The sequence below is a fragment of the Natator depressus genome, chromosome 26 (genome assembly GCF_965152275.1).
Source record: "Natator depressus isolate rNatDep1 chromosome 26, rNatDep2.hap1, whole genome shotgun sequence".
NCBI classification, from domain to species: domain Eukaryota; kingdom Metazoa; phylum Chordata; order Testudines; family Cheloniidae; genus Natator; species Natator depressus.
In genome coordinates this window covers 14146346-14202197 of record NC_134259.1, presented here as the reverse complement: position 1 = coordinate 14202197, position 55852 = coordinate 14146346, and the positions used below count along the sequence as shown (strand labels likewise).

At 54.3% G+C, this 55852-nt stretch overlaps 2 protein-coding genes and 1 long non-coding RNA gene across 3 annotated transcripts; 1 reads left to right on the top strand and 2 right to left on the bottom strand.

Annotated features, from left to right (window-relative positions):
* Positions 1-2181: 2181 nt before the first annotated feature.
* On the bottom strand, positions 2182-14844 carry ITPRIPL1 (ITPRIP like 1). The gene is made up of 2 exons (XM_074940119.1): positions 14787-14844; positions 2182-4046 (listed from the first exon to the last, which is right to left on the bottom strand). Exon 2 carries the CDS (start codon positions 4041-4043, stop codon positions 2427-2429), a length of 1617 nt encoding a protein of 538 aa, XP_074796220.1. The 5' UTR covers positions 4044-4046; positions 14787-14844; the 3' UTR covers positions 2182-2426.
* A 17219-nt stretch (positions 14845-32063) lies between these two features.
* LOC141978065 (pituitary homeobox 3-like) lies at positions 32064-46131 on the top strand. Its single transcript, XM_074939909.1, has 3 exons — positions 32064-32142; positions 44352-44566; positions 45649-46131. The coding sequence occupies exons 1-3, from the start codon at positions 32064-32066 to the stop codon at positions 46129-46131; spliced, it is 777 nt and encodes a 258-aa protein (XP_074796010.1).
* A 3383-nt stretch (positions 46132-49514) lies between these two features.
* Positions 49515-53548, bottom strand: LOC141978118 (uncharacterized). The gene is made up of 3 exons (XR_012636334.1): positions 52857-53548; positions 51472-52121; positions 49515-50050 (listed from the first exon to the last, which is right to left on the bottom strand). It is a non-coding gene; the product is annotated as an uncharacterized LOC141978118 (long non-coding RNA).
* Between the last annotated feature and the right edge of the window lie 2304 nt (positions 53549-55852).

Sequence of the window (55852 nt, the reverse complement as noted above, 5' to 3'; positions counted from 1 at the left end):
AGAAGAGTGAATTTATAAGATGTGACAACTGCCTATAGCAACAGACGTCGCTGGGTGAAAGTCCAAAAGGGAGACAGACAGACAGACAGACTGAATTAGTCCCGACCCAGAGGCCTCCTGATACAACTCAAGGACTGTGTTACGATCATGCCTGGTAACAAGAAAAGTGTGGAATCAGAAACCAGAGAACCAGAATGGGTGAGTTGAAACTAATTGGCGGAGAAAATAATGAAGTGACAGGTTACTCCACCCAGCACTCCCTTTGTGGGGCCTTATAGAGACTTTGGGGAGAAAAATTGGCTACTAGAGCGCGTTCACCAGCATGGCTGCCACCCCCACCATCTCCTGGGACTGTGGGACGTCATCATCCTGATCTTGAACGATGTCCTGATCAGACGGGGCCAGAGAGCGGGACCCAGACGACATCACCACTTCGCCGGCTCCAGCTGACTCCCAGCCACCACCTGGCGTGTGAAACTTTGTCTCGCTCTCTCCAGCCCATGTGTCCTTTTCTTTCCCTCCCTTTGCTCGTCTCTTTGCTAGCCCTCTCCTTTTTCCTTCTGCCTCACAAGAGTCTGGCTTAGCCAGCCAAGCCTGGATATTTCGTAGCACTGCTGTAAACCTGTGACCAGAGAGGCAGCGAAAAGCTGGTCCGAGATTGCCAGGCCTTGAAGTGGCTGATCAGAGGGTGGGCTGGGCCGGGGCTTTTCAGCAGGGAGGTTGCAAATGAGAGTCATACCAGAGACAGAAGCTGCATTTTCTCCCTGTGCTGTTCTTTTCTCTCCCCTTTTGTGAGTTTGTTGTCTTAGGAAACGGGATCAGACTTCAAGAGCAGCAGCAAGGACAGCTCCAGCTCATCTCCACTAGCTTCTCCTCTTTTCCCCAAAAGGACAGTTCTTGCCGTCACAGGCCCCTCTCTGCCCCAGGCCCCGGCCCCACTCCACCCCCTTGCCCCACCTCTTCCTGTTCCACCCCAGGGCCCGCCCCACTCCACCCCTTTCCCCAAGGGCCCCCTTCCACCCCCCTCTTCCTGCCCAGTTCTCCCCCGAGTGTGTCCCATCCCTGCTCCTCCCCCTTCCTCCCAGTGTCTCCTAGAGGCCATGGAGCAGCTGATCCGCGGTGGGCAGGAGGCGCTGGGAGGGAGGGGGAGGAGTTGATCAGTGGGGCAGACGGGAGAAGCTATGGGGGAGGGGGAGAGCTGGCTGCGGGTCGGTGCTAAGCACCCACTATTTCTTTTCATGAATGCTCCAGCCCCGGAGTCAGCACCTATGATTGCCTGTCGTTGTTACCGTCTAAGAGACTGTCAAATGGGGGGGTTTCCTCCTAAAACCTCTCTCCGGCCAAAGGGAAAGGGAACAAGGGATGTAGTTCAAACAGACGCTTGCAGAAGGAGGCAGAGGGCTTGGCCATGTGCTGGAAATTGTAGTTGTGAGACATGAGGGCCCAGGCCTTGCCTTACTTAATACTTTGCATTTCAAAGGCTTTAACTGCATTTCAAAGGCTTTCCATCTTTTCTGTATCTTTAGTAAATGGTTAAAATGTTTCCAGGTGGGTTTCCCTGGTATGTAGCAGGCTGAGGTCTCTGCAAACAAAACCTGTTAGACCCTGGACAGTGACTGGGTTACATCAACACCTTTGGTCCATATAGTCCATCCAAATTCCTACAACAGACTCAGCAAGCTTGGGGCGTCAGTGGAATACGTTTGGAGGGAGGGGTTTGTTTCAGCAGAGATTCAGTCATAGAATCATAGAAGATTAGGGTTGGAAGGGGCCTCAGGAGGTCATCTAGTCCAACCCCCTGCTCAAAGCAGGACCAACCCCAACTAAATCATCCCAGCCAGGGCTTTGTCAAGCTGGGCCTTAAAAACTTCTAAGGAAGGAGATTCCACCACCTCCCTAGGTAACCCATTCCTGTGCTTCACCACCCTCCTAGTGGAAAAGTTTTTCCTAATATCCAACCTAAACCTCCCCCACGGCAACTTGAGACCATTGCTCCTCGTTCTGTCATCTGCCACCACTGAGAACAGTCTAGATCCAAAGTGATGGGGTTGAGTGTTTAACCATAGAGATTTGTCAACGCTTTTATTTGAACCAGTAGAGCAAAGCCCTTGAGAACAGACGTACATGCGTAAAAAAATACTGGAGCATTTCTGGGACCAGGAAGTTTGTCTGACTTGGCTTTAAATGTACAGCGCCTTCTGCATGCCCTCTGTCCCCAGGTCTCTCCATGCCCAGGGCACACAGGGTGGCATCTCCGGCAAACCCTGATGGCCCTGCCCCTGGCTCACCAACGCTGTTCTGGCTCCACTCCGGTATCAGTGGCATGGTCTGACTCCCACTAGTGCTTCTGTGCTGTGGATGATGGGCTAGGCTATCAGACCCACAGTATAATGGGCTGCTCAGTGCCGCAGACCCACACTGTCTTGCTACTTGCTGCGCTGTGGGAGTAGTGCCCTGACTTGCTCCATCATTTCCAAGAACTCGCTCAGTGCCTGGGCGTGAGCGGCAGGCTTCAGTGCCAGGTGCTGGAAGAGGTTGAGTGGCTCGGCATTCCGGCAGGCCTTGGGGACAGGGATCTGGTTGGGCAGGGCGCTGTTTCCGATCAGGAAGTGGTAGAGGCATTTCTCCTCCAGGCCACGGTGCAGGTAGGAGAGGGTGTCCCGTAGCCTTTGAGCTAGCTGCTCCGGGCGCCATTCCGACAGCGGCAGGAGGAGCAGGAGGTGCATCAGGGCGGTTTTGAAGTGGTAGGTGGTGAGGACCCTGTTCTCCAGAGTGGGCAGCCTGCATTCCTTGAGGTGGATGAGGATCTGCAGGCATTTCAGGTGGCAGCTGTCCTGTGGGGCGTAGCTGCTCACCAGCTGGAAGAACAGCATTTCCTGGACAGCAAAGGTCTCTACCCAGACTGTGCTGCTCAGGTGGCCCGTCTCAGCCCCGTGGCTGGCCAGGAAGACCAGAGTGTCTCCCTGTTGCACCCCGAGTATGATCTCGATGCAGAGGGCCCTCCCGGACTCGTAAGCCAGCCTGAGTTTGCAGGAGGAGGCGGAGGGCTGGGCCGTGAGCTGGAAGCTGTAGTTGTGAGCCATGAGCGCCCAGGCCTGGCCTACCAGACTGTGGAACCAGAGCATGGTTTTCCCCACGTCCAGGTGGGAGCTGGAGCACAAGATGTGCACGCGGAAGGGCCCCTGCTCGTCGTCACTCAGGTCTTCCTCGGCGTGGTGCAGGAAGCACAGCACGTCCCCCAGCAGCCTCTCCCGCTTGCACACGCACTCCAGCTCCACCACGATGCGGCCATGCTTCTCCGGGGCGCCCTCCGCATTCTCCATCTCCAGGCGGAAGGAATGCCCCTTGGGGGCCAGCAGGGGCACGAGAACCCGGTAGGCCTTGGGGTCCCTATGGGGGCACCAGCCTTCAAAGGTGCTGGCCACGCCAATGCAGTTCTCCAGCTCTGGGAGGAAGGTCTGGTAGGTGAGGACTCGGCAGGCCTCCAGCAAGGTGTTCACCAGGCCTGCCACAAACTCACAGGTGCTGGCCAGGTCCTTGGACACTCCCTGGAGGTGTTGGTCATAAAAGTGCTCCAGGGCCGCTCTGTCTGGGAAGTCGGGATGCTGGGTGCAGGAGCCCCTGGGTGCTGCTTCGGCATCGTCCTCCTCCTCCTCGCTGCTGACATCCTCGCTGCTGGAGTCGTAGCTGGACTCGGGCTCCATGCTTGGCCTGCAGAGCTCAACGAGCAGGATAATGACCAGCACCCCATAGTGCCACCCATCCCAGGCCACATCGTCGGGCCCCTGCTCGGCCGCCACCCTCAGCGCTGTGGCCTCCTCCTCCCCCTGGCTCTGGTTTGGCTCCAGGCTCTGGCGTGGGCCCGGCCTCTCCTCGTGGTTCCTCTGCTCAAACTCCAGCTGCAGGCGCGTCATCTCCAGGGCCAGCCGCTGCTCCTGCTCCTGCACCCGCTGCACCGTCGCCGGGTCCTGCTTGTCGCTGACCATCAGGGGGTGGTGCACGATGGCCAGCACCACCAGGAAGAGCAGGCTGCCCACAGCCATGGCCTGGAGGAGGGGAGAAAAAACCACTCAGGAGGGAAAGGATCGGGGAGGGGCATCGGCTCCCCCCCATCTCTGCCAGAGGTTTGGGCAGCACCCAAAGGTGCTGGCTGAGCGCTGCACAAGCTGTACTGGGAGAGCACACGGCCTCCTCCACAAGGCACAGCAGGCCTGGAGCCGGCGTTTCCCTCACCCCGCGCCCCGGCCCAGGCTGGGACTGGGAGAGGGTAGTTCCTTCTCCCATGGGTGATTTGGGGAGTGGGCAAGCCTGGGGGCTCTGAAGGAAGGAGAGAGGGATTTGGTGTCTAGGGGCAGGAAGCTGTGAAGTTAGTGGGGTTTGGGCCCCTAGGATGGGTCAGGAGGATGGATGGGGGGTGGGGTATCTAAGGTCTAGACCTGGGGCTTGGGGGCAGGTTGCTTGTGCTGCTGGGGTCGTAGGGAAATGTGGGGGTCAAATTCCAGGTGCATCAGCCAAGCTGGCTCTGAGGCATAGGTGGGATTTTCTCTCCTGTCTGGTCCTGAATCTGCAAATTGGTTTGATACCAGCCCGAGTCTGACCGCGGGTCTCTGCCCAGACACGTCTTCGGGCTATATCGTTTGGAAGCTAATTGCTGCCGAATTAGGAAAGTCGGAATAGTCCACTGGCGTCAACGGGATCGGGATCTAAACAACTCCCTGACGTGGGGGAGGCTTGGAGTCCACCCCAAACCCCACAGCCCTGAGTCTCATGTATTGCCTTGAGGAGCTGCGTTCTGCCAGTTCCCCTCTCTGGAATCGGGGCCGGCTCTAGGGTTTTGCCTCTCCAAGCTGAGGTGGGGCTGGGGCTCGCAGGCGGCGCTGGAAGGGGTGGGCGTGATGTCCCCTTCTCCCAGCGCCTGCAGGGGCTGTCCCCCCTCCCCGGCCCGGCCGCGCAGAGAAGCCCCGAGATAAGGGGTGGCACAAGGCCGCGCAGCAGCCAGGGTGCAGATGAGACGGCGCAGCCCCGGCTCCCCGGCGGGACTCGCCCTCTCCTCCCCAGGGAGCGGTTGGGCCCTGGCTGCTCAGCATCCCGGGGCTGGGGCTTCCCCTTCCCACTGTGGCCAGGGGCGCGGTGCCCTCGCCCCGTCTAAGTGGCGCAGCTCTGAGAGCACCACTGCCCCGAAAAAACAGGGTGGCCGGAACGCTGCCCCTGGAAATGCACCGCCCCCAGTACATGCCCGCTTTGCTGGTGCCTAGAGCCGGTCCTGGAACCGCAGGGCCATCCTCAGCTGGGTACAAAGGGGTCAGATCGTCCCGCCTCTCCCTTAGAGTGTGGGTCAGTGACCCCAGCTCCAACGCAAAGTGCTTTCAAAGACAATTGGCCCCTTAGTCGTAGGGCTGGAATTTATAGTGAGACCAAAGAAATCCAGATTGCAGACAGGCAGCATCTGGGCCGCTTGCAGTTAAATAATTCTGCCCACCCCCAAGCTTAGGAAAGGCTAGTTACTAACTAGCCATTAAGGCCACTGATTGTGGGGGCTTCATTTCTGAGCACGTGGCCTGATGTCCAGAAGTGCGGCGCACCCACCACTCCAGTTCGCATCCCAGGGAGCGGCAAACTCAGGCCTGGTTGTCTCAAGCTGGGCACTTCAAATTAGGGACAGCTCTTGGCAATTTGGTCCAATGCTTCTAAGGACTTCCTTAAGGAACGTGCTCCAGCAGCCAGGATGCTTCCCCAAGTCCGTGTTCGCTGCTCCGAGCTTTGCCTCCGGGCTCCCCCTCCATCCGCCTCCACCCAGCCTCTCCATACTCACTCTGAGGATGCGTCACACTCTGGAAGGGGGCGTGCAGCTTAAGCCAGGGCTGGCCCATGCTACAGCCCTGCTAAGAGCAGCCCTCCGGGATGTTCCACTCGCATTGCACTGCCTGGCCCGCTGACACCAACCACCTTCCATTATTACCCACTCTCTGTGAAGTCACACCGGCCAGAATCCCTTTAAAGGGGCGGCGCACAAATGCTCCACGTGTGCCCTGCGATGTCAGGCCCTCAGCCGCCTCCCTGCCATTGCCATTGCCCAGCTTGGGGAGATCCCAGCAGAGAGGTGTGACAGATGGGAACTGGAGCAGGGCAAAGCAGGTGGGATGACTTGTGACCAGCTTGAAGCTGGGCTAGGCTCATCCGTGCAACGTTTCCCTCAGTCTGAGCAGCTCTGAGCAAAGCTAGCCAGAGCCGTGGCAGGAGCTGGATTTTGAGCAAGTCTGGATCGGAAGATCGTACCAGCTGGAAAACGTGCAGAAGCCCATGATTGTTTGGTCCATCTGTAGCAGTTTCAGATGAGCTACGCTGAGGGGAGAAAGGGCGGCTGGCGTAGTTGGGGCCCAGTATCCAGTAAAGGGCCGTCTGGCTGCCCTTGATTTTGCTCTCTGTCTTTGCTTTTCGCTCTGCTCTGTCACTGGCTTCCCCTGGCTCCTGCCCTATCTCTTCGCAGTCTCTCCTAAGCAGGACACAAACCCAATAACAGCTAGGCATTGCTGATCGCCACTGGCAGCATAGCGACCCCAGCCATTGGCCATTAGCGGGCTTTGAACCCAGCACCCAACCCTAGACCTCTGCCGCAAGAACAGCCCCATTAGCTGGCAGTAGCCATCTGCTCTGTGAACTAGCCCCTGAGAGAGACGCAAGACACGCTCTCCCAGGGCGCTACAGCTGGAAACCCCTCTGGGTGTTTTCTGCTGGGTTATTCGGAGTAGCAGTAAGGAACTTGGCAGCTGGTGATTGCACGGATCATAGAATCATAGAATATCAGGGCTGGAAGGGACCTCAGGAGGTATCTAGCCCAACCCCCTGCTCAAGGCAGGACCAACCCCAACTAAATCATCCCAGCCAGGGCTTTGTCAAGCCTGGCCTTAAACACCTCTAAGGAAGGAGATCTCACCACCTCCCTAGGGAACCCACTCCAGCGCTTCACCACTGGATGCTGCAGGAGGCAGAACAGAATCCAGCTCACTTTGTACTGGCTGCACAAATACCAACCCATAACGTCTCCAAGGCACTTTAAACGTGAACTAACCCCTTCTCACCACCTCTCCTGTGTCAGATCCTGACTCCCAGGCCTGGCCTTTAACCCACACACACACCAGGCCTCTTGTGCCTCTGTCTGCATTACGATTGACGTCTGCTTAGCACAGCAGCACCGAGAGGCCACGGTCCCCCCGTGCTAGGCCCTGTACGCACACAGAATAGAGACAGTCCTTGCTTCAGAGAGCTCTGTCTAGATGCATGAGGGCCTGGACCTTCCCCCTTTGCTGCTTTGGGGCTTGCTGTTCTGCCAGATCTCTCCTAGTCTGTCGGCCCCTGCTCCACCTGCACAGGCCAAGGGCATCTGTCCCACCCTGGCTATGCGGCACCAAGCAGCTCTCAGAGGGAAGTCGCTCTGTGTCGCTCCCTGCCCCCTATTTCTCTCCCAGCGGCCTGGCTCTCTCCCAGCCCCGCTGCTGAATGTACCCAGCACCTGCAGCCAGTGAGCATTGGGAGTCTGGGAAATCTGGCCTTAATCGGGGAGGCTAAGTGGGAGTAAGTATCAGGGGGTAGCCGTGTTAGTCTGTATCCCCAAAAACAACGAGGAGTCCGGTGGCAGCTTACACACTAACAGATTTATTTGGGCATAAGCTTTCGTGGGTAAAAATGGGAGCCAAGCTCTTTTGGCTTGGTGCACGCACCTCTGTACCGTGTCCCGATTACCATCTGGGCTGGGAACACGGAGCGCTTGCCTCGGAAAGCCCAAGTGCTTGGGAAGTGGCCCTAGTGATTCATTAGGTGGCCCTTTTCCCGCCGTGTCAGAGCGGAACCCAAACCCCCACTGGCGGCAAGGGGCACTTCTGTGTAACCCAGGGTGGCCAACTTTCCTATCGCACAAAACCAAACACCCTAGCCCCGCCCCTTACCCAAAGCCCTGCCCCTTCCCCGAGGCCCCGCCCTGCGCTCACTACATTCCCCCTCCCTCGGTGGCTTGCTCTCCCCCACCCTCACTCACTTTCACTGGGCTGGGGCAGGGGTTTCCCCCAGGGGTTTGGGAGGGGTGAGGCCTCTGGGGTGGAGCTGGGGATGAGGGGCTTGGGGTGCAGAAGGGGGCTCCAGCCTGGGAGGGTGGGGTCAAGGGATTTGGAATGTAGGAGGGGGCTGTGGGTTGAGTGAGGGGGTTGGGGTGTGGGAGGGTTTGTGGGCTCTGGGGTGGGGCTGGGGATGAGGGGTTTGGAGTGCAGAATCGGGCTCTGGTTTTGGGGAGGCTCGGGGCTGGGGCAGGGGGTTGGGTCTTGGGATTGGGGCATGGGCTTACCTCAGGCGGCTCCCGGTCAGCGGCGCAGCAGGGCTAAGGCAGGCTCCCTGCCTGTCCTGGCTCTGCGCTGGGCTCCGGAAGCAGCCAGCAGGTCCGGCTCCTAGGCTGGGGGGCCAGGAGGCTCCGGGCGCTGCTCTCGCCTGCAGGCACCACCCCCCAGCTCCCATTGGCCACAGTTCCCAGCCAATGGGAGTGCGGAGCCAGTGCTCGGGGTGGGGGGTAGCTTGCGGAGCCCTGTGGCCCCCCCCGACCTAGGAGCCGAACCCGCTGGACACTTCCAGGGCGCAGCGCAGTGACAGGACAGGTAGGGACTAGCCTGCCTTAGCCCTGCAGCACCAACTACCGGACTTCTCGCGGCCCGGTCGGCGGTGCTGACCGGAGCCACCAGGGTCCCTTTTCACCCAGGCGTCCCAGTCGAAAACCGGACACCTGGCGACCCTAGATAACCAGAGGTGCTGGATTTCAGATGAGATGTCAGGTAAGCAGCAGGATACGGACCCTGGACTTCAGGAAAGCAGACTTTGACTCCCTCAGGGAGCGGATGGGTAGGATCCCCTGGGGGACTAACATGAAGGGGAAAGGAGTCCAGGAGAGCTGGCTGTATTTCAAGGAATCCCTGTTGAGGTTACAGGGACAAACCATCCTGATGAGTCGAAAGAATAGTAAATATGGCAGGCGACCAGCTTGGCTTAATGGTGAAATCCTAGCGGATCTTAAACATAAAAAAGAAGCTTACAAGAAGTGGAAGGTTGGACATATGACCAGGGAAGAGTATAAAAATATTGCTCGGGCATGTAGGAATGAAATCAGGAGGGCCAAATCGCACCTGGAGCTGCAGCTAGCAAGAAATGTCAAGAGTAACAAGAAGGGTTTCTTCAGGTATGTTGGCAACAAGAAGAAAGCCAAGGAAAGTGTGGGCCCCTTACTGAATGAGGGAGGCAACCTAGTGACAGAGGATGTGGAAAAAGCTAATGTGCTCAATGCTTTTTTTGCCTCTGTCTTCACTAACAAGGACAGCTCCCAGACTGCTGCGCTGGGCATCGCAACATGGGGAGTAGATGGCCAGCCCTCTGTGGAGAAAGAGGTGGTTAGGGACTATTTAGAAAAGCTGGACATGCACAAGTCCATGGGGCCGGACGAGTTGCATCCGAGAGTGCTAAAGGAATTGGCGGATGTGATTGCAGAGCCATTGGCCATTATCTTTGAAAACTCGTGGCGAACGGGGGAAGTCCCAGATGACTGGAAAAAGGCTAATGTAGTGCCCATCTTTAAAAAAGGGAAGAAGGAGGATCCTGGGAACTACAGGCCAGTCAGCCTCACCTCAGTCCCCGGAAAAATCATGGAGCAGATCCTCAAGGAATCAGTCCTGAAGCACTTACACGAGAGTAAAGTGATCAGGAACAGTCAGCATGGATTCACCAAGGGAAGGTCATGCCTGACTAATCTAATCGCCTTCTATGATGAGATTACTGATTCTGTGGATGAAGGGAAAGCAGTGGATGTATTGTTTCTTGACTTTAGCAAAGCTTTTGACACGGTCTCCCACAGTATTCTTGTCAGCAAGTTAAAGAAGTATGGGCTGGATGAATGTACTATAAGGTGGGTAGAAAGTTGGCTAGATTGTCGGGCTCAACGGGTAGTGATCAATGGCTCCATGTCTAGTTGGCAGCCGGTGTCAAGTGGAGTGCCCCAGGGGTCGGTCGTGGGGCCGGTTTTGTTCAATATCTTCATAAATGATCTGGAGGATGGTGTGGATTGCACTCTTAGCAAATTTGCGGATGATACTAAACTGGGAGGAGTGGTAGATACGTTGGAGGGCAGAGATAGGATACAGAGGGACCTAGACAAATTGGAGGATTGGGCCAAAAGAAACCTGATGAGGTTCAGTTAGGATAAGTGCAGGGTCCTGCACTTAGGACGGAAGAACCCAATGCACAGCTACAGACTAGGGACCGAATGGCTCGGAAGCAGTTCTGCGGAAAAGGACCTAGGGGTTACAGTGGACGAGAAGCTGGATATGAGTCAGCAGTGTGCCCTTGTTGCCAAGAAGGCCAATGGCATTTTGGGATGTATAAGTAGGGGCATAGCGAGCAGATCGAGGGACGTGATCGTTCCCCTCTATTCGACATTGGTGAGGCCTCATCTGGAGTACTGTGTCCAGTTTTGGGCCCCACACTACAAGAAGGATGTGGATAAATTGGAGAGAGTCCAGCGAAGGGCAACAAAAATGATTAGGGGACTGGAACACATGACTTATGAGGAGAGGCTGAGGGAACTGGGATTGTTTAGTCTGCAGAAGAGAAGAATGAGGGGGGATTTGATAGCTGCTTTCAACTACCTGAGAGGTGGTTCCAAAGAGGATGGATCTAGACTATTCTCAGTGGTAGAAGATGACAGGACAAGGAGTAATGGTCTCAAGTTGCAGTGGGGGAGGTTTAGGTTGGATATTAGGAAAAACTTTTTCACTAGGAGGGTGGTGAAACACTGGAATGCGTTACCTAGGGAGGTGGTAGAATCTCCTTCCTTAGAAGTTTTTAAGGTCAGGCTTGACAAAGCCCTGGCTGGGATGATTTAATTGGGGATTGGTCCTGCTTTGAGCAGGGAGTTGGACTAGATGACCTCCTGAGGTCCCTTCCAACCCTGATATTCTATGATTCTATGATTCCAAAATCCTGATTGCTTGGAATCATCGCAGATCCCAGGCCTCCAGGCCTAGCAATGGCAGGTGTGACGCTTCCCAGGGTACCCAGGGCTGTGAGGCACCTCGCTACCACCAGCCCGTAGCATAAGGCAGCATCGTCTGTGCCTGCCAGAGGTCAGCTCCCCAGCTCCACTGGGCCTGCCCCTCTTGGCCCACGCAGGCCCGCTGCCATTCTGTAGGTTAGCAGCTGTCACACACCAGCCCTCGCGTCCTCTGAGCATCCCCCTGCGGGGTCCAGCCACTGGACACTCACAGATTCGCTGCTTCCAAAGGAGCAGGACAACCCAGCTTACCAGCTCCACCACAGGTCACAGCACTCGATTTGGTTATGGTGAACGCAAGTGCAAGGTTATTTACCGAAGCCCAGGTAACAGCAAGAAGGAGTATTGGAAACAGGTTACATATCAAATAAAATCACAACATGCATAGAATCACAGAAGCTCAGGGCTGGAAGAGACGTCAGGAGGTGAGCTAGTCCAACCCCCTGCTCAAAGCATCCTACAGCCTAGACTTAATTAACTAGATACACATGTCTAATAAAGTATTACTGGTCCCAAATCCACGCTGTGCTGTACAGCCTGGCTGGCCGGGCCCCTCCTTTCAGGAGACGCGCACGCTGTCCTAGGTGAAGGGTTCCATGCGTCTCTTTGCACCCCAAGAAATATCAGGCCAATCCTTTTCCTCTGTTCCTAAACAGGACACTCCCTGCTGCAGATTCTGCAATCTCTCAGTTCACACCCGGCTCGGTGTACACACAGGCCTACAGTGTGAGGCATACAATACACAGTATACAAACAGCCAGACAGGAAGATAGGTGTCTGTTGCCTCCTGCCTGAAAGGGACAACTCCAAGGTGTGTCACTCCTGGGGACCTGCCTTAACTCACAGACCTTAAGAACATCATTTTCGATATAGATACATAACGTCTTAACCATGAGGTGTACGTACATTTCACAAGGATTATGATGACCAGTGGACAATTGGCTCTCCATAGAGACCTCACGCTCCTCCCTCTGGTGGATGGGTGCAGATATCTGACCCCAGGAACTCTGTAAACCCTATGCAGCCCTCTACCAGTTGACATTCAGTGGTCCCTGGCTCACAGGGGTGAGCAGTTCTATCAGAGAAGTCTCACTTTTTCATTTGATCCTGTTTTGCCCCGTCCTCTATTTTCAGACAAAGTTGGTGAGTTGCGGGGATTCTCCTCCTCCTTTCCCAGGGGAATTGGGCTCCAGCTCTGTTGGGCAAGCACAGACCCATTACGTGACCATCGTAGATCACTGCTGACTTGGGCATTGCATCATAAAGGTGCAAACTTCAGTCATGGGGCTCCCTGCTTGGCAGGAATTGGTTTACTGGCTAGAACTGATGATGATTGGCAGATAAATGATTTGTTCACTGAAAACTGCAGTCGTGATCAACCGAAACTTTGTGAATTTGACCCAATTAGTTTTGTCTAGAAAAACTTCTTCCGGGTCAGCGTCTGCAAACTCCCTCTCTGTGCTAGGCACATGCTGGAATGTGGGAGACCCAGGTTTTGAACTCCCACGCTGGGGGCAGGGACTTGAATTCAGATCTCCACCCTGCCAGGTTCATACATTGCAAGGACCTTTGTGATCATCTAGTCTGCCCTCCTGCATAGCACAGGCCAGAGACCTGCCCCAGAGTAATGCCTAGCACAGATCTGTTAGAGAACATCCAGTCTTGATTTAAAACTTACCAGTGACTCGCTTCCTGGACTTGAACAACGAGGAGTCCAGTGGCACCTTAAAGACTAACAGATTTATTGCAACTTGGCTTCTGATTCAGCCTCTGGCCACTAAGCCTGAGCACTTCTGTTCCAACCATTTGGCCAGCCTTCCTCCCTGACCATTAGGCAAGACCATCCATGGCCCAGTCCCTAATACCAAGTCCCTTTGAATTGTTCCCCTGTGATCTTCAGCCCCTGATACTGGCTACTCACAGAATTCCAGCTCCTCTGCCCCCAAAGGAGCAGGGTAGCCCAGTTAACTAGTTTGACCTTAAATCACCACTCCTGTACAACACATAGCCCTTGTGAGCACTTCTAATAAAAGAAAAGTAAGTTTATTTGGTGTGTCCTGGTCTGTGGGGAGCTTGCTTCTGAGGATGAGCTGGGAGAGGTTGGGGGGGTTATTTAAAGGCCAGAAAAGGGGGTTCAGGAAATACATCTTTCCGGATGGGGTCCCCATCAAGTATGTCTCTATTCACAGATAGGGCAATTCTCTGTCTATTGTATGTCTCTTTTTCACCTCCAAGTGGTTTTGTTTGTTTTCAGTTCTCTCTGATGGTTTCCACTGCTAGTCTTGGGATGGAGCAAGCCTAGATAACGGAACCTGTCATTACAGCTAACCCAGGAGGGGTACAGCTCCCATCTGCTTGAATGGACTATCTCTGATACATATTCCCTGGTGACTAACTTTTACTCCAAGTCCATAAAGCAGACTGTCAGTATAGTTCCATTATTCCTTAAATATTACCCATAAATACATCTTGCAATGATTATGAATCTTTATAAGTTACCTGCTTTCTGTAGATACCTTACATGTTATCCTTTACAGATAAATATCCTGCAAGACATTCTTGTAGAGAGGCTGTCAGGTCTGAGATGAGAATTCTTTGCAAAGAACAGTGAACCCTTTGCCAATGGGTCTTAAAAAACTCCTTATTGTCCTTAACTCTGCTGGCCATAGATTTCCCATTGTGTCTCTTTGCTTCCTTTATCAATTTTCTACAGTTCCTAGCTTCAGAATTATTTTCATTGTTACCAATTTCCCCTTTCTTCTATTTGTTATATATCATTTTTAAATTGTTTATAGCTGCCTTCAGTTCCCCTCTAAACCAGGTAGGATTTTTAACCAATACAGCCTTCTTCCCTTATTGCAGCTTTTTGGGCATCTAGTCAAGTGTTCTTAAACAATTCCCAATTATCTTTCAGACTAAAGAATTTCTTCTCTTCATGTCCCTTTGTTCCTTGTTCTCAACATCTCAGTTGTGTGCTGAGTGCTCATAACTTCCTTCTTTTTACTCTCCTGTTTTGTTATTAGTTTAATGCCCTCCTGACTACTCTAGCCAGCCTGTCCCTGAGGAGGTTGGTCCCCCTTCTACTGAGGTGGAGGCCATCCAAACGATACCGCTCTCTTTCCCCTTAGAAGGTGGACCAATGTTCCACAAAACCCAAACCCTCCTCCATTTACTTAGCCAGTGGTTCACTTGCAGAATATTCTGCATTCTGTCTTCCTTTGCTCAGGGGACAGGATCACTTCCACATTTTTTTCAGCACACTTCTGAGTTCCCTGAAGTCACCTATCCCACAATCCCTTGTCCCGAGTGCTGATATGAACCATCCCCAATGGATCCTTTCCAGTCGACTTCAGAAGCCCATCCAATCTTAGTGTGACATAGCATGCCTGGGCTCTGGAAAGAGAGCACACTGTCCTGTTGTCCGTTTGTCCCATGAAGAATGTTCACCCCTCCCTACCCACCAGCTTTCAGGCTATTCTGGAGTGGGCTGCTCTCAATCTGCCTTGCTGACGCTGTCCCATTTTGGATAAATACTAAATAGTCACTGGGCCAAAGAGCGAGAGTGACTCTCTAGCATGGTGATTTATCTGGGAGGTGGGGCTTCAGATCCCGGTAGACGGGCTCAGGAATAGTTTCCGGGCTGGGCTGTTCCCCTGGAAGGGCGGAGTTTGGGGTTCAAGTTCCCAGGCAGGCACCCCACTGCACTCACCGGGCTTTCTGAAGCTGGCTGGTAACCTGACCACAACAGACTTTTCGCATTTGTTGACAAATTCCGAACCCTTTTCGAACTGAACCAATCATTTCTCTGGGTTTCCCGTTGCTGACCAACCCGGCTCCAGGGCTGCCCTGCATCCCCCGCAGTACGCCGGGGCAGGCTTCCTGGGACCTGACTCTTCTTACCCCAGTGGTGTAACTCCATCGAGCCCAGTGGAGCGGTGCCTGAGCTGCACTGGTGCACGCCAAAGGGGACTCAGCCCTGCCACGGAGGGGGCTGCGGGTCCGGAGCGAGTATTGCGACTTCTGCCTCTGCCGGGCCAAGTTCATCCCTGCCACAAGCGCACTGGAACTGTGCAAAGGACGGAGTTGTGCAAAGGCCCTTCTGGAACGGGCTTTGGGCTCTTTCATGCTGAACAATGCCGCGGAAACACAAGCAAACTCCCACGCAAACCTCCACCTAACCACTCCTCTAGAGCGCTGAATTCCAGGGGCCAGACCAGCAGCTCTTTGACACGTCTAAGACCTTGTCTGCCCTGGGGGCCAAACCTTCCCCTGTTGTAAATCCAGTATCACTCTCTTGACTTGACTGGTGCCAGGCCAAGTCACAGCTGCTGTGGGGCTGGCCTGGGGGTTTCCGTCACTCACTGCAGTGGTATGAACACAAGTTTCACCAGTTCAGATCATGTCTACACTAGGAGTTAGCTGCCTGAATAGAAGAAGTCTAAATCCTTTCCACAGAGACTGCAAAGCTACAGACAGGTTTCTTACAGCTCTCTGAGGCCAGTTGGACTCAGTGACTAAATACGAAGTGCCTGCCGACTCCCTGAACAGCCCAGAGCCCACGGGTCCTGTTCCCTTTGTGTCTTATCCCTGGCCCGGCCTGCAGTTGGTTCCCATAACTCTGAGACAGAAGCGGAGGGAGCGAAGGTGTCAGAGAGATTAAAGCTGTCAGGGGGGAGTCTGGAGTCATGACCAGTCACCTTGGGGTGTCAAGGGGACAGCTCTCCACAGGCAGGAGAGATTAACCCAGTTGGGTAACACCTTCCCCGGGGAAGGAGGGGGCCTGCCCCTGAGGTGACCGCTGGCAGCCTGTCACAGGGAGACATCGAGAAATGAACCATGTTGGGGGGGAGCTGGAGGGAAGGACAGAAGAGGGGGAGAAAGGCAGCACTACTGAGCAGGCTGGAAGGCCCCGGACTCAGTGCTGCCAGTTTTCGACTGGCACACCCGGTCGAAAAGGGACCCTGGTGGCTCCGGTCAGCACCGCTGGCCGGCTGCTAAAAGTCTGGTCAGCGGCGCAGCGGGGCTAAGGCGGGCTAGTCCCAGCCTGTCCTGGCACCGCGCTGCACCCCGGAAGTGGCCAGCGGCAGGTCCGGCTCCCCGGGCCTCTGCACGCTGCCCCTGCCCCAACACCGGCTCCGCACGCCGATTGGCTGGGAACCGCAGCCAATGGGAGCTGGGGGGTGGTGCTTGTGGGCGAGAGCAGGGCGCGGAGCCTCCTGGCCCCCCGCCTAGGAGCCGGACCTGCTGCTGGCTGCTTCTGGGGTGCAGCACGGTGCCAGGACAGGTAGGGACTAGCCTGCCTTAGCCCTGCTGCACGCCCAACTGGGAGCCTCCCAAGGTAAGTCTGCGCCCCAACCCCCTGCCCCAGCCCTGAGCCCCCCCAAACCCAGAGCCCCCTCCTGCACCCCAAACCCCTCATCCCCAGCCTCACCCCAGAGCCTGCACCCCCATCCCAGAGCCCTCACCCCCCATCCCCAACCCACTACCCCAGCCCAGAGCCCCCTCCCGCACCCTGAACCCCTCATTTATGGCCCCACCCTGGAGCCTGCACCCCCTCCCACACCCCAACCCCCCGCCGAAGCCCAGAGCCCCTTCCTGCACCCCAAACCCCTCATCCCCAGCCCCACCCCAGAGCCTGCACCCCCTCTCACACCCCAACACTCTGCCCCAACCCGCAGCCCCCTCCTGCACTCCGAATCCCTCAGCCCCACCCCCCCAGCCTGGAGCCCCTCCTGTACCCCAAACCCCTCATCCCCAGCCCCAACCCAGAGCCACCATCCCCAGCCAAAGCCCTCATCCCCTCCCACACCCCAACCCCCTGCCCCAGCCCAGTGAAAATGAGTGAGGGTGGGGGGAGAGCGAGCAACCGAGGGAGGGGAAATGGAGTGAGCTGGGGGCGGGGCCTCAGGGAAGGCGGGGCCTCAGGGAAGGGCCAGGGCTCGGGCGTTTGGCTTTGTGCAATTAGAAAGTTGGCAGCCGTAGGCTCAGGGCTGACTCAGGCCCCAAGCAAGGGGGGCCGTGCCGTGACTCGGAGTCACATCTGCCTCCCAGGTCCCTCTGAGGATGGACCCGGGTCTGGAGTAGCTCTCACTCCCCACCACAGCCTCCCTGCGGCAAGGGAGGGGAACAGAGCTTCTCCGGTCTTCGGGCTGCAGTGGGGGGGGGCAGAAAGGAGCAAATGGGTTACGGGGTCGCAGTGGGGGGCGGAATGGGACGGGACCGTGGGTGAAACAGGGGTGAGGGGAAGGGGCAGAACGAGGCAGGGCTGCAGGTGGAAGGGGGAAACAGGGGAGGGACCGCAGACAGAAGGGGTGGGAAGGAGCCCCCGCATTTACTCTGGCCCAGGGCTCCATGAAACCTTAATACGCCCTGCAGAAGAGCTGTGGGTGGCTGGAAAGCTTGCCTCCCTCCCCAGCAGAAGCTGACCTCACCCCCCCCCCCCCCCCCCCGTCAAGCTGTTATGGGAACATTTTCCCTTAGAAAAGTAGCGTTTTCAAGGGCGCTGTCTGGAGATTGGGACACCCTAGGTCTAGTCCTGGCTCTGGGGCGGCCGTGGAGTCTAGTGGTGAGAGCAGGGAGGGAGGGAGACCAGGGGACTCTGTTCCTGGCTCTGGGAGGGGAGTGGGCTCTAGTGTTTAGAACAGAGCGGGCTGGGTGTTCTGGCTCCTGGGGGTCTCTTTCCACGTCAGTGCTTGGGTCTGTCGGCTCCGGGGAGCCACTGTGCCCTGGCGTTCGGAGATGGTGAGCTCCCGAAAGGCACTGAAGGCCGGGGAGCTGTAGCTGTGACCTCTCTGTGCCTTCCCCGGCTGTAGACTGGGGCTCACCCTCTGGCGGGCGTGATGTTTATTTGTGTTAAGGCCTGAACCTCTTTCCCCACGGCAGGTGAAGGGTTAAGTGCCCTGCCAGCCTTCTCTGGTAAATAGCGTCCAGGGCGAAGAAACCCAAAGCAAAGATCCAAAGACCCCCTTCCCCGGGTCGTCTCTGATCACCCATTAGCCCCTGCAGTGCATGTCCCTCGGGCTAAGGAAAGCACTGAAGATACATCCCGGGGCAGAGAACGGGTGTAAATCTGGAGCGACTGTGGATTTACACCGGTGTTAGAGCAGGCTGAGGGCCAGAGCCCAGCCCGGATGGGGCCAAGGGGCTGTCAAACTGTGGCGATCTCTGGGTGCCAGGGGGGCTGTCAGCGTGTACCAGGGAGAAAGGGGCTCTCACATGCCCTCCATAGCACAGCTGCCAGTGCCACCACAGACCCCAGCCCTGCCCTGTGGGCATCACCTCCTGGGCAGAGAGAGTGGGGAAAGCTTCCCCATTTCGGCCCACCCTGGGCGGGGTGGTGGGGACTGTCCATTCTTGGGGGGAGAGGGGAACGCGTGTGACGTTCATTCAGCCCCAGCCCTGGACACTCTCCCCAGACAGCTCTGGCGGGGGCTTCTCCACCCCTGCTGCCTTCCTCACCCTGGCATCCTTGCCTGGCATGACCCTGACCTTGTCCTGGGCCCTTCCTGTCCTGGGGTGAGGGGTGAATTCCATCTTCTAGGGTTCGTTTGCCCCCACCATGATACCCCAGCTTTGCCTGACTTGGGTGGGATTGAGTCTCCACAGCCCATTGTTTTCCTTGTACCAATTCCCCTCCCCAGCAGGCCCTGAGCTCTGTCCTGGGGGGACTGCCCCACCTCAGGGGGCCCCATCTCCTTGATGTGCAGGCGGTGCCCAGGGCGGGGGGTGGAGTAACGTGGCAGCAGCTGGTATATTTACAGCCTGGGGACGGGCAGGATTAAAGCCCAGCACGGCCCTGAGCTGCTGAGTAACTTCATGGGTGTATTTGTGCTGAGGCCAACGCTCGGCCTTCCCGCGGTGCCAGGCGGTGCCCAGGCTCCGAAGCACACAGATCCCCTCATAAATCAAGCCAGCAGAGGGGGGTCGAGTTACCAGGGTCTGTCGGTAATGACAGCCAGCTAATCCACCCTCCTTATCTGGGATTACTGCCCACGGCAATTCATTACCGCCCGGGCCAATCAGCGCCGGGTGGGCACAGGGGCCAGGCAGGCGCGCTCCTGCACCGGGGCCTCTTGCTGCCCCCGAGGCCTGTCATCGCAGCTATAAATAAGGCGACTTGTTTGCAGAAGAACAAATTTAGCCCGGACAGAAGGTCAGGGTGGCAGCGAATAACCTTCCATTAAAATGGTTCTCATTCCTGAGTCTCACTTCGCCTGGGGGTGGGCAGGGTGTGGGGTGCAGTGATGGCTGAAGGAGGTGAGGGTAGGGTCTTGGCCCCGTCCCCAAAGCCTGCTCTCTGCTTGGCTGGGAGAAGCAGGAATAGATCCCCAAGGGGGAAGGGGGGGAGGCGCCTGGGATCAGCGGAGCTGTGGGGCCGTGGCAGGTAGGCAGGCGATCGTCAGGCGGCAGCCCAGAGCCTCAGCAGCACTGAGATCACACCGCAGCCCCGGAGGTCTGCCAGTCGCCCCAGCGAAGGAGCTGGCTCTCCGAAGCCAAAGCCCAGCAGGACGTGGGGCACGTTTGGCTCGGGATCCTGCTCTCAGCACCACGACTGAGGCTGATCCAGAGGCCGCGGAGCTCGCTTTGAATGGGGGTGGGGTGTGCACCATGGAGGCTGCAGCACAAAGGGAAGTGGGGCAGCGCCCGGGGCTCTGGCAGCAGCATGGGTGTGGGAGGGCAAGGGGCAGGCAGAGGAAGCGACGCAGTCAGGGGGGCAGTTCTGCCTCTGGGCTGATCCCGGGACACAGGCTCCATTCCCTGAGCTGTGGGGACATTGGAGGCCAGAGCCAGCTGTGGGTCTGGACCTGGCTCTGTAGCAGGCAGAACCCAAGACCGGATCTGAACGCTACAAGAATTTCAAACTCAGAGCCAAACTTTCCAGCTCAGGCCCAGTTCTGCATTTAAATGAAATGTTGCTCTGGTTCTCAGCCCCCGGGAAAGCACAGTCAGTGAGGGTGACCACGTATCCCAGGATGCTTCTGGGCCTTGTCTTTGGCGTTCCCAGCTGAAGGTAGGTGTTTGCTCAAGCTGGGACAGGAGGCCTTGGCCCATCTGCTTTCCCCCATCCCCAGGCTCAGGGTCTCATCTCGATGGCTTGAGCTGCCCCTTCCCCTCAATTCACTTTTAGTTAAAGGCCTGGGGAGTCTGTGGCATCACATAGTGCAGAGTGTGTTACCAGGGCTCTTGGGTGTGATGAGTTATAAGGACTCAGCTTTGCCTCAGCAGGTGGTTGGCTAAATCCAGAAACTGCCCTCCAGTGTGAATATAACCTCTCAGCTACAGCTGCTCAGGGACACTTACACAGCAGCACACACATATGAATCTATAAAAACGCACAGGTACACAAACAAACACACACAATGCACACTTGTCACATACAGACACAAAGGAATGCTCAGAAACACAGCTGTATCTATCACATACAGGAGCTCCCAGATCAGACACATGGCTAGAGAAAAAGACAAACTCTGCACACTCTGGTTAGCTCACTCCAAGCCACACAAGACCAAAATCACACCCATTACTTAGCCACATGTGCAATAAATACAAAGATGCACCCACACAAGGATGCACACGGTGACAGGGTGCTCACCCAGACATACAAACTCAGTCAGACACACAAAAGCTAGAGCAGACACACAGACAGAGTTTTCAATTCCGTTCCATTTAAAGAGCCTTTATTGGGCTGATCAGCTATCGGTGAGCTGTGAACAGAGCGGAAGCAAACAGAAGGAGTTTGCCTGGGAGTTCGCCTGGGGGAGTTCCCACCGAGTTTTTTGCCTTTCAGGCTTCTGTGAGCAGTAAACACAGCATACAGCTGTTGTGACCTGCACAGGATGTGCCATGTTTGTCTTTCTCCCAGAGGATAGAAGCGACTTCTCTGTATGAAGTGCAAGCTGGTCTCCATATTGGAAGAGAAGGTTAAAGGACTAGAGACCCAAGGATCTACCCTGCGCTGCATCAGAGAAAAGGAAGACTTTCTGGAGAGAAGTCAGCACTTGGCACTGCAAATACAGCATACTGAAGAATCAGAGGGGGCAGTCCAGAACGGGGAAGAAAATTGGCAGCATGTGACCCTCAGCAGAAGAAAGAGGAGAAACCTTGTACCCCCTATGCTGATAGAGGTAAGAAACCGTTTTCAGGCTCTCTACACAGGTACTACAGTGGAGAATGGTTTGGAAGAGTCATCTGAGGGAAGGGATCAGAAGGAGATCCCATTGACCGGAAGGCATGGGATGCATTGTCCTAGGGACGGGGGTTCCATGACCAGTACTCCCAAGAGGAGGAGACGGGTGGTGGTGGTTGGGGACTCCCTACTAAAGGGAACGGCGTCATCCCTCTGCCATCCGGACCAGGAAACTTGAGAAGTGTGCTGCTTGCCTGGAGCTAGAATTCAGGGAACTGATGGGCAGGATCCTCTGGAAGGCTAATCTGAGGAGGAAAGGAGTCCAGGAGAGCTGGCTGTATTTTAAAGAAGCCTTATTGAGGGGGCAGGAACAAACCATTCCAATGTACAGAAAGAATAGCAAATATGGCCGCGGAAGTACCAGAATGTACCAGAATGTTTGGCATTCTGGAAATGTGCGAGGGGCCACCCTCCTGCTAAGGGGTGGGAGGAAATGCTTAATGACTAGTTACAATTGTTTAAACATATGCTTTAATAGACAATATATGCAGTGTGGACAGATTAATGTTATGGGAATCTTAATGTGAACATTTCCTGACACTTATGTTTAAATATATAACTTTAATATTGTGACCGGTTCGGTCACAGAGACCCCCTTGAAGCTGTCACCTGATGTGCTGGAATTACCTCTGAGCCCATTTTCCCTGCCAGCTTGGGACTTCCAGAACCCTGCCTTGTTGAGCCAGACACACTAGCCTGCTGCAACACAGACCCAGGTCTGATCCACGCCCCCAAAGCTGCAAACTATAACCAAAAACTGCTCAGCAAGTCACTTATTTCCAGCACCCAGACACCCAGTTCCCAATGGGATCCAAACCCCAAATAAATCTGTTTTTCTCTATATAAAACTTATACAGGGTAAACTCATAAATTGTCCGCCCTCTATAACACTGATAGAGAGATATGCACAGCTGTTTGCTCCCCCAGGTATTAATCACTTACTCTGGGTTAATTAATAAACAGAAGTGAGTTTATTAAGTATAAAAAGTAGGATTGAAGTGGTTCCAAGTTATAACAGCCAGAACAAAGTAAGTTACCAAGCAAAATAAACAAAACACGCAAGTCTAAGCCTAATACATTTAAAAAACTGAATAAAGATAAATCTCACCCTCAGAGGTGTTCCAATAAGCTTCTTTCACAGACTAGACTCCTTCCTAGTCTGGGCCCAATCCTTTTCCCTGGTACAGTCCTTGTTAGTTCCAGCTCCTTTGTTCTGTTTCACCCCTTTTATAGCTTTGGCACCAGGCAAGAATCTTTTGTCTCTCTGTGTCCCCACCCTTCTTCTAAATGGAAAAGCACCAGGTTTAAGATGGATTCCAGTACCAAGTGACATGGTCACATGTCCTGTGAGACCCCAGCCTCCATTCTTTCCGGCCTGACTCACAAGAACACAGGACAGCTTACAAGTAAGCAGAGCCATTTACAGCCAATTGTTCTAGTTAACGGGAGCCAGCGAGATCCTAAGCCACCGTTAATGGCCCACAATTTGCATAATTATAGCTCTTTAATGTTAAGACGGTCAGGTTGCATAAAATGTAATTTGTGCTGCAGAAACTGATCACTCCTTATTTTCCCATCCTGCTAACCAAGAGATTTTCGAGTGTTCTTCGTTTCAAGTTTTCTCACCTGCACTGAGTCCCAGATTTGTCCCAAAGCCGGTTGAGAGGAAATATGTTAGAATGTCACATACAGTGTGACCCCCTGTCCTTCGTTCGGTGGCCAGTGTTCTGGATTACAAAGGAAATCAATAAAGAGTGTCTTGTATATGCCAATAATCACACAAATGATTGTGCACTGTAATACAATGTGTTGTTTGTATGAGTGTGTGTCACAAATAAAACATTGGGGAGGTGCCCTTAAAAATTAACGTTCTTCTATCGTTTCCAAGTTGTCCTTTACTTGAAGCATAAAGGGTCTGTAGATGGGCATGAGGGAGATTACCATAGTCAGGGACTAGTTCTTCTGTTGTAGGAACACCCGTGCTAGTGAAGCTATGTGTTTCCTCTTGCCAGACCCCTTCTGCGCTGCCATGGTGCTGGCACCATCAGTCCATATGACCCAATTCCTTTCTGCAGACTCCAGCGGGCGAAGTGCCACGCTTGGTACAGTGATGGCTGGCTGCAGGCGTGGCTCCTGATGTGCCCTGCTGACTGGGTGGGGCCACCCCAGTGGCGAAGACCGGACCAGCCCCAGTGCACTGCCCCTGGATGCACTGATAGAGACACGCCCCAAACCACACTAACCCACATGCCCCTCCTGCAGGGAGGGACTGGCCTGCACAGATACCTAGGGGAGCAGCTGCTGTGTCCCACTTGCTGGGAGGGGTGACTGGGGCTCGCTGTGGGGCTGTGTCTGGGCCAGCTGAACCCAAGCTGTGGGAGGGATAGCTCAGTGGTTTGAATATTGGCCTGCTAAACCAGGGTTGTGAGTTCAATCCTTGAGGGGGCCATTTAGGGCTCTGGGGCAAAAAGTGGGGATTGGTCCTGCTTTGAGCAGGGGATTGGACTAGATGACCTCCTGAGGTCCCTTCCAACCCTGAGATTCTATGATTCAAGCTCTGAGACCCCGGAGGAAGAAGGGACTCAGAGCTCAAATGTCTACACAGGAATGTTACAGCCCCCGTCCACTAGAGCCAGGCCAGCAGGGCATTTAATTGCAGCGTAGACCAGTGGTTTTCAAAGTTCGGGTTGTGACCGTACTGGGTCACGGCATGCAAGGCACTGGGTTGCAGCGGCTCTGGTCAGTCCATCGGCGGGGCTCCCCAGCTAAGACAGGCTAGTCCCTACCTGCTCCAACACCATGCTGCGCCCCAGAAGCGGCCAGCAGCAAGTCCAGCTCCGAGGCAGGGGGCCACGAGGCTCCGCCCTCACCCCGAGCACCGGCTCCGCACTCCCATTGGCCCCACCCCCAGCCCAGAGCCCTGACCCCCTCCTGCACCCCTACCCCATACACCAGCCCAGAGTCCCATCCCACACCCTGAACCCCTCATTCCCAGCTCTGCTGGGTCACGGGCAACAACGATTTTCTTCAACTGGAAATTAACATATCCAAACTTAGCACAATAGGGCCAAACTGGAGGCCTGGATAGTCTCCATCCAAGAACACTGAAGAAACTGGCACATGAAATCGCAATCCAAAGAGCAAGGATTTTTCATGAATCCATAAACTCGGGCATCATATCTATGACTGGAGAATTGTAAATATAGTATCTATAGTTAAGAAGGGGGGGCGGGGGGGGGGAAGTGATCCGGGAAACTACAGGCCCATTAGTTTGACCTCAACTGTATGCCAGGATTTGGAACAAATTTAGAAAGAAGGTGTAGTTAAGGACATAGAGATAATCATTAATGGGGGTAAAAACCAACCTGGTTTTACAAAAGGCACCAGACCAGACCGATCTCTTTCTTTGAGAAACGAATTGATTTTCTAGAGAAAGGAAATGCAGTAGATCTAATCTACTTGGATTTCAGTAGAGCATTTGATATAATTCCACATGGGAAAATATTAGTTAAATTGAAGAAAATGGGGATTAATTCAAGAATCAAAAGGTGGGTAATGAACTGATTAAAGGGGAGACTTAAATGGATCATAATGAAAGGAGAACTGTCAGGCTGGAGGGAGGTTTCTAGTGGAGTTCCTCAAGGATCAGTCTTGGGACCGATCTTATTTATTTTTATTCATGACCTTGGGACAAAAACGAGGAGTGTGCTAATAAAATTTGCGGATGACACAAAGTTGGGAGCTATTGCCAATCCGGAGGAGGACCGGAATATCATACAAGATTTGGACAACCTTGAACACTGGAATAATAGAAATGGGATGAAATTTAATAGTGCAAAGTGCAAGGTCGTGTATTTAGGGACTAACAACAAGAATTATTGCTATAAACTGGGGACGTATCAATTGGAAGTGACAGAGGGGGAGAAAGAGCTGGGTATGATGGTTGATCACAGGATGACTGAGCCACCAATGTCTTGCAGCTGTGTGACGAAGTGGGACTGTTCTTAATGTTCTCTCTGAATACTGTGTGGGTGCCTCAGTTTCCCCTATGCATTTCTTAAGTCTCTGTCTGGTGGGATAAGCTGTGTGATTGTTGCAGAGCCTGAGAGGGCCAGTGTGATGGCGTCTACACAGAGAATGGCCGACACCCTGTCTCCTGGCAACTGATGGCCTGGGCCCCTCCTCTGCAAAGGTGCCAACTAAAGGTGTTAGAGTAACAGCCGTGTTAGTCTGTATTCGCAAAAAGAACAGGAGGACTTGTGGCACCTTAGAGACTAACCAATTTATTTGAGCATAAACTTTCATGAGCTACAGTTCACTGCATTCAGTGGAATGCATCCGATGAAGTGAGCTGTAGCTCACGAAAGCTTATGCTCAAATAAATTGGTTAGTCTCTAAGGTGCCACAAGTCCTCCTGTTCTTTTAACTAAAGGTGTTGGAGAACAAAGGGATCAGGTGACCTCCTGGCCCGGGGGAGTGGGGGGGGGAAGACAAAGGTTGGAGGAGGAGCCGGGGAGATGGCTGGAGAGAGAGTTGGAGTTGAGAGCTGGCTGGGGAAATGGAGGGAGGGCCAGATGGACCTCTGGCCTCCCTGCCTCCACCCCGAAGATGGACCTGACTGAGGGGTCCTGGTCTCTGTACCTGCAAGCTCTGTGTTAGACCATGTTCCTGTCGTCTAATAAACCTTCTCTTTCACTGGCTGGCTGAGAGTCACGTCTGACTGCGGAGTTGGGGGGCAGGACCCTCTGGCTTCCCCAGGACCCTGCCTGAGCGGACTTGCTGTGGGAAGCGCACGGAGGGGCAGAGGATGCTGAATGCTCCGAGGTCAGACCCAAGAATGTAGAAGCCATGTGAGCTGCTTGCCCTGCAGACAGGCTGCTCCCAGAGAGGAGGCTCCCCCAGAGTCCTGAGTGGCTTCGTAGGGAGCAGTTCCAGAGCATCGCCCGGTGACTCTGTGACAAGCTGTGAAAAAGGCTAATGCAGCCCTGGGTTGCCTCAGGCGAGGTATTTCCAGCAGATAGAGGGAAGCGTTCGTACCATTATACAAAGCACTGGTGAGACCTCATCTGGACTACTGTGTGCCGTTCTGGGCTCCGTATTTAAGAAAGATGAATTCAAACTGGAACAGGTGCAGAGAAGGGCGACTAGGATGATCCGAGGAATGGAAAACCTGTTTTATGAGAGGGGACTCAAAGAGCTTGGTTTGTTTAGCCTAACAGGGGAGATACGATTGCTCTCTATAAATACATCAGAGAGCTAAGCAGCAGGCAGAGTGGGGCGCTATTTAAGTTATGGGCCAATGCTTGCACAAGAACAAATGGCTACAAACTGGCCATCAACAAGTTTAGTCTTGAAATTAGATGAAGGTTTTTAACCATCAGAGGAGTGAAGTTCTGGAACAGCCTTCCAAGGGGAGCAGTAGGGGCAAAAAAACTGACTGGATTCAAGACTGAGCTTAATAAATGTACGAAGGGGATGGGATGGTGGTGCTGCCTACAACGGCCCATCCTCGACTGATATTAGCAAATATCTCCAACAGCCAGAGATAAGACACTAGATGGGGCAGGCTCTGAGTTACTACAGTGAATTCTTTCCCAGCTGTCTGGCTAGTGGATCTCGCCCACATGCTCAGGGTCTAACTGATCACCAGATTTGGGGTCGGGAAGGAATTTCCCCCCAGGTCAGATTGGCAGAGACCCTGGTGGTTTTTCGCTTCCTCTGCAGCATGGGGCACAGGTCACTTGCTGGTTTACAGTAGAGTAAATGATAGATTCTCTGTAAACTTGAAGTCTTTAAAGCAAGATTTGAGGACGTCAGAAATTCAGCCAGAGGTTAGGGGTTTGTTAGAGGAGTGGGTGGGCCAGGTTCCGTGTCCTACAATGTGCAGGTCAGATGAGATGATCATAATAGTCCCATCCGGCCTTAGAGTCTACGAGTCGCAGTGAATTCCCCCATGTTGGATGCCGCACTTTTTGAGTTAGGAAAGTGTCCTCTATAAAGTTTAGACATTCCAAGGATGCTCTCGTACTGGCAGCATGAGCTCCCAGCATACGTAACTCACATTGAAGTCCACCAGAATAACATTGGGTTTTTTTTCCTACCATACATCATCGATCAGTACACAAGGAAGCAGTTATCCTGTTCCCTAGTGGGATTTGGCGGTTGGTAGCAGACACCAGCTGGTACCACATCTTGTGCTTTACCAATGAGGACTCTGATCCATAAGCATTCAGGTTCACTTTCCTCCAGACTATCAGTGACTCAGAAACAGGCCATGCCACAGGACACTGGCTTCCTGCCGGGGAGCCTGTGCCGTGGTGCTCCTGGTATTTGTGCCCTGCTTCGGGACCCTCAGACTGAAGTGCATTGAGTTATTATTTGATTGTTAATACTTCACCCTAACCCTTGCCCCCAAACCCCGAGTTTTACCCTCCCCCTCTCCTGTTACCTCCCTCCATTTGCCAAGTGTCCACAGCAGATCAATGACATCCTGGCTCCCCCACAGCCCTCTCGGGGCCTCCCCCCCCAGCAGCTGTGGGGAGGCAGACTCAGCGCTGGAATCTACAGACAGCTGCAACAGCTGAGAGAGCAACCTGCTGGGAACCCTCCGCAAACCGGGCTCCAGGGCCGGCCGCCTCAGTGGAGACAAGACGTGAAGGAGCCCGTGCCTGAGACTGTGGGGGTGTGTGTGTGTGCGTGGGGTTTGGAGCTGACTGGCGGCCAGGGCCCGCAAACCACCCCAGGCTTAACGCAGCCCCCAGGCACTCTGCAGGATCGCCCTCCAGAGCTTCGCCCAGCCTGGCAGACGATTCCGCACTCAGACTGATCTCCCTGGCCCTGGGTGCCACCTCAATGTTCCCGGGGTGAGGCCCCCCCCGCTGCCAACCCCCTCAAGAATCCCTCCTGGTGCCCCCCACGTGAGGCACTCGCAGGCTGTTGGCCTGCCCCCCCAGTCACTGAGCCAAACTGGGCGGGTTGGTCCCTCAGACCCTGCTCATCCGTGCTGCTCCGCCCTGAACTGCCCCCGCTCCTCACAGGCTCTCTGCTGCGGCTGTGCCCCGAGGGCTGCCGGGGGTCCGGCATCCGACCGGAACACCTGGGTCGGCGGCACAGCGGGGGCCCGGGGCTAAGGCAGGCTCCCTACCTGCCCTGGCTCCGCGCGGCTCCCAGAAGCAGCCACCAGGGCCTTGCGGCCCCAGGCGCCTGGGGGGCCACGGGGGCTCCGTGCACTGTCCCTGCCCCAAGAGCCGGCTGCACAACTCCCATTGGCTGGGCACTGCAATCAACAGGAGCTGTGGGCCTGCGGGCAGCGTGCGGCGTCTCCCTGGCCACCCATGTGCCTAGGGGTTGCAGGGGCCTGGCGGCCGCTTCCTGAAAACCACCTGAAGCACCACCGGGACCCCGCACCCCCTTCTGAACCCTGACCCCCTCCCCCAGCCCGGAGTCCCCTTCCACACCCAAACTCCCTCCTGGAGCCCGCACCGCGCCCACACCCCAACTCCCTGACCCAGCCCTGAGCCCCCTTCTGCACCCCAAACCTCTCATCCCTGGCCCTACCCCAGAGCCCACACACCCAGCCGGAGCTCACACCCCCTCCCGCACCCCAACCCCCTGGCACAGGGACGGGGAAGTCAAGCCCAGCTCCTCTACATCCCTAGGCCCTGGCTACACAGAGCCAGTCAGTGCACTAAGTGGGGTGCAGCCTGTGCCCCCAGGGCTTGGGGGGGACAGTAGGGAATCTACAAGGGGCTCGCTCATCTTCTGGGTCAGTTTCAGGGATTTCCCTACAGGGTTCCAAGGTTTTTCCCCTGGTACTGGCCTGACAGCTGGGGGTGACATCCTCCAGCTCCCCCCCAAGCAGGCACTGCCCCCCCACCAGTGTTTTCCAGCGCAGGGGAATGAGGGGACCCATCAGTCCTCATCCTGCCTGCTGAGGGAAGAGCCGGGCCCAGGCGTGGGGCTGGGGGCTGACCTGGACCCTTGCCCATTAGACACAGGACCGAGACCGAGCTAGCTCATTTCACACCAGCCAGACACGCCTGGCTAAGCCTTTTGGCCACCCCCAAACTACAGCAGGCCTGAAACCATTGGCCTGCCTTTCTTCCAGCCAAACCCTTCTCTGGCCCCTGTAGTAACGAGCGCCTCACACCCGAGTGGCAGGGCAGGGCTATACCCCATGGTGCGGATGGGAGCTGAGACCACGCTGAGAGGTCTGTCTGCACAGCCAGAAGAGGGGTGATCTTACCTGGGTTAGAATAGCAGGAGGCCCCAGCAGCGTGGCTCTTGGCTCAGGTCAGAACACCACTTTCTGCAGCGCAGACAGACGCTCAGAAGTTGCCCAAGGAAGCCTGTGGCCAAGGGAGTCCTGCACTGCACCTGGGGTGTCCCGAGGCCCATGCTCGTGCCCAGACCACTGCACCACCCTTTGCAAACACTCCCGAGGTCGTTGTCCATCCCTCAAGAGCTGGGCAATTCCGGCAGCCTCCAGGACAGAATGGCCAGTCACCAGGCACAGCGGGGAGACCGGACCCTTTCTGTAACTGCGGGGGTTCTCCTGCAGAACGGCAGGGGCTCTCTGCCGGCCGTGTGGAGCAGCAATTTGCCAGTTTATTCCCATAAAGCCACTTTTGGGACAAGCATCCTTCCTGCTTCACCCTCAATGGAATGGGCCTTGTTCATGAACATCAAGAGCCCCAGAGCTCCACCTCCAGGGTGACCAGATGTCCTGATTTTATAGGGACAGTCCCGATTTTTGGGTCTTTTTCTTATATAGGCTCCTATTACCCCCCACCCCCTGTCCCGATTTTTCACATTGGCTGTCGGGTCACCCTAACCTCCAGGGACCCCACAATCCATCATCTGCAATGTCTCCATTCCTAGAACCTCCTGCCCTGAGTTTTCATGGCGCTTCGCAGAGTCTCTCCCCCAGCATCTGTGAAAGGTAGCCACCTCTTGGGTGGAGCAGCAGCCGGACAGAACACAGCATGTCGAATAGCAGTGCAGGGAAGCCCATGATACAAGGTGTCAACCAAAGGATGTCCTTGTGGAGCAAGTAGGATTTGGAGGGTCTGCATGTGATCTTCCCCATCTAAGCTCTCCCTACACCCTCGAGTAACATCTCGGCTGATTGGGGGCAGGTCTGCATTCCTGGGAGCAAATGGGGCAGTTTCTGTTCATCCCTCGAGGGAGACCCAGCCGTGGGGCTGCTGCAGAGATCCGTGGGACATCAGGCTGAGCTCAACAGGGGTGGGCAGGCTGCCCTGGGTGCTCAGGCTGCGGGTGTCCCCGAAATGGACTGATAACCCGACGACAAAGTGTTGGCTAATAGACGCTGGCAAGCATAGACAGAGTGTAGGTACTCCAAGTGGTTAAGCGTGTATATTATTAAGTATTAGCATAGCAGTTCTCTCGCCCAGATTGGCCTGTACCTTCGTTACACCCCTGTCCAATTATGGCAAGTCTTCCAGAACACCTTGCTGTGGCTGCAGTCAGCCTTGGCCTGAGCAGACAGGAAACCTGCGTGTAACAGGACAGGCGATCTCACTTCCTCAGGGCAGCAAGCAAGCCGCTGTCCTCAGAAACCGAGGCGAGGCCTGCATGCCCTTTAGTCCCTGTCATGCCTGTCTCAGAACACGGGGAAGGGGGCGTCATGACCTAAATGGACGCTGGGTTCAGAACCAGAGAGAAAGGGGTGCCCTCAGTACTAGAAACAGACAAGGTACAAAGGTGATTAACTACGTTCCATTTCAAACGACGGACCTGGGGCCTTTTCCGGGTGAACAGGGAGGGCATAAAAGGCTGGCTTTCGAGGTGGCGCTTGGGGGAGCCACATTCTGCCGAAGGTGAATGGAACAGCACTGCGGGCCAGTGCTCTTCGGGGACTGGGATCGTACAGAACAGAGTCAGAAACCTGGCTGACACGGGGCATTTGGTCTCCGGAGTGTATTTCGTAATGAAATAACGAACCAAAGTGCTCTCCAGCAGCCGACTAGCCAGTGGATCAGCACAGCAGGTAGATGCTGGAGGGAGCGAACCTGACTCCTGGCTGGAGCAACACCAGCACAAGCCAGACGAGGGGCCTGATCCTGCCCAGGGCTGGACACGCTCCGCTCTCACTGCAGCCAGAGGGATTTGAGGGTGCTCCACGGTGCGCCCCTGGCTGCCACACCAGCAGTAAAGGCAGGGGACGTTCCCCTTGTGGGTGAGTTTCTGCCCCGTCGCACCAAAGGGCTGAGCACTGGCAAGGAGTCAGCTGCCGACTCCCAGCTGCTGTCCCTTCGTCCGTCCTCATGTCCCACTTCCCCAGCATGCCAAGACCCTCCCTGATTGGCACCTGGTTAGCTCGCCCTCAGCTGTCCCTGACACCCGACACACCTCCCCATCCTGCCTCCTTCCCCGGCACTCCAGCTCGCCTGGGAAAGGGAAATCAATGGGGAAGCCGGGGGAGCGCTCAGGCTAAATTGCCAGGCCACGGGGAGCCAGATAGCTTCTAACAAGCCGCACGTGGCGTTGGGGGGTGAGTGGGGTCAGGGAACCCGATCCCTCCGGCCAGCGGCTGGCGGCACTCGGTTTATTTATTCCCCGGAGAGGGGCCGCCCTCTGTCTGTCAGATAACTGGCGGGCGTGGAGGGATCCCTGTGGATGGCTCACACCACCCGTGCCATGTCAATCGTTGGCTAATCTCCTCCCCCCGGCACATCAGCTCAGCGCCTGAGGCCCTCCGGGACCGGCAGCCGGCCCACCGGATTCCTCTCCCAAGCATTGGGCTTTCCGGGAGGGCAGTGCCCAGGACTGGGGAGCATGTCGGCGCTGCGGCAGAGCGCGGGTGGGAGCGCCCCTGGGCTGCCCTCAGCAGGGCTCCCCAGCACTGAGCGTGGAGGTAAGGAGCGTGGAGGTAAGGAGCACGGGACGTGCTCAGGGCTGTGGGGACTGGGGCTGGGGAGAGAGCTCCTGGCAGTGACTGGGACTGAACCCCTGGGGATGGGGGGTGCTCTCTCTGGGCTGGGGGAGCCGTGCGGTGCAATGATAAGACGTGATACATCGACAGGAGCCGTCCGTGTTTCCGTGCACAGAGTGCTTGTCCCCACCGCCTCCCGCAGGGAGGTCAAGTCACCAGCACGCTCCTGGCTGGGCCGGTAACGTGGAGTGCTTGGTTTGCACCGCAGAGCTCCCGCTGCCTTCCCTTGGCCTGGAAAGCCCCAACCCCACTCCAAGAGAAGCCCGACCCCTCCGGGTTTCATTTAATGCAGACGAGGCAGGCAAGGGAGCAAAGGAAACCTGTGAAACTGCAGGTTCACGGTGCAGCTTGGGCCAGAGTGGAAATCAGCATCGCTCCATTTACACCAGCTGAGGCTCCGGCCCCTGAGGCTGTTTCAATGGGGCCGTTAGGACTGTGCTGTACAGCTGTGATGACACACAACTCCTAGTGCACGCTCTTAGCAGGGGGCTATGCCGGGAGACTCGTTCCTCTGCACCGAGGGCGGGGGACGGCACCATAGGCCAGGATAATCCTGCCCACACCAGGAGCTGTACTGGTACCTACAGCGCTATAAAATCCCATCCCTAATGGAAACTGTCAATTTGGTACAAGCACCAGGCCTGTGGGCTTTAGGCACCCAGGGCCCTTTGTCATTGAAAGGAAGTTTGGCACCGCGCCTCCTTTAAAACCTCAACCCAGGCTTCAAAGTGTAATGGAAGCAGAATGGCAAAGGCTCCCCCCGGCCGCACTTTGCCTTTGATCCCAGGGGCTGTGGGTTCAGCATGAATCCCCCATGTGGGTGCTGCTGTGATGGGCTGTGAAGAGGCCGGCCACGCTGAGCGGGTCTCAGGGTGGAGTCGTTTGGGAGAAGAGGCACCGGGACCTTGTGTTGGTTAATGTCGCTTCCCTGGGAAAGCCAGGCCTTATTATTAGAGCGGCTTAAATGTTTTCCTTCAACATTTATTTCTGGCTGAAAACGAGTCCCTTTTCGAAAGGACATCCGTTGTGGAATATTTTTGTTTCGAGAATTTTAAAAAAATCTAGGAACATATTTGGAAAAAAAATTTTCTTTCTTTTGCCTTTTTTGCAGAAGACACATAACCAGCAGTCCTAGCGGTTAGTAATAGTTGGAACAGAGAAATAGCAGAACACAAACTCCTTGGGAAGTTCACCCTAAGGCCCCGATCTCTGTACATTTTTTACTTTTCCTTTCAAGGCGAGGTCTGGAAAAGGCAGGTTTTTCCTTCGGGGGCCCTCCCTGAAGGCAGGTGTCCTGCATAAGCCGGAAGTTCCCTTAGTGGCTGCTGGGATGCTTTCATTCTGGTTTAAACAACATTCCCCCTAAGTCCATCGCAACCCAAGCAGACAGCACGCAGATAAAAGGGCTCCACTCCTCCCAGGGTCAGGGCTGGTGTGATGCTTCCCGGGGTGCCCAGGGTTGTGGGGCACCTCACTGTTGTTAGTTGTTGGCTGCATGTGTGTGTTCTCTCTGCGTGCGGCACTGGCCCTGGCCAGACAGCAGGCTCCAAACGCACTGCCCAATAAGACCCCAAGGCTTGGTTTTGTAGGGAAGGCACCCGGCCAGGTTTATTGCCGACGAAGCACGGTCCTAGCTCCCCAGCTCAATGTCTGCAGTTACACTTGCACACGTATGCTCGTTGCAATGGACACAGCTCAGTGAATGGTGGGACTTTTCCTTCCCCGCCAGGCTGGCCAAAGACTCCCTCTGAGGCTCCTTTCTATACTCTGACACCAACAAGTTACGTGTTGCCCCCCTGACGTGGTCGGTTACCACCCTTTACCCTGTACATGTTGGACTGATCAGAACATCTCCATCCCTCACGCTGTCATCCTGATTTTGTCTTTAAGCAGGGGGGTCAGCGTGTCCTTGTGTCATCTTCAGGGTGTGTGTTTACACCACTCGGGGTGTTGTGGTGTAAACACACACTCCCTTCTGGAGTGTGTCTGCGTGCGTGTCCTGTGCCTGGCGCGTCTCAGGAACGTGGGTGTGTTTGCAATGCCAGCCCTGTGCTTGCCTTCAGGATCCTGACACTGGGAAGAAAGGAAAGCAGCAGAATACGGACCCTGGACTTCAGAAAAGCAGACTTTGACTCCCTTAGGGAACTGATGGGCATCCCCTGGGAGAATAACATGAGGGGAAAAGGAGTCCAGGAGAGCTGGCTGTATTTTAAAGAATCCTTATTGAGGTTACAGGGACAAACCATCCCGATGTGTAGAAAGAATATTAAATATGGCAGGTGACCAGCTTGGCTTAACAGTGAAATCCTTGCTGATCTTAAACACAAAAAAGAAGCTTACAAGAAGTGGAAGATTGGACAAATGACCAGGGATGAGTATAAAAATATTGCTCAGGTATGCAGGAGTGAAATCAGGAAGGCCAAATCACACCTGGAGTTGCAGCTAGCAAGAGATGTTAAGAGTAACAAGAAGGGTTTCTTCAGGTATGTTAGCAACAAGAAGAAAGTCAAGGAAAGTGTGGGCCCCTTACTGAATGAGGGAGGCAACCTAGTGACAGAGGATGTGGGAAAAGCTAATGTACTCAATGCTTTTTTTGCCTCTGTCTTCACGAACAAGGTCAGCTCCCAGACTACTGCACTGGGCAGCACAGCATGGGGAGGAGGTGGCCAGCCCTCTGTGGAGAAAGAAGTGGTTCGGGACTATTTAGAAAAGCTGGACGAGCACAAGTCCATGGGGTCAGATGCGCTGCATTCAAGAGTGCTAAAAGAGTTGGCGGATGTGACTGCAGAACCATTGGCCATTATCTTTGAAAACTCGTGGCGATCGGGGGAAGTCCTGGACGACTGGAAAAAGGCTAATGTAGTGCCCATCTTTAAAAAAGGGAAGGAGGAGGATCCTGGGAACTACAGGCCAGTCAGCCTCACCTCAGTCCCTGGAAAAATCATGGAGCATGTCCTCAAGGAATCAATTCTGAAGCACTTAGATGAGAGGAAAGTGATCAGGAACAATCAGCATGGATTCACCAAGGGCAAGTCATGCCTGACTAATCTAATTGTCTTCTATGACGAGATAACTGGCTCTGTGGATGAGGGGAAAGCGGTGGACGTGTTGTTCCTTGACTTTAGAAAAGCTTTTGACATGGTCTCCCACAGTATTCTTGTCAGCAAGTTAAAGAAGTTGGGCTGGATGAATGGACTATAAGGTGGATAGAAAGGTGGCTAGATTGTCGGGCTCAACGGGTAGTGATCAATGGCTCCATGTCTAGTTGGCAGCCGGTATCAAGTGGAGTGCCCCAAGGGCTGGTCCTCGGGCCGGTTTTGTTCAATATCTTCATAAATGATCTGGAGGATGGTGTGGATTGCACCCTCAGCAAGTTTGCAGATGACACTAAACTGGGAGGAGAGGTAGATACGCTGGAGGGTAGGGATAGGATACAGAGGGACCTAGACAAATTAGAGGATTGGGCCAAAAGAAATCTGACGAGGTTCAACAAGGACAAGTGCAGAGTCCTGCACTTAGGACGGAAGAATTCAATGCATCGCTTCAGACTAGGGACCGAATGGCTCGGCAGCAGTTCTGCGGAAAAGGACCTAGGGGTGACAGTGGACGAGAAGCTGGATATGAGTCAACAGTGTGCCCTTGTTGCCAAGAAGGCCAATGGCATTTTGGGATGTATATGTAGGGGCATTGCCAGCAGATCGAGGGACGTGATCGTTCCCCTCTATTCGACACTGGTGAGGCCTCATCTGGAGTACTGTGTCCAGTTTTGGGCCCCACACTACAAGAAGGATTTGGAAAAATTGGAAAGCGTCCAGTGGAGGGCAACAAAAATGATTAGGGGACTGGAACACATGACTTATGAGGAGAGGCTGAGGGAACTGGGGATGTTTAGTGTTCAGAAGAGAAGAATGAGGGGGGATTTGATAGCTGCTTTCAACTACCTGAAAGGGGGTTCCAAAGAGGGTGGATCTAGACTGTTCTCAGTGGTAACAGATGACAGAACAAGGAGCAATGGTCTCAAGTTGCAGTGGGGGAAGTTTTGGTTGGATATTAGGAAAAACTTTTTCACTAGGACGGTGGTGAAGCACAGGGAGGGGGTAGAATCTCCTTCCTTAGAGGTTTTTAAGGTCAGGCTTGACAAAGCCCTGGCTGGGATGATTTAGGTGGGGATTAGTCTTGCTTTGAGCCGGGGATGGGGCTAGATGACCTCCTGAGGTCCCTTCCAACCCTGAGATTCTACGATTCTATGATGTGGTCGCCGTACTTTACCATTCACACGTTCATGCCCCATCTGTCCTAGTCCGCACATTCCCTCGTACGACTGGTGGACAGAGTTTATTTTCTAATTGTTTTTAGCCCCTTATGGTGGGCCTGGGAATGTTCGGTCTGGGACTCTGATTGTGGAATGCAATCTGATGATTGAGCCTTGGGGGCACTCCCAGATAACATATAGGGACATGGTATATATGTGTCGTGTATGAGGGTGTCGTGTGTATGTGTGCCTATGACACCACCTCATATTTAAGCATCACAATCCATTTCCAAGCTGGTGTTGTCGTCTGGCCCTTTTGCTTGGGTGCTGCAGATAGCAGCTCACTCCTAACCGGAGACTCCTGACAGGCTGTGAGCAGACGTCAGCTTTTGCCTGCTGTGGGTCAGCGCCTGCCCCCACCAGCCTCCGGCTGCACAAGAACAGCCTCCCCGGCCTCGCGCTCTCTGTACAGCTAGCAGGAAGCACATGACAAATCCCGAGTCCCCCGAGCATCCCTCCAAAGTGCCCAGGCCCTGAGCCACTACAGAACGCTCAGCTCTGCTCTTCCCGAAGGACCAGCTCAGGGCCCCAGCTCTACTTACCATAGAGCACGGAGAGCCGGGTGCAGTGAAACCACAAATAAATGTATTCGCAAAGAGCAGAGATTCAAGCGGTTGTGAGTAAGAATGCGGGAAACATATAACACAAAATCATCACATGCTTTCCAGGGCCTAATCTTCATAGAATCATAGAATATCAGGGTTGGAAGGGACCTCAGGAGGTCATCTAGTCCAACCCCCTGCTCAAAGCAGGACCAGTCCCCAATTAAATCATCCCAGCCAGGGCTTTGTCAAGCCTGACCTTAAAAACTTCTAAGGAAGGAGATTCTACCATCTATCTACTATCTTAACTAACAAGACATTCCCCTGACTCCTACAAGATAGTTCACCCCAAGTCCTTTCCCCAGCATTTTCAACCACTTGGGCTGAGATCCCCCTTCATAAGACCAAGCCCGCTGGCAGCTTATCCTCCCAGATGGAAGGAAGGAAGGTGTACCTCCATGCCCTCTAGTGATACCCCCAAATGTTCATTGTCCTTCTCAATAGGGCTCTCCTCTGCTGGGTCACTTTTTCCTGTAAATCTCCTCTCTTTGCAAATTGCACAGCCCTTCATTAGCCTCAGCGGTGACTGCCAAAGGAGGCCAGTTCTGAGCCACACTACATCGATTTACATGTGAACAGACAGATAGAGAAACATTTCTTGCCTGACAGAAAACCTGCTTTACACCTTTCTGGTCGCTAGTCACAGACCTTAAGTACACAATATTTGGGTATATCTATAACTCCTTACACAACATCCGTAAATACATCCTGCAGTGGTTATGATGACCAGAGTGACACAGGCTTTCCGTAGAGACCTTACATGACATTCTTTTGGTGAACCTAGGGATCCCTGTCCCCCAATTAAAACAATGAGGAGTCCAGTGGGACCTTAAAGACTAACAGATTTATTTGGGCATAAGCTTTGCATCTGAAGAAGTGGTTTTTTACCCATGAAAGCTTATGCCCAAATAAATCTGTTAGTCTTTAAGGTGCCACCGGACTCCTTGTTGTTTTAGTGGATACAGACTAAGATGGCTACCCCCTGATACTTGTCCTCCTATGTACTCCTTTGCCCATTGGCATCCAGAGGTCCTTGGGGCACTGCCCGATCCTGGTAGATCTTCCCAGAGACTGTTACACAAACTGGGAGCGGCTCCACCTGTGGGGGTTACCGGTGGTAGCATGTGTTCTCCTTGGTGGTAAGAGCGAGCAGGATCACGCCCTAGAAATGGAACGCAGAGCCAGCTGGAGTCGCTCGGGTATTAACAGAGACTGTATTGCTAATGGGCCAAATCCCGACATCTCCCTTTGTGTAGAATCCTCTCCTGGAGTCAGCGATTGGTTGGCTGGAGTGAGTGTTTCCGAACTGGGACCAGTAACACTAATTGTTAGAAACTCCCCACGCAAGTCCCTTGGGACAAGCCAACAAACAAACAGGACAATGCCCCCCGCCCCTTTTCTTCTCCTTTCTCTTGGGCCCTGCCCCTCACTGTACCTCTCCCTGAGGATATCTGGCTAGGCCTCCTGCTGCTGATAAGCCCTACGGCAGCCCCTTGGACACAGGCAAGCAAATTCTGTAGGGTCGCTCCTCTGAACAAGCCTAGCAAAGATGCTGCTCTTTGCAATGCCAAGTACCAGTGCTGTCACCTGCCCTGATGGTGGTGGGAGATCCACTTTCTAGCTGATCAAGGCATAGGTGCCAAGCTAACATGGCCTCCTCCCTACTGCAGTGGGTTCCTCTGTGCTAGCTGCCCTGGCTTCCCACTCCTCCCTGCTCTTGCCACCCACCACCCAGTGCGGGCTCAGGGACATGGCCTGAGCACTGCAGAGCCAGGCCAGGAGATGGCAGCAGCTGCAAGAGGTGCAGGAGAATGGTGCTGCCCGTGGGCATTGTGCCCAGTGAAAGGAGCCATGGAGAGGGGAGCCCAACACAGCCCTGGGCTGAGACCCAGCTTGGTGAGATTGAGTGTGACCACTCTGGAGCCAGCGGGGTTGCACCTGATGACGGCAAGGCTGGTAGAAGAGAAGACAGCCCGTTTTCCCTGAGACATGGCCAAGGGGCCACCAGCAGGGGCTGGGTGGACACTTCAAGTAGCGCTGTGCCCATCTCTGTCCCAGCCCTCTCATCTGGGGATCCCAAAGCACTCAATCCCTCCCAGCTGCCCACAGATAGGTTCATTCCATACTGGCCTGGGAGGTAGGGGCATCATTAGGGTTCCACCCCTGTCCTGGCTGGGCTGAAAGATTCCCTGTAGTTTGCAAGCCCCTCAACTTGGGCTAAATTGAGAGCAGACCTAGGCTCCTGGGAGGGGGACATCTTTCTGCAGGGGGAAGCTCTGCCATGTTTGCTTTGAGGATCATTTGAGCCCTAGACTTGGGATGGGAGAGTAACAATCCCACAAAGAAAGCCACAGACAATCCGAGCCCTGTGCTTTGCTGGATTATTATCAGCCATTTCACAACTGGGGAAACTGAGGCACAGAGGCGGGCGGGACATGCCTGAGGTCACAGAGTGAGCCAGCAGCAGAACTGCACACAGAACCCAGGAATTCTGAGTCACAGCCTGCTGAGGTGGGCCTACAATCCTGATTCCCAGGACCCTGCTCTCACGAGAAAATCCGGCCTCCCGAAGTGTACCAGAAGTGGACTGGCTACAGAGCTTGCTTCTACACCCCACCTGTGTTCGTCATAAGAGCCTTTTGATTCTCTGAATTCACATGAATCTGCAGCTAGGCTCTTCCAAAGTCTCTCTCTGGTAGAGGCCTCTGTACACTGCAAAGTACAGCCTTGTCTCTTAAGTTGACTTGTACTGGATCTCCTTTCAAAAGTCCAATACCTTGAAATCCTCTGTCAAGTTCTTCCCCCTTTCTCAGTAGGCCCATCCTGGTGTCCATGCTCTGGCTCAGAAGGCTGTTGGTCTATGGTCCTTTGATCACATACACTCTGAATACATAGCTTTGTAGGTTGTTTCTGTGATGAACTGGCCCATGCAATTCAGAATCCGTCCAGGGCTAGTCAGGGCTGTGTCAGGTGACTTCAGCTCTGGGCGGGATTGAGATGACTGTGATATCAGCTCCTGAATCAGTTTTAAAGTCAATAGTCTTGCCATCAATATTCAATTTCACTTTCTAGGTAGGCTCTATGTCATCACCAGTGACAAATCCCAGAAATAATGGCTCTTGATTGTCTGTAATATGAGTCAACTCCCAGACTGCTTTCACGCAGCAAACAACTACAACATGTCCATGTTTCACGTATTTATTACACAGTTTGCCTCTGACTGGACATGCATCGTCTCTTGGGATATGACTTTTTCCACACCTTGTGCATGTAGACTGGAATTGGTCCCTCTTAGCCTGGGAGTTCTCCCTCCTTGCCTCAGAGGTTTTATGATCTTGACTTTTAACATTCAAGTGTCTGTTTGTAGCTTCTCAGATAGTTTCAGATTTTTCAATTTGCTCCTGCCCTTTGTTCTGTTTGACTAATTCTGACTGCTTTGCTACCTGTATAGCTGTGTGTAGGGTTAAATCTCTCTTCAACTGTAACTGCTGTGAAAGGTTTTTATCTGTTAACCCAATGCCCAGCCTGTCACCAATATTTTCATGTTTTGCATTCCCAGAATCACAGTTTTCAGCCAATGTATGCTCTTATAAAACATTCAACATTTCCCCCTCATTCTTGAATTCTCTGGTGAAAACCTGCTCTTTCACAAAGCCCATTTATCTGAGGTATAAATTATGCATCAAATATAGCCAGAACCCTTTCACAGTCATCTTTGTGACTGTCTTCAGTAAAGTTAAAGCACTCAAAGATAGGCTCTGCCTGCTTCCCCATAGCATAAATTAAAGATGATGCTTCTATATCCAGTTTCTTTGTGGAGCTGAATAGCAATGCTAAATCTTGCAAAATATTGTTTCCAGTCTGTCCTTTCTGAAGGTTTGTCAAAGCTGATGCTCTTGGGGGCATTGAAGGCATGTTGGTGAGATCCTGCACCCTTTGTTGCTTTGTTCCTTCTGTTTGCAACCTTTGTTGCTGTTTTCCTGCTATTTCTGTTCTTAGTTTACTCCTGACACCATGTCATAGTCCTGCACCAGATACGGACTGGCCTCAGAGCTTGCTTCAACACACCACCTGTGTTCATCGTACGATCCTTTAATGCTCTGCCAGACATGTCTGAGGTTCATTTAAATGAGGCGTTTTACACACATTGCCACCTAGTGGTTGAACCGTAGAACACAGGTGAGCATTCCACTTCACTAGGAGCCTCTGCACATGTGGGCATCCTGCCTGCAGGACCCCCGGCTCACCTGCACCGTCACTCAGCCAGAGAAGGGCCAATTAATGGCTTCAAACCACCCTCATCCTGGAGGAAGGAAATGACCCGTCTGTGGAGCATGTGAGGAAGCCTGTAGGTCGAGAGCTGGAGAAAGCCCAAGTCCCAGCAAAGCTAGATCCACAACTCATTAACCTTTGTGAGCAGGTACACACTGAGCAGCTAGTACCAAACACACTGTTACTAACAAGAACAAGAGATTACTCAACAAAATAGATTGTATCACTTCAGAGAAGAATCAACTTTTCATCTCCTTGGCTGTAGGTCCAGCGCCACTCTTGCAGTCCTGCTCTTTGCTTCTCTTCGCCTTGACGTGTTCCTTAGATTCGAGGTTCCTGGGGTTGTACCTCTTTGCACCGAGTTTATCCATGAGCAGGACTTTGTCATCTAGTGGCCCCTCGTTTGTACACTAGGCACCTTTGGTCTGTCAATAGCTGTTCAAATGGTCATTCTCCCTGTTCACGGACGTAGGTCCTCTGTGGGTGGGCATCTCTTTTACTGTTTTTAGGACCTATTTATACCTAACAGCTTTTTGATCAATTTCCTTTTTCACCAATTTCAGGTTTTTTCCTAGATACGCTCTCTGGTGCGTCTGTAGATTTTATTTCCCTCTACTTCCTTTCTCTAACCGTGTCTGTTCACATGCCCAGGTCTGCTTTCTTCTGCTTCTCCTGACCTGAAACCTTTCCTGTTTTCCTTCTTTCCTCCTTCTCACTTCCCATGCCCTACTCTAGTCTCCTGCTCATCTTTTATTTGATCACCTCACCTCCAAACCACACTCTGGTTCATCCACCAGCTCAGCAGCTTGATCCTTCTCCTTCTTCAACAGCTTCGGGGGGATTCCGAGCCCCCTTCTCAGCTCGAGCTGCCCTCACTGGCCGTCTCACTCCCCAGGACAGCACTCTGATGCTAGTGCCAGGGTGAGGCTTGCTACAAAGGGACCATTAAATCATCCAGTCTGATCCCCTATAGCACAGGCCAGAGAACGTCGCCCTGGTACCCCTGCACTCAGCCCAAAGACATGTGTTTGACTGAAGCATCTTGCAGAAAGGCAGCCGGGCTTCCATCAAGAGCTGGAGTTCAGTCCCCCTCACTATTAACCTTTGGTGCCTTTTCTAATTGGAATGTGTCTGGCTTCAGCTTCCACCCACTGGGTCTTGCTCTGCCTTTCTCGGCTCGAAGAAAGAGCCCTTCAGTGCCTGGTGTTTCCCCCCATGTACATATACACTGTAATCAAGTCACCTCTCAATCTTCTTTTTGATACAATTCTTCCCTCACCCCCATCCCCAAAGTGCCTGATTTCAAAGCTGCTGGCTTTCAAGCCCTCCAGCCCTGTGTCCTCTGTGCATTAGAGAGCCAGCCATGGGGTTGTGGTTACAACTAGGGCTGTCACACGATTTGAAAAAGAAATCCCAAGTAACTGCGAACTTAAAAAAATAGTCACAGTTAATCACAGCTTTAATCGCGCTGTTAAACAATAATAGAAACACCAATTCCAATTCAGCAGGGACGCACGTCCTCTGGAATGGAGGTTGAAGCATGACAGGGCATACGAATGTTTAGCCTATCTGGCTCCTAAATACCTTGCAACAAGAGTCACAACAATGCCATGCGAACGCTTGTTCTGACTTTCAGGTAACATTGTAAAGAAGAAGCAGGCAGCATTATCTCCCGTAATTGTAAACAAACTAGTTTGTCTGAGCGATTGGCTGAACAAGAAGTAGGACTGAGTGGACTTGAAGACTCTAAAGTTTTAAGTTGTTTTGTTTTTGACCGCAGTTTTGTGAAAAGATAATAATTCTACATTTGTAAGTTGCAGGTTCACGATAAAGAGATTGCACGACAGTACGTGCATGAGGTGAATTGAAAAATACTGTATCTTTTTTTACTGGACAAATATTTATAATTAATGTAAAGTGAGCGCTGTACACGTTGCATCCTGTGTTATAACTGAAATCAATATATCTGAAAATGTAGAACAGCATCCAAAGTATTTCTAATCCATTTCAATTGGTGTCCTATTATTGTTTACCAGTGCAATGAAAACTGCGATTAATCGTGACTATGTTTTCAATCTAGTTAATTTGTTTTGCGTTTATCGCTTGAGGTAACGGCGATTAATTGACAGACCTGGCTATAACTTCTTTCCGGGGTGTGTATAAGTGTGCCTACCCCTGCCTCTGGGAGAGGGAGGTTGACCCAGGAGAAGGCTGGGACGCTCGCTCTCAGGCCCTGCTAAGGGAGTCCAGGAGAAGAGAGGAGGGGTCACAGTGAGGCCGTGGCAGAGCTGGGGACACAACCCAGCTCTTAGACTCATTCCATAACCACAAGCCCCCCCTCTTCTCCGAAGCCTGTACTGGCCTGAGTGACCCCTGCTGTGATGGGATGTTAGATGGGGTGGGCTCTGAGTTACTACAGAGAATTCTTCCCTGGGTATCTGGTTGGTGAATCTTGCCCATATGCTCAGGGTTCAGCTCAGGGGTCGGGAAGGAATTTTCCTCCAGGGCAGGTTGGAAAAGGCCCTGGGGGGTTTTTGCCTTCCTCCGTAGCATGGGGCACGGGTCACTTGCTGGAGGATTCTCTGCACCTTGAAGTCTTTAAACCACGATTTGAGGACTTCAATAGCTCAGACATTGGTGAGAGGTTTTTTGCAGGAGTGGGTGGGTGCGATTCTGCGGCCTGCGTTGTGCAGGAGGTCAGACTAGATGATCATAATGGTCCCTTCTGACCTTAATGTCTATTAGTCATGGCCGAGAAGGACACTCCAGCACTGTATGTGCCAATGGAACCCAGGGATGCGTGACACGTCCCCCATCCCCAGGGGCCTGGGGTCTGTGACAGCACCCCTGGCTCCTTGGCGCATGCTGCAGAGCCTCCTGTGTTTAGCTTTGGGCTGGCCCACATGGTGGTTCTCCCGCTGACCCCCCACCCCGGCTTTCTGCAGCAAAGAATGGGGAGAACTCACGGTCCAAGTCGTCCGGCTCCGGTGGCAAAGAGGAGCTGAACCTGGGCAAGAAGAAGCTGCGAAGGCAAAGGACTCACTTCACCAGCCAGCAGCTGCAGGAGCTGGAGGCCACCTTCCAGCGCAACCGCTACCCAGACCTGAGCACCAGGGAGGAGATCGCAGGCTGGACCAACCTGGCGGAATCCAGGATCAGGGTAAGCAGGAGCCTCCTCAGACACTCCAGTAGGGGGCAGTCTCAGCCTGTGGTCTGCCTTCCCCTCCACCTGTAGCCTTTACAGAGCGGGGCCTTCGGGGGAGTGGGGTTTGTGTGAGAGCCTCCAGCAGAGCGCTGCAGCACAGAATTCCACGCATCAGCCGAAGGAGTCGCTCCATTAGCTGGTAGCAGTAGTAGACCATTGTCCTCTGGCAGGTCCTCCTCTACAGAAGCATGCAATGCACGTGGTGCCAGTATGTTTCAAGTGCCGATGGCAGGGCCAGGAACTTTTTGCCGTACAGGCCTGGTAACGGTGGGAGGAGGACGGCTCTCAGCAACTCCCGTCCCGTCAAGGAGCAATTCCTATCCATGTCTCCTGGGGCTCGAGTGGCATGCAGGGTCAGCCCTTTGATGCTGCCACAGTGCCTCTGGTGCCACAGAGCTTGGGCTTTCCCTGCCCGATGTGCAGCTTGGAGGGCTTGCACTGGCAGAGACTGGCAAAAGCTAATCACAGGGGCTGAGTGAGTCTTTGGGTTCGGGACAGACCCACGTACTGGGGCACAGGAATTCATCACGGAGGGAGACAAAACTGCCAGGGTCATTCCAGGTGCCAGGGCAACTAGGCCTGCTGTTTGGGCCAGATTCACAACTGGTGTGAGCTGAGGAAATTGGTACCAGGTTGGATGGGGCCACGTAGTGCTGCAAAGATACCAGCTTGGCATCGCTAGAGCCTTATTCACCGAGCAGGGACCATGTCTGCAATGCCCAGGCAAGCCCCATGCTTGTACCGGAGAGGGCTGGGACGGGGATTCAGCCTGCAGGGGTCGTTCAGTCCCTGGCCCCTCTGCCAACTGGGGAAGGGGGGTGCTTTGGGGGATGTGTGCCACCTGCTCGCAGCTGGGCTGAGCCCCACCACACAGCCCCCAGCTGGGGGTGCCCATGAGTCTCTGGTAGCTGAAGCAGGGATGGCACAAGCTGCTGAGAAGTGGGAGGCAGGTAGGTCAGCTGCAATGCTGGCTGCTGTGATACTGAGCTCAAAGCAGGCTTTTCTCCCCTCCCCATTCTCTCGCTCTCTCTCTGAAGGTCTGGTTTAAGAACCGCAGAGCCAAGTGGCGGAAGAAGGAGCGGCACCTGCAGACTGGGCTGTGCAAGGGGGGCCTCGGCCCCCAGCTGAACGGTCTGCCCAGGGGCCCGTATGAAGACCTCTTCAACAGCTACTCCAACCACAGCTGGGCCCCCAAGGGCTTCCAGGCCAGCCCCCTCCCCAGCAAAGGCTTCCAGCTCTTCAATGCTGTGAATCTCAGTTCCTTCTCCCCACAGGCCACGTTCCCGGGGGTGGCAGCAGCCTCCATGCCCGGGGTCCCGGCCCTGGAGAACTTCAACAGCCTGGCCGGCCCCACCTACGGACCCGAAGCTTTGCCTTACATGTACAGGGACCCCTGCAACGCAAGCCTGGCAGGGCTGAGACTCCGGGCAAAGCAGCCCCAGCCCCTTAGCCTCGAGGTCCTGCCAAGCCCAGCTGCGAGCCCCAACTCCTGCCAGTACACACTGGACAGGCCTCTCTGAAGGGGACCCCAGAGCACCGGTACCAGCCCCCCCTCCAGACTGTACAGAGGGGTGGGGGGTTCTCTCACCAAGGACAGTGTGGAGGGAGGGGGGTTCCCCAGTCCTGGGACAGTGCCCTCCACCACGCCAGAGCTGCCCTCATAGCCCATGCACCCCCCCTCCCTCTGTCAGTGCCCAGCTCAGGGAGCCCAGGGGGTGCCAAAGGCTACGAGTAGCCCCAAAGATTGTGGCTTAGCCCAAGACCTGTAGATCCGGCCCCAGACAAAGCTCAGTGCAGGCAAAGTGCCGCAATTTGGGTTTAATTACCGTGGAAAGCGCCATCTAAGATCCCAAACAAGTAACAGGCTCTTGGGAGGAGACAAAGCCCCCTGTGAGGGGAGACCTGAAGAGGCCTGGACGGAGGGCTCTGGGACTAGCCAGCTCAGAGGCACAGGGAAGGGCATGATGCTGATCTGAGTTCTGCCCTGGGTGGCATTATTATCTCCAGCTCTTGCCAACAAAACAGAGAGTCCCTGAGCTCGGGCTGTGGCTAGAGCAGGGAGCTCGGAGACTTCCGTTCCCAGCGCTGGAAGGGCGTGCCAGGGGACGATCAGAGCAGCAAGGACGGTGTGTCTGGACTCCTGTGGACAGATCAGGAGCCCTGGATTCTATTTCCAACACTAGCATTTCCTCACCATGTGACCGTGGGCAAGTCCCGTCCCCTCCCTGTGCCTCAGTTTCCTTGTCTGCAATATGTTGGTCACAGTGCTGACCGGCCTCACCTGAGGACTCATTCATGCTTGTAACATGCTTTGGGATCCTTGGGAGGAAGGTGTAATAATGTCGGTGCAGGGTGACATCAGATCTGGGGGAGTGGTAAATAACGCTGAGGACAGTCACCGAGACAGAGCGATCTGGATCGCTTGGTAAGCTGGTTGCAAGCAAACCATGTGCAGGGACGCAGGGGCGGCGAGTTATATGGGCCAGTGGTGCCCGGGCTCCAGGAATATTCAGGGACCAGGGGCCAGGCTCCAGCAATGTTTGGGGCCGGATCTTCCCCCGGCCCCACCTGCCGCCCCCACGCACCTTCCCCAGAGTGTTCCCTGGCTCTGCCTGCGGCCCCTGGGTGATTTAAAAGGGCCCCAAGTGCAGTGCAGCGGGGCTAAAGCGGCTTCCTGCCCACCTTCACTCCGCCCAGCGCACCACTCCCGGAAGCAGCTGGCATGTCCCTGCGGCCCCTCGGGCGGGGGGGTCTCCACGCACTGCCCCCACCCCAAGTGCCGACTCTGCCATTGGAACTATGGCCAACAGGAGCAACTGGGGCGGTGCCTGCGGGGAGCAGCGTGCAGAGACACCCCCCCCCCGGCAACCCCTGCCTAGGAGCCACTACCAGAGGGATGTGCAGGTCGCTTTCGGGAGCTGCCCGCCGTAAGCGCCACACCCCTCACTCCCTCCTACACCCCAACCCCCGGCCCTAGCCAGAGCCCATACCCCAATTCCCACCCAGAGCCCACACCCTGCACTCCCTCCTACAACCCTGCCCCAGCCCAGAGCCCGCACCCAGCACCCAAACTCCCTCCCGGCAGGGCGGGGTGTCAGGGCGGGGGCGGGACTTGGACCCGTTCTGTGCACCACCAAAAATTATACAAACCTGCTGCCCCTGGGGGAAGATCTCTGGCCTGTGTTATGCAGGTGGACAAGCAGACTCACTAGATGCTCACAGCAGTCCCTTCTCACCTTAAAATCTCTGAATTTAGGTGCAAACTATTCTTTGGCTTTGTAAAGTCGGTGCAGGCCTGCTTTCGGATCTTAGCCAGAGTTTTCACAGGATCTGGGCACATCCCCATTGTGATGTCAATCCATGTCCCATCCGCAGGAGGATGGAACGGACTGGTCTGGCTTTTCCAATTCCAGCTCCCAGGAGACCCCCGGGACTCCTTGATGCACAGCTCACAATACCCGAATTCCTCTCATTTCAGGGCTTGCTGCCTTGGGATTTTGGTGCATGCTCAAATAGTTCCCCTGTATCACCCCCCTCCCTCAAAAACCCACACACGCAGCAGTGCCCCCTCCAGTGCCCACAGCCCTACCTTGTGAGCGGCCAAGTGACAGGGTGCTCTCCTGCAATGTCTGTAGGAAATGGGGGTGGAACTTCAAACACACCCTGCTCGCCATGCCTGGGGCCCTGGCTAGCCAGCTTTCACCTCATTTCTCTGGAAAGGGGTGGGGGATAGATAGTGTTTAAGACCAAGGGCTGGGAATTGAGGGTACAGCTACACTGCAAAAAACCCAGCGGCAACAAGTCTTAGAGCCTGGGTCTACGGACTGGGACTCACACTAGGGGGCTGAAAATAGCGGGGTAGAGGTTACTGCTTGGGCTCTGAAACCTGGCCGGAGGGAGGTGTCAGACCCCAAGCGCCAGCCTGAGCGGGAATGTTTACACAGCTCGTGTTAAAAAGGGCTCCAGAGGAGATCCCAGCAATTACAGGCCAGTAAGCCTAACTTCAGCACTGGGCAAGCTGGTTGAAACCATAGCAAAGAACAGAATTATCAGACACGTAACTGAACACGATTTGAGGGGGAAGAGCCAACATGGTGTTTGTAAAGGGAAATCATGCCTCACCAATCTACTAGAATTCTTTGAGGGGATCAAAAAGCATGTGGACAAGGGGGATCCAGTGGATATAGTGCACTTAGAATTTCAGAAATCCTTTGACAAGGTCCCTCACCAAAGGCTCTTAAGCAAAGTAAGCTGTCATGGGATAAGAGGGAAGGTCCTCTCATGGATCAGTAACTGGTTAAAAGATAGGAAACAAAGGGTAGGACTAAATGGTCAGTTTTCTGAACGGAGAGAGGTAAAATAGTGGTGTCCCCCAGGGGTCTGTACTGGGACCAGTCCTATTCAACATATTCATAAATGATCTGGAAAAAGGGGTAAACAGTGAGGTGGCAAAATTTGCAGATGATACAAAACTACTCAAGATAGTTAAGTCCAAAGCAGACTGCAAAGAGCTACAAAGGGATCTCACAAAACTGGGGGACTGGGCAACAAAATGGCAGATGAAATTCAATGTTGATAAATGCAAAGTAATACACATTGGAAAACATAATCCCAACTATTCATACAAAATGATGGGGTCTAAATTAGCTGTTACCACTCAAGAAAGAGATCTTGGAGTCATTGTGGAGAGTTCTCTGAAAACATCCACTCACTGTGCAGCGGCCGTCAAAAATGTGTACAGAATGTTGGGAATCATTAGGAAAGGGACAGATAATAAAACAGAAAATATCCTATTGCCTCTCTATAAATCCATGGTACGCCCACATCTGGAATACTGTGTGCAGATGGGGTCGCCCCACCTCAAAAACGATATATTGGAATTGGAAAAGGTACAGAAAAGCGCAACAAAAATGACTGGTGTGGAGAAAGTAAATAAGGAAGTGTTATTTACTCCTTCTCATAACACAAGAACTAGGGGTCCCCAAATGAAATTAAGAGGGAGCAGGTTTAAAACAAACATAAGGAAGTCTTCTTCACCGAATGCACAGTCAACCTGTGGAACTCCCTGCCAGAGGAGGTTGTAAAGGCCAAGACTATAACAGGGTTCAAAAAAGAACTAGATAACTTCACGGGGGATAGGTCCACCAATGGCTATTAACCAGGATGGGCAGGGATGGTGTCCCTAGCCTCTGTTTGCCAGAAGCTGGGAATGGGTGACAGGGGATGGATCACTTGAGGATTCCCTGTTCTGTTCCTTCCCTCTGGCGCACCTGGCATTGTTCTTACATTAGCCCCACGAGTTTGAGCCTGTAAACCCAGGCTCCGAGCCTCCTGCTGCACGGTGGTGTTTGCAGGGCAGCTGTACGCTGACTCTGGGGTTCCACTAGCTGTGTGGATCTTGGCTGAGTTGCTTCCTTTCCTGTGCCTCGGTTTCCCCATCTGTAAAACAGCATAACAGTGCTTCAAATGGGCATGTGAGGCTCAGAGCGTTGCTGCCTGCAGAGTGATTGGAAATCCACTGAGGGGCTCTGCTTCCCCTCTCTGCGAGAGCAGATTCACTTTGCTGTAACTGCATTGATTTCAATGGGTTTACCCCAGCATAAAACTGGAGTGAAGCAGAGCTGACGCAGGGCATTTGCTGCCCGGGGAGCTGATGTCACGTGAGCTCTGGCTGGGGAATGGGAGCAGAATCTACGATGTAAGGAGGCCTGGAGGGCAGAAAAGATTGGAGCTAAATTTAGCCCTTGGAGTGGAATTTCCATGAGTGCGCTGGGACTTTCCACTCCCCTGGGGTCACCTCCTTACCTGACTGCATAGCAGGCACAAAACAGCCGGGGATTCTCCTCTTGGCTGCTCTGCCACGGGCCGGGGTCCTCGGCTGTACCCGCTCTGGGCCGGGGTCCTCGGCTGTACCCGCTCTGGGCCGGGGTCCTCGGCTGTACCTGGCCGGGGTCCTCGGCTGTACCCGCCCTGGGCCGGGGTCCTCGGCTGTACCTGGCCGGGGTCCTTGGCTGTACCCGCCCTGGGCCGGGGTCCTTGGCTGTACCCGCCCTGGGCCGGGGTCCTCGGCTGTACCCGCCCTGGGCCGGGGTCCTCGGCTGTATCTGCCATGAGCCTGGGTCCTCGGCTCTACCCGCCCTGGGCCTGGGTCCTCGGCTCTACCAGCCCTGGGCCTGGGTCCTCGGCTGTACCCGCCCTGGGCCAGGGTCCTCGGCTGTACCCGCCCTGGGCCGGGGTCCTCGGCTGTACCCGCCCTGGGCCGGGGTCCTCGGCTGTACCCGCCCTGGGCCGGGGTCCTCGGCTGTTGCCGTCATGGCTCTGGGTCCTTGGCTGTACCTGCCCTGAGCCTGCATTGTCGGCTGTACCCGCTACAGGCCTGGGTCCTCAGATGTACCTGTCCTGGGCCTGTGTTCTCAGCTGTACCCACCATTGGCCTGGGTTCTTGCTTTACCGGCCCAGCACCTTGGTCCTCGGCTGTACCCGCCCTGGGCCAGGGTCCTCGGCTGTACTCGCCCTGGGCCTGCATTTTTGGCTGTTGCCGTCATGGCTCTGGGTCCTCGGCTGTACCCGCCCTGGGCCTGGATTCTCAGTTGTACCTGCCCTGTGTTCTCAGCTGTATTCAACCTTGGGCCAAAGGTCTCGGCTGTACCTACCCTGGGTTCTCGGCTGTACCCACCTTGGGCCTGGGTTCTTAGCTGTTCCTGCCCTGAGCCTGGGTCCTCGGCTGTACCTGCTCTGACTTCTCGCTGTACATGCCCCGAGCCTGGGTCCTCGGCTGTACCTGCTCTGACTTCTCGGCTGTACATGCCCCGAGCCTGGGTTTTCGGCTGAACCCACCCTGGGTTCTTGGCAGTACTCACCCTGTGTTTTCAGCTGTACCTGCCCTGGGCCAGGGTTCTCGGCTGTACCTGCCCTGGGCCTGGGTCCTCGGCTGTACCCGCCCTGGTTTCTTGGCTGTACCGCTGTGGGCCTGTATTCTGGGCTGTACCCACTTTTGGCCTGGGTTTTCTCTGACATTTGACCTCAAATAAACTTCAGGTCGTATTGAAATCAGTACCAGGCTCTGTCCCCAGTGGACAGTGGTGGGGGCTGGGGTGCCCCTCCTGGACATGAGCTCTCTCTCCATTGTCCTGTTCACTCCAAGCTGTCACATGCTGCAGACATAACAACTAAGTAAACCAGAGCTCTTGGTCATGCCCTCAGAAACCGCCTTGCTGGGAGGCTTGGTGTTCATGGAGGCCGAGGCTGGGGTTACAGGAACCTGTGGCTCCAGAGAAAGGCCAACCTGAAAACTCAGCCAGCTGAAATGTAGTTGTAACTGGAGTCTTGCCCGTCCCTTTGAATTCTGCCGTCTTGAAGGATCCCGTTCCTTTCTGGGCTCCTTTCCTATTCACCCAGGCCTCTCACGTCATGTTGTGTTTCTGTGGACTGCTGGTCCGGGGGCCAAGCCAGGACGGGGTACAGTCAATGGGTGCCTTCCCGTCAACCTCAGGGGGCTCCAGATCAGGCCCTGGGGAAAGCAGACACACGTGCTAACGCCCATCCCAGTTCAGCACAGCGCGTAGGCCCCAATTCAGGAAAACACCCCTGTTCAAGACTGCAGCTAAGCACATGCTTAAGTTAAGCGCACCTTAATTGCTGGCCTGAGTAGGCATGGATTTAAGCTTAGGTGGTTTCCTGGATTGGGGCCATAAATGTACTCTGGTATTACTGACATTAGTTGGGTGCATGCATGTGCCTATGCGCGTTCATGAATCAGGGCCCAGCTGCGCAAAAGGGTTTTTCTTTCTGGGCACAGAAAATGGATCATAAGCTGAACATAAGTCAAACGAAACACGTCGTGTATAAATAATAAAATGAATACCTTATTTTTTTAAACAGTAAAACATTATTGTAAAAGAGAGCATTAATTCAGCCAGTGTGTCTGTGGGTTTTTCAAAGTGTTTAAACCATTTCGGATTCTCTTTTGGGATGTGACTTTTTTAAAAAATACGGCTAACAACGAATGTGAAAAGTCTGCCCTGCATCTCGGAGGGACTTTCTGATTGGGAGTTTTGTTGTCCATCTTTTGGGATTTCAGAACCAGAGTTTACGAAAGAAGATAAAGGAACGCTCACGTCATTAAAGAAAACTCTAAGACCTTTAGCAAACAGAACACATTGTTCTGCCAATGCCCCTCAATCCCAACCCACAGCACCCTGCTAGTGCACTCCTGGGCTTCCCACATGCAACTCTGCCAACACACCTCAAGCCAAATCTGCAGCAGTGCCTGCCTTTCCAAATTATCCTCCCCTTCCTCCCAATGCGCCTCAGTCCTGACTAGCAGCACGCCATGCTAGTCCAGCCTCCGGCTTTTCTTGAAGAAAGGAGCTCAAGCAGGCCAAGCTGTTAGTTAGCTGGTGAGGTGGGCTAGCATGATAGCACAACATTGCGTTCCCCTGTTGATCCACAATAGAGTCAAAACCAGGTCTCCAGTGGGGCAAAGCTGGTGTCTTAAACTCTGCACAGACCGTCTTCAGGCTCTAAAATGATTGATGGCCCCTAAGTGCCGTGATGTCTCCTGCACTTTCTCTGAAAAAAGCAGGCGATGTTCTTGTGACGTAGATCAGGACCTGGGGGGGAAGGATGAGCTGGTAAATGTAGAATAAAAGAACAGTCCTTCACACAGCCGGGCTGTGGAATTCACAACCGGGGGAGCAGATGGAGTCAGACACTGTGGCTGGCTTTAAAAGGGGGCTGGGCTGGGGAATTTCATGCCTATTCGTACTAAGATGAGGGCTAAATTAGCGGTTACCACTCAAGAAAGAGATCTTGGAGTCACTGTGGAGAGTTCTCTGAAAACATCCACGCAATGTGCAGCGGCCATCAAAAAAGCGAACAGAATGCTGGGAACCACAGGTGCCAGCTTCCTCCTTTCCCTGGGGGAGCTCAATCCCTGGCCCCGCCACCACTCCACCCCCACCTCTTCCCGCCCAGTTCCCACCCCCGCAAGCATGCCCCATCCCCACTCCTCCCCCCAGCACCTCCTGCATGCCGCAGAACAGCTGATCCACGGTAGGCGGTGTTGTCAGACGTCACCGGTGTGGTGCTCTGCTCGGTTCAGTGTTGATAACAGTCGGCTGCGTGCGCGTGCTTCCTCTGCGTGATGACACAGCAGACCCCGAGAGAGCCCCCAATGCCCACAGACTCCGATACGGTACGAAGGCACCCGGCCAGGGTTATTGCCAAACGAAGTACAGGAATAGTTTCCCGCACCAAAATTTTTCCCCGTGGGCTGCAGCACCCACGGAGTCGGCGCCTATGACAGTCAAACCGTGGATTGGTTGGTTGAGAAAATTTGTATTTTACTAGTCCCTGGAGGAGGGAACCCAAGTTGCTACTTCCTGATCTGAGGGCAGATGAATGTGGTGCTTCCCAAGACACACAGCATGGGGGTTTGGAACAGACAGTGCAGGCACCTGGATTGCTGAAGGAAAAGAGACGTGCGCTGCCAGAATTGCCAACACGTGGATTCTGGGCAATTCCTGGGTTGCATGAGTTTGTGAGAGAGCGAGAAACACACCGTGACATGGGGACTGCCGACGATTTAACCTGCTCGGCATCATTGATCTCACTGGTGACAGAAGAGGTTGTGATCTCCCAGATGATCGGGGCCTTATTCTTGATGTATACTAGGTGTCCAATGGAGGAGAGCAGATTTGGCTGGCACTAGAGATGTGTGTCCAGGAGCTGTGACAGTTTTCTCTGATTTGAATGAATGTCTGAATAATCGCTACAGTGACAATATGAAACCAATTAGTAAGTGTTGGAAGAACATTAATCGGGACGCTGTACTGTACTGTGTGGCGTAGAAACATTACAAGCTCTGACACCTCTGCTTCTCAGATATGGGGTACATCTATTGGACAGGGGTCAGCGTAAAACTCAGTATTTTGGCACAGACACCCTGTTCGTGATTTCTCTTGCCAGCCCTGCTACAATCTTCACCCTTCAACCATTCTGAAACGCCACCAGGAACACCATTCCCCTGTCACACAGTTGTGCTTTGCTACAGGCACTGGCTGGGAGTTAGATTATAGCCGGGGGAAGCCATGGCAATAGAAACCTTTGTATATCATGGAGTGAAGACGTCAGAGAGATGCATTCCCTTGTAGCAGTGGGGGGACTCAGGTACAGTAGTGGGAGGGGGCCAGGTTGGAGGGAGAAATGCAGCGAATGGGTCAGGAGCATGGGTAGGAAGGTGGGCCGAAGCAGAGCAGAAGAGAACCCTGGCAGGGATGCTCCAGCCCAGCCCCTCAGCAGTCCCCACTCAGGCTGTCAGGGAAGGCAGGAGGAAGGAGCTCCTTTGCCTGCAGTAACTCAGCCATCCACACACCCTCTGCCGCAGAAGCAGCCGCAAGCCGCTGGTCTGTGTGATACCAGGACACGGCTGGAGCCAGCAGGCAGGTTGGAGTTAATTGGCTAGGAATGAAGTGCCCTCTGAACAGAGAGATGATGGGCTGATGGTAAATGGGTCAGGACGGGAGGGTTTGGGATCATCGTAGAGCTCAGAGACAACTCATTGAATCAAAGGAACGGGGCAAAAAGTGTCAAAGAGCAGGGAGCGGGACTGAAAAGGAGAGCAAGACAGATGGAGGGCTGTGCCACCAGGCCGATACTTATATCTCTGCCAGTGTGCCACAAGCCTGACATTCAGCCCCAGCTGCTCTTCTACTGCTGGTCCCCACCAGCGTCCCTCGAAGTTTTCTCACCCATGTGCAGAATTAATTTTGTTATGTGCACCACGATGGAGATGATGTGTGGGGGCTCTGGCTGGGGGTGTGGGCTCCTGGGTGGGGCCAGGGATGAGGGGCTTAGGGCTGGGGTAGAGGGTTGGGGAGAGGGGTTGAGGGCTCCGGCTGGGGGTGCAGGCTCTTGGGTGTGACCAGGGATGAGGGGCTCAGGGCTGGGGTAGAGGGTTGGGGTGAGGGGTTGAGGGCTCTGGCTGGGGGTGTGGGCTCTGGGGTGGGGCCAGGGATGAGGGGCTTAGGGCTGGGGTAGAGGGTTGGGGAGAGGGGTTGAGGGCTCCGGCTGGGGGTGCAGGCTCTTGGGTGTGACCAGGGATGAGGGGCTCAGGGCTGGGGTAGAGGGTTGGGGAGAGGGGTTGAGGGCTCCGGCTGGGGGTGCAGGCTCCTGGGTGTGACCAGGGATGAGGGGCTCTGGGCTGGGGTAGAGGGTTGGGGTGAGGGCTCCGGCTGGGGT

Excerpts from the sequence above, each read along its gene's own strand:
- LOC141978065 (XM_074939909.1), top strand. The coding sequence starts at position 32,064 with ATGTCGGCGCTGCGGCAGAGCGCGGGTGGGAGCGCCCCTGGGCTGCCC. Across the intron at positions 32,143-44,351 it reads CCCCAGCACTGAGCGTGGAG|CAAAGAATGGGGAGAACTCA; the intron begins GTAAGGAGCGTG and ends GGCTTTCTGCAG. Across the intron at positions 44,567-45,648 it reads TGGCGGAATCCAGGATCAGG|GTCTGGTTTAAGAACCGCAG; the intron begins GTAAGCAGGAGC and ends CTCTCTCTGAAG.
- ITPRIPL1 (XM_074940119.1), bottom strand. The coding sequence starts at position 4,043 with ATGGCTGTGGGCAGCCTGCTCTTCCTGGTGGTGCTGGCCATCGTGCAC.